The 68775-nt window shown below is 42.9% G+C and overlaps 1 protein-coding gene across 1 annotated transcript; it reads left to right on the forward strand.

Moving 5' to 3' along the window:
- The first annotated feature begins 19998 nt into the window (after positions 1-19998).
- Positions 19999-54140, forward strand: WDR75 (WD repeat domain 75). Its single transcript, XM_041737665.1, has 21 exons — positions 19999-20085; positions 25186-25315; positions 27950-28015; positions 29129-29219; positions 32512-32636; positions 34129-34199; positions 35219-35338; positions 35845-35933; positions 40865-41023; positions 41886-41945; positions 42034-42149; positions 43394-43569; positions 44741-44898; positions 45367-45547; positions 46417-46511; positions 47331-47426; positions 48052-48221; positions 49239-49298; positions 51809-51955; positions 52463-52554; positions 53197-54140. Exons 1-21 carry the CDS (start codon positions 20000-20002, stop codon positions 53396-53398), a joined length of 2490 nt encoding a protein of 829 aa, XP_041593599.1. The 5' UTR covers position 19999; the 3' UTR covers positions 53399-54140.
- The last annotated feature ends 14635 nt before the right edge of the window (positions 54141-68775 follow it).

Below are 68775 nucleotides of genomic sequence, written 5' to 3' on the forward strand. Positions count from 1 at the left end.
CCCTAACCCTAACCCTCACCCTCTAATCCTAACCCTAACACTAATCCTAACCCCTAAACCAAAACTGTACCCTAACCCGCACACTACCCCTAACCCTAACCTCTAATCCCTAACACGAACCCTTACCCTAACCCTAACCTGTACCCTAACCCTAACCCCTAACACTTAACCCAAACCCTAAACCTAACCCCTAACCCTAACCCAAACCCTAACCGTAACACTAAACATCTAATCCTAACCCGAACCCTAACACTAACCCTAACCCTCTAAGCCTAACCCTAATGCCTAACCCTAACACTCACCCTAACCCTAACCCTCTAATCCTAACCCTAACCCTCTAACCCTAACCCTAACCCCTAATCCTAACCCTAACCCAAACCCAAACCCTAACCCTAACGCTAACCCCTAACCCTAACCTGTACCCTAACCCACACCCTAACCCGTACCCTAACCCTAGCCCTAAACGGTACCCTAACCCGTTCCCTACCCATACCCTAAACCTAACTGTAACCCATACCCTAAACCATAACCTAACCCTAATCCTAACCCTAACACATACCCTAAACCTAACCCTAAGCTTAACCCTAAAACTTAACCCTAAACCTAACACGTACCCTAACACTAACCCGTACCCTAACCCTAACCCATACCCTAACCCTAACTTTTTCCAAATCCTAACCCTAACGCTAACCCCTAACCCTAACCCGTACCCTAACCTGAATCCTAACCCGTACCCTAAACCGTTCCCTAACCCGTACGCTAACCCATAACCTAAACCTAACGCTAACCCGTCCACTAAACCGTACCCTAACCCAAATCCTAACCCTAAAATGTACCCTTACCTTAACCCTAACCCGAACCAAACCCTAAACCCTAACCGTAACCCTAACCCTAACCGTCTAACTCTAACCCTAACCCTATCACTAACCTTCTAACCCTAACCTTAACCGAAACCCGTAACACTAACCCTAAACCATACCCGAACACAAATCCTAACCCTAACCGTAACCCGAACCCTAACATGCACCCTAACCCGTACCCTAAATCTAACCCATACCTTAACCTGTAACCTATCCCTGACCCTAACCCTAACCCCTAATCCTAACCCTGACCTGTACCCTAACCCGTACCCTAACCCTAATACTGACCCCTAACTGTAACCCTAACCCTTACCCTAACCCGAACCCCAACGTGAACCCTAGCCCTAACCCTAACCCGTACTCTAATCTGTACCCTAACCCTTACCCTAACCATAACCTCTAACCCTAAATCGTACCCTAACCCGTACCCTAACCCAAACGCTAACCCGTATTCTAACCCTAACCCTAACCCCTTACCCCTAACCCTAACCCTCTAACCCTAACCATAACCATAACCATAACCCTAAACATAACCCCTTACCCCTAACCCTAACACTAAACCTAACCCTAACCCTCTAACCCTAACACTAACCCTTACCCTAACCCATACCCTAACCCTAACCCTTACCCTAACCCTCACCCATACCCGTACCGTAACACGTACCTGTACCCTAACCCTAACCCGTACCCTAACCCTAACCTATACCCTAATGCTAACAAGTACCCGTACCCTAATTCTCACCCTTAACCTAACCCTTACCCATACCCAACCCGTCCCCTAACCCGTCCCCTAACCCTAACCTGTAACCTAACCCTAACCCATACCTTAACCCTAACCCATACACTAATGCTAACACGTACCCGTATCCTAACTCTCATGCTTACCCTAAACCTAACCCATACCCTTCCCGTCTCCTAAGCCATACCCTAACCCTTACCCATACCCAAACCTGTTCCCGAACCCGTACACTAACCCGTACCCGAACCCTTACTCTAACCCTACCCCTAACCCTAAGCCTAACCCTAACCTGTACCCTAACCCTAACCCTAACCCGAACCTTAACCCTAACCCATTCCCTAACGCTATACCATACCCTAACACTTACCCTAACCCGTACCCTAACCTTAACCCTAACCCTTTCCATAAACCCTAAGACGTACCCATACCCTAACACGTACCCGTACCCTAAGCCAAACCCGTACCCTAACCCTAACCCTTACCCTAACCTAACCCGTACACTAACCCGTACCCTAAACCTGAACCTAACCTGTACCCTTACCCGTACCCTAACCCCTAACCCTAACCCATACCCTAATGCTAACCCGTACCCTAACCCAAACCGGTACCCTAAACTGTACCCTTACCCTGACCCTAACCGTAACCCTAACCCATACCCTAACCCGTTCCCTGAACCGTACCCTAACCTAACCCTAACACTAACCCTAACCCTAACTCGTTCTGTAACCCATTCCCTAACCAGTACCCTAACCCTAACTGCTACACTAAACCCAACCCTAACCCTAACCCATAACCTAACCCGACCCTCACACTTACCCTTAACCGTACACTAACCCTTAAACTAAAGCTAAACCGTACCCTCACCCATACCTAATCCGTACCCAACCCGTACCCCAAGCCAAACCCGTACCTTTACGCTAACCCTAACCTGTACCCTAACCCATACCCTCACCCTAACCCGTACCCTAACCCTTAACCTAAACGTAACCCCTAATCCCTAAACCTAAACCTAACCCTATCCCCTAACCGTAACCGTAACCCTAACCCCTAACCCCTCACCCACACCCATTCACTAACCTGTACCCTAACCTGAACCCTTTCCGTACCCTTACACTTACACGTACCCTTACCCTAATCCTAACCCTAACCTGTAGCCTAACCAGTTCCCTAACCCGTACCCTAACCCTTACCCTAACCCGTACCCTAACCCATACACTACTCCTAACCCGTACCCTAACCTGTACCCTAACCCGAACCCCGACCCTAACATGTACCCTAACTCTAACCCTAACCCGTACCCTATCCCGTACCCTAACCCGTTCCTTAACCCGTACCCTAACCCATACCCGATCCCGTACCCTAACCCAAACCCTAACGCATTCTTAGCCCGTACCCTAACCCTAACCCTTACCTTAACCCTAACCATTACCCGTATCCTAACCCTAAACCTAACCAAACCTGTACCCTAACCCTAACCCTATCCCATACCCTAACCTTACCCTAACCTGTACACTAACCCGTACCCTAACCCTATCCCTAACCCTTACCCTAAACCCTAACCCGTACACGTTCCCTAACACATATCCATACCCTACCCTAACCCATAACCTAACCCTAATCCTTGCCCTAATCCATACACTAATGCTAACATGTACCCGTACCCTAACTCTCACCCTTACCCTAACCCATTCCCTAACCCGTCCCCTAACCCATATCCTAACCCTAACCTGTACCCGAACCCATTCCCGAACCTGTACACTAACCTGTATACTAACCCTAACCCTAAACCGTACCCTAACCCGTACCCTAACACTAACCCGTACCCTAACCCTAACCCGTACACTAACCCTAACCCGTACCCTAACCCTAAACCGTACCCTATCCATTACCCTAACCCTTACCCTAACCCGTTCCTTAACCCATACGCTAACCTATACCCTAACCCGTACGCTATCCCGTACCCTAAACCTAACCCTTACCCTAAACCCTAACCCATAGCTGTACCCTGACACGTACCTGTACTCTAACCCGTACCCTAACCCTAACCCATACCCTAATGCTAACACGTACCTGCACCCTAACTCTCACCCTTACCCTAACGCTAACGCATACCCTAACCCTAACCCGTACACGAACCCGTTCCTGATCGCCCACACTAACCTGTACCCTAACCCGTACTCTAACCCTAACCCTAACCTTAACCCGTACCCTACTCCTCACCCATACCCTAACCCATACCCTCACCCGTACCCTAACTCGTACCCTTACCCTAACCCGTACCCTAATCCTAACCCTAACCCATACCCTATGCCTTACCATAACCCTAACCCTAACCCTTAGGGCAACCCTAACCATTGCCCTAACCCGTACCCTAACCCGTACCCTAACCCTAACCTTATCCCTGAACCCTAACCCGTACTCTAACACATACCTGTACCCTAATCCGAACCTGTACCCTAACCCTAACCCATACCCTAATGCAAACACGTACCCGTACCCTAACACTCACCCTTACCCTAAACCTAACCCATACCCTAACACGTCCCCTAACCAGTACCCTAACCCTATACCGTACCCCAAACCCGTTCCTGAAACCGTACACTAACCTTCACCCTAAACCGTACTCTAACCCTAAACCAAACCCTAACCCGTACCCTACGCCTAACCCGTACCCTAACCCGTTCCCTAACCCACACCCTAACCTGTACCCTATCCCATACCCTAGCCCTAACCCGTAACTTAACCAATATCCTAACCCGTACCGTAACCCTAACCCTAACCCATACCCTAACCCTAACCTATACCCTAACCCGTACCCTAAACCTAACCCGTCCCCTAACACTAACAGTTACCCTAACCCTAACCCGTATCCTAACCCGTACCCTAACCCGTACCCTAAACCTAACCACTAACTCTTACCTGTACCCTAACCTGTACCCTAACCCATACCCTAACCCAAACCCTAACCTGGACTCTAACCCTAAAACATACCCATATCCGTACTCTAACCCGGACACTAACCCTAACCGGTACCCTAACCCTAACCCATACACTAATGCTAACACGTACCCATACCTTAACACTCACACTTACCCTAACCCATACCCTTACCTGTCCCCTAACCTGTTCCTTAACCCTAACCCATAACCAAACCCGTTCCCTAACCCGTACATGAACCCTTACTCTAACCCTAACCCGTACCCTAACCCTAAACCATACCCTAAGCAGTACCCTAACACCAACCCATACCCTAACCCATACCCTAAACCGTACCCTAACCCATACCCTAACCAAACCCCTAACCCTAAACCGCACCCTAAACCTAACCTGTACCCCAACCCTAAAACATACCCTAACCTGTAACCTAACCCATGTCCTAACCCAAACCCTAACCCTAAACCCGTACCTTATACCCAACCTGTATCCATACCTTAACCCTAACCTGTACCTTAACACTAACCCGTAACCTAACCCTGACCTGTACCCTAACCCTAACCCGTACCCAAACCTAACTCGTACCCTAACCCTAACCCTAACCCGTACGCTAACTCTAACCAGTACCCTAACTTGTGCCCAAATCTGTACCCTACCCTGTTCTGTAACCCGTAACCTAACCCTATCCCTAACCTTAACCATAACCCTAACCTAACCCTAACCCCTTACCCTAACCCTAACCCATGCCCGTAACCTAACCCATACCATAAGCCGTACCCTAAGCCTAACCCACCCCTAACCCGTACCCTTAACCTAACCCGTAACCTAACCAGTACCCTAACCCATATCCTAACCCGTTCCCTAAGGGTAACCCTAACCCTAACCCATACCCTAACCCGTCCCCTCACCCTAACCCGTACCCTAACCCTAATCAGTACCCTAACCCATACCCTAAACCGTACAATAAACCTAACCCGTACCCTAACCCGTACCCGAATGGTAACCCATACCCTCACACTAACCCTAACTCATACCCTAACCCGTACCCGAACCCGTACCCTAACCCGTGCCATAACCCGTCCCCTAACCCTAACCCGTCCCCTAATACTAGGAGTTACCCTAACCCTAACCCGTACCCTAACCCGTACCCTACACTACAGTTACCCTAACCCTAACCCGTACCCTAACCCTAACCCGTACCCTAACACTAACAGTTACCCTAACTCTAACCCGTTCCCTAACCTGTACCCTAACCCATATCCTAACCCAAACCCTAACCCTAACTCGTACACTAACCCTAAACCATACCCGTACCTTAACCCTCACCCATACCTAACCCTAACCTGTACCCTCACCCTAACCCATACCCTAACCCTCACCGTACCCTAACCCTAAACGGTACCCGTACCCGAAACCAAACCGTACCCTAACCCTAACCTGTACTCTAACCCTCACCCATACGCAAACCCTAACCTAACCCTAACCCGTACACTAACCCTAACCCGTTCCATTACACTAACCCGAGCCGAAAACCTAACCCGTTCCGAACCCTAAAACGTACCCTAACCCTACCGTACCCTAACCCTAACTACTAACGCCTAACCCTTAACCGTACCCTAACACTAATGCATACCCGAACCCTAACCATACCCTAACCCTAACCCTAAGCGGTACCCTAACCCGTACCCTAATCCTAACCCATTCCCTAACCCTTGCCCTAACACATACCCTAACTCTAACCCTAACCCTAAACCCTAACCCGTACCCATACCCTAACCCGTACCCTCACCCTAACCCGTAACCTAACCCTAACCTGTACCCTAACCCTACCCGTACCCTAACCCTAACTACTAATGCCTAAACCTTAACCGTACCCTAACACTAATGCGTACCCGAACCCTAACCCGTACCCTAACCCTAAGCAGTACCCTAATCCTAACCCGTTCCCTAACCCTTACCCTAACACATACCCTAACTCTAACCCTAACCCTAAACCCTAACCCGTACCCATACCCTAACCCGTACCCTCACCCTAACCCATACCCTAACCCGTACCCTAACCCTAACCCGTACCCTAACCCTAAACCGTACCCTAACTCTAACCCATACACTAATGCTAACACGTACCCGTACCATAACTCTCACCCTAACCCTAACCCATACCCGAACCCATTCCCTAACCCATACACTAATCCGTACATGAACCCTAACCCGTACCCTAACCCTAAACCGTACCCTAACCCTAACCTGTGCCCTAACCCTAACCCGTACCCTAACACTAACCCGAACCCTAACCCATACCCTAACCTTAACCCATACCCTAACCATAACACTAAACCTAACCCTAACCCGTACCCTAACCACTAACCCATAACTTAAGCCTAACCCTAACCCTAACACTTACCTAACCCTAAATGTAACCCTAACCCCTAACCCTAACCCGTACCCTCACCCGTACCCTAAACCTAACCCATTCCCAAACCCTAACCCCAACCCTATCCCTAAACCGTTCCCTAATGCTAACCCGCCCCTAACCCTAACCTGTACCCTAACCCTCATCCCTAACCCTAACCCCTAACACTAACCCATACCCTAACACTATCCCGTACCCTAACCCGTACCCTAACCCATTTCCTAACCCTAACCTTAACCCGAACCCGTACCCTAACCTAACCTGTCCCCTAACCCTAACCCGTCCCCTAACCAGTACCCTAACCCTAACCCATACCCAAACCCTAACCAGTACCTAACCCGAAACCTAACCCGTACCCTAACCGTTCCGTAACCGGTTAACTAACCCTAACCCTAACCCTAATCGTAAACTTAACCATAACCCGAAACTAACCCTAACCCTAACCTAACCCCTTACCCTAACCCTAACCCGTGCCCATACCCTAACCTGTACCATAAGGGTAACCCTAACCCTAACCCTAACCCTAACCCGTACCCTTACCCATACCCTCACCCTCACCCTAAACCTAACCCGTATCCTAACCCTAACCAGTACCCTAACCTGTACCCTAACCCATATCCTAACCCGTACCCTAAACCTAACCTGTACCCTAAACCTAACCCTAAACCGACCCTAACCCATACTCTAACCCTAAACCGTACCCGTACCCGAACCCTAACCGGTATCCTAACTCTAACCTGTACCCTCACCCTCACCAGTACCCTAACCCTAACCCATACCCGTACCCTAACCCTAACCCATACCCTCACCCGTACCCGTACCTTAACCAGTACCCTAACCCATACCCCAACCCTAACCCATACCTGTACCCTAACCCTAACCCGTTCCCTCACCCTAACCCGTATACGAACCCAAATCCGTACCCTTACCCTAACCGGGACCAGTACCCTAACCCTAACCCATACCCTAACCCGTCCCTAACCCTATACAGTACCCTAACCCTAACCCCTAACCCATTCCCGTACCCTAACCATACCCGTACCCTAAACCTAACGCATACCCGTACCCTAACCCGTACCCTAACCATAACACTAACACGTACCCTGACCCGTACCCTAAACCGTACCCATACACTAACCCTAACCCGTACACGTACCTAACCATACCCTAACCCTAACGTACCCTAACCCTAACCCGTACCCTAACCCGTACACTAACCCTAAACCATACCTGTACCCTAACCCTAAACCGTACCCGTACCATAAACCTAACGCGTAACCTAACCCTAACCTGTACCCTAACCCGTACCCTAACCCTATCCCGTACACGAGCCCTAACCCCTACCCATTCCCTAACACTAACCCGTCCCCTAACCCTAACCCGTCCCCTAACCCTAACCGTACCCGTACCCTAAACCTAACGCGTAACCTAACCCTAACCCGTTTCTAACCCTAACCCGTACCCAAACCCTAACCCGTACCCTAACCCTACACCGTACCCTACCCGTACACTAACCCTAATCCATCCCCTAACCCTAACCGTACATTAACCCTAACCCGTACACGTACCCTAACCCTAACCCGTACCCTAATCCTAACCCGTACCCATACCCTAACCCTAACTCATACACATAGCCTAACCCTAACCCGTACCCTCACCCTAACCCGTACCCTAACCCTAACCCATACCCTAAACCTAACCCATATGCTAACCCTAACTCGTACCCATACCCTAACCCTTACCCGAACCCTAAACCGTACCCCAACCCTAACCCGTACCCTAACCAGTAACTTATCCCTATCCCATACCCTAAATCTAACCCTAACCCGACCCTATCCCTAACCTGTACCCAAACCTAACCCGTAACCTATCCCTAACCCGTACTCTCACCCTAATCCACACCCTAACCCTAACCCATACCCTAACCCTAACCCATACCCTAACCCTAACCCATACTCTAACCCTAATCCTAACCCGTACCCTAACCCTAACCAGTACTGTAACCCGTACCCTAACCCGTAACCTAACCCATACCCATAGCCTAACCGTTACCCGTATCTTAACCCTAACCCCTCCCCTAAACCGTAACCTCACCCGTACCCTAACCCTAACCTGTACCCTAACCCTATCCCATACTCTAACCCGTACTCTAACCCGAACCCATACCCTAACCCGAACCCTGGCCCGTTCCCTAACCCGTACTCTAACCCTAACCCGTACCCTAACCCAAACCCTAATCCGTACCCTAACCCTAACCCCAACCCTATCCTGTACCATAACCCTAACCCATAACCTAACCTTAACCCGTACCCTAACCCGTTTCCTAACCCTAATCCGTACCCTAACCCATACCCTAACCCTAACCTGTACCCTAACCCGTAGCCTAACCCTAACCCCTAACCCTAACCCTAACCCAGACTCAGGCCGCCGGGTGGGGGGCATCGGGTGGCTCCTGCCAGTGCTGAGGGGGCCGCACCCCATACCCCCACATGCTCAGATAGTGACCCCAGGGGTTCGCAGCCTGTGTCCAGGTCACACCTGCACGACGTTCCCTGCTCTCCTCAGGGCAGCTCAGACCTGGAGCCCCGAGTGCTCTGGGATGTGCTGGCCCGGGGTCCCGCCCACAGAGTCTAGCCCAGGGACACCTGGGAAGGCCTGGGGGTGCACTCAGGGCCACGGATGCCCCAGCTGTGTGGGTTCAGGGCAGGGGCCACATGGGGCTGGTGGTGTTCCTGGGACACGGGGCCAGGCCAGGGCAGGGGAGTAGAGGCGTCAGGTTCTGCGGGGACCAGGGCAGGGGGAGCACTGGCTCCCATGGGGGCATGCAGCAGGGGCTGCTCCAGGGCTGGAGGGGGCGCTGGCAGCACTGGGGGAGCCCGGAGCTGCATATCCCATGGCGGGAGCCGCACGGAGGCACCGGACACCCCAGGGTGCACATAACCCCCGGTGCACTTCACGTGTGAGGTCAACGCCTGTCCCCATGTGCAGACCTGACCCCAGAGATCGGCCCCCGCGGAGGGGCCCTGCGGGCTGCGGGGCCTGCGGGGCAGGTGTCGGCACCTTGGCGGCCTTGCTGGGCGGGGGCTGACTGAGCAGAGCCCCCTGCTGTCCCCTCTCCTAGGCAGCGAGCCCTGTTCTGTGTGCTGGCGGCCTACACCGTGTACGAAACCGTGAGTGTCTCTGCCCCCGCCTCCTGCCCCGTGGGCGGCCTTGTCCTGAGTGCTGGTGACCAGCAGGACTCACAGTTAGGGCCCCAGCTCCATGGCCCCAAGATTCCCTGGATGGTCTCTCTCCTCTGGCACAGGCAGGGGGCGGGGTGCAGACCTCCCAGGGGAGGCAGGGCCTGCGTGCCCGAGGGCCAGGGCTGCCCGGGGCCCCCAAGTGCACCGCAGCCGTCCTAGAGCTCGGGTCTGGACCCTGACAGATGGCACTACTGACGAGAACCGGGCGGGGAAGGCTCCCACTCCCCTGAAGGGCACGAGGCCGAGGCGCCCAGGAGGCTGCCCCCTTCCACGGCACATTCCAGAAGGGTCCCCGAGGACCCCAGCTCACATGCTCCCCAGCCCCGTGGGGTGTCCTGGCCTAGCTCCCCTCGTGGGACCTCCCAGGGGCCACAGTCAGGCCTCCGACCTGCCCTCAGGGGGGGTCTCCAAACCTGGCAGCTCCCCTGCAGCCTGGCACAGCTCACGGAGGCCCCTCCTCCTGGTCTGAGGATGGGGGCCCTGGCACGGCAGCCACAGGGCTCGGTAGCGGGGCCCGGGGTGCTGGCGCCCCAGCTGGTCCGGGTGGCCCTCACCTGCTCCCCCCGCCCTCTGGGAGCCCCCTCTGGGAGCCCGGGCTGGGAGGGAGCCGGGGGAGCCTGACACCCGCGGGGAGGGCTCAGAGGGGGCCTCGGGGCCCACGCCCTCCATGGGGCTCTGGCTCTTGCAGGAGGTGGGCTACTGCCAGGGCATGAGCGAGATCACGGCCATACACCTCATGTTCCTGCCCGAGGAGGACGCCTTCTGGGCGCTGGCCCAGCTGATGGTGGGCGACCGGCACTCCATGCACAGTAGGAGCCTGCTGGGCGGCCGGGCGGGAGAAGAGCTCAGGAGGGCCTCCCTGCAGGCTGCTGCACCGGGGGGCCGCGGGGACCCCGCCGCGGGCAAGGGCCCTGCCTCCCCAGTGGCCTCAGGGTCCTGGAGCCATGGCCACCCGCCCCACCGTCTACAGGCCTGGCTCGCACACCCGCTGCTCCCCCAGCCTCCCGCCTGGCTGCCTGCTTGCCCCCAGGACCCCCTGCCAGCCCACGGCCACACGGGGCTCAGGGGGCAGCATCTCCCCATCCTGGGGGCCCCCAGCCTCACTCCCAAGCCCCATAGAGGGCCGTGCATGCCCATCACCCTCCCCATGGCCTGCACCCGCTGCCCCTCGGGTCTGGGGACCCGCCTGAGAAGGTGCTGGGTCAGCCGGGCCTGGTCCTCAGCCCCCAGCCCACACCCCGCAGGGTCTCTGTGAGGACGAGGGTCCCCGGGCCACGCGCCCCCGGCCTGGGAGGCAGCCCTGCCCTCTGGGAAGAGCGGATCCAGTCAGGGCTCCAAGGGCGGTGGGCACACGGGGCTCAGGGCGTGGGAGGGAGGCCCCTGACCCGACACCCCCCACCCCGTCTGGTGCAGGAGGAGGCCCTGACCGTGGGGGCCTGGGGCCTTCTCAGGCTTCTTCGTCCCGGGCTTCCCGAAGCTCCTCAGGTTCCAGGCTCATCATGAGCGCGTCCTCGAAAGAGCTCTCCCCAACCTGAGGAAGCACATGGTGAGTGGAAGCTCCTGAGGCTCCGGCTCCGGGGCCCGGGACAGGGGGTGGGGGGCACGGCCCTCTGAGCTGCCCAGTGTTGGGGTTGCGATCCTCCTCTGGGGCCCGGGGCGCCCTCGGGGCTGGGCGGGGCAGTGGGGAGCGCATCCACCAGGCTCCAGGGGCTGCGGCGTGGGGCCTGAGCACCTCCTGCCCTTCCACCAGGACGAGGAGCAGATGTGCACGGGAATCTACACCCCCAAGTGGTTTCTCCAGTGCTTCCTTGGCCGGGTGAGTCCCCCCCGGGGACCTCCGCTCCCGGAGCTGCCCCCTGCCCCCAAGGAGTGCCCAGCTCAGCCCCACCCTCCAGACGAGCCAGGCCAGACCCTGGGGCCCTGAGGCTGAGGCTCGTAGCCCAGCCTCGTCCTGGAGAAGCCCAGAGGGTCCCTGGACGAGGTTCCGGGGGGCGGGCCATCTCTGCCTCAGCTCCCCCGGGGGAGGCCAGGTCAGCCTGGGGTGTGGCCGGGCCCTCTGCCCATTGGGCAGCCAGCCTGGGGTCCTCTCGAGGCGTGGTGTCATCAAGTGGGGGCAGAGTCTATGCCCCCATGGGTGCGGGGGGTGCTGGCCGGGGTCGGAACCCAGAACGGCCGGGAGCCCTGATCTCCCTGGGAGGAGGGCACGCACGGGGGCAGGCTGAGGGGCCTCGTTGGAGGCAGCCGAGGTGTGGCAGGGGCTGTGGGCAGATGGGAGGCCTAGCCTAGCCCCAGCCGAGCCCCCCAGGGGCCCTGCTCAGGCCGCTCCTCCCACCCCGCCGTCCCCTAGACCCCCTTCTCACTCACCCTGAAGCTCTGGGATGCCTATATATTGGATGGGGAGCAGGTGCTCAAGGCCATGGCCTACACCATCCTCAAGGTGCACAGGAGTAAGTGAGCCCCTGGGAGCCCAGGAGTGCCGGGGCAGGGGGTGGGGAGGACAGGGGCGGTGACCCTGTGCTCTGAGCAGCACCCAGACCTGGGGCGGGGGGACGGCGGGGCATGTGGGTGCAGCAGGGCTCCCTGAGAGGAGCAGTGGGCAGGGGCCACCCCAGCCAGCGCACTGCCCACGGCACTCCTGGGCACAGCGGGACCCCAGCCGCTGGCCTGGGGGCACCGGGAGCCACAGGGCAGGGCCCTCTGGGTCTGACTCACGCCCACCGCCCAGAGTGCGTCCTGAAGCTGCCCCTGGAAGGGCTCCGGGAGTTCCTCCAAGACTCTCTGGCCCAGCCCTGGGCCCTGGAGGACGAGGCAGTGCTCAGACACTTTCAGGCCTCCATGACCCAGCTCCGGAGGATGCGGTGCGATCTGCTCTCCCCAGGTGGGCTCAGGGCCCCGGCCCCTCCCAACTTGGCCTGCTGGGGCCCCCGTCCTCATCTCTGGGGCTCTCCTCTTCTGCTCCAGCCTCGGGGCCCTCAGGCCAGGGCTGGGCGGGCGGGCACCCACTGCAGGGCCTGGGCACCAGTAGCGTGGGGGGCTGAGCACAGGGCCAGGCCAGGGGGCCACGCGGGAGCCATGAGGACCCCAGGGATGCCCCACTGGGAACACACAGCCTGCTGGAGACACTGACCCCATCTGCCTCTTTCCAGCGGGACCTGCGGAGTTCCCCACGCGGCCCCTGGGCCTGGAGCGAGTATCCCCGGCGCCCAGGCCTCTCCTCCCTTCTCCGGCCTCTGAGCCACGGCCTAGGGTGGAGGAGCCGGCCTCCCTGGGCCCAGCCACCCAGCCTGAGCCGCCCGGACCCCCTCCTGGCCAGGCCATCGTCCAACTTCCCCCCAGTGATGGAACTCCCTCCCCATCTTCCCAGTGCAAGACGGTGCAGGCAGGCGGCTCCCGGACATGGTGGGCTTGAAGACAAAAAACGGGGTCCCCTTCCCTTCGGCACCTGCCTGGGCCACCCCAGAGGCCCCGTGACAGACCAGGCCCTGGATCCCCCCCCCGGGACTCCCATCACGGGGTCCCCCCAACCCCCGAGGGACGACGCTGTCGGGCCCAGGACACCCTTCCTGCCCCGCAGCCACTGCAGCTCGTGCCCCTCATTGGGCAGTGATGGGCACAGCCAGGGCAGAGCCAGGGTGGCGCTGAGCCCACTGCCCCGAGGCCCCGCACAGGCCCAGGACCCTCTGCCCTCCGCGTCCACGGGGCAGCTCGATGCTCACGGGCCTCGGGGGCAGAGCGTGGCGGTGAGTGCGGGGGCCCAGAGGCTCTGGCCCGCCGTCACCGTGCCCTGCCTCGTCTCACTGTCCTTCCCGGAGGGCGGCACCCCCCGCACAGGACACCAGCCCCTGACCCAGAGGGACCTGGGCTGGCCTGGCGCCAGGCTCTGTGGGGTCAGGGGCGACTCGAGCCCCACCCCCAGGCCCAGCACGAAGACCAATGGGATCCAGCGCCCCAGGGCCCTGGCCAGGCCTGCGTTCTGGCCCCAGGCTGAGCAAGCCCTCTCACAGCCGGATGTGGCCTCCTGGGCCCTGGGCATGCCCCACAGATCCAGGTCGCTGACCTAGGGCAGTCCTGGGGATCCCGGGACACCCCAGGGCAGGGCAACAGGGGCAGGCCCGTGGGCCCCACCTGCACCCATACCAGGAGGCAGGCTCCTCCACGTGCTGGGGCTCCAGCAGTCACCCGGCCCCAGGGGGCCCGAGGCCGGGGTCCAGCTGCCCTGCAGGGACCCAGCACAGGAGCCCATGAGCTGCAGGTCCAGGTCAGCCCTGCTGTCCTCAGAACCGCCTCTCAAAGCCCCAACCTAAGGACACACGCCCCCACCCAGAGTCTGCACAGGCTCCCAAGTGGGGGACTCCAGCACCTGCACCCCCATGGGATTCCCGCTTTCCTCTAAGGACAAGAAGGTCTCCCTCCCCAGGGGAAGGTGCGCACCCTCGGCTCTGAGCCCGTTTGCTGTAGAAAGTTCAATAAAGTTGTGTGAAATGCATGGCCAGCTTGTTTCTGCGTCTCCCGGAGCTCTGTGCAGGGGGCGCAGAGAGACCCCCAGAGAGGAGGAGGGGGGACTGCCCAGGCCCCGACCAGCTCCTGCAGGGGCGCCGCCAGGCACACACAGCTGACGTCCCCACGTGCCCTCCAGGGGCAGCCAGACACCAGGGTCAGGACCCCACAGACTCTACTGTGACTCAGCCTGTGCCCCGGGCCCAGGACGGGCCTCGGAGAGAGTGACAGCCGGGGAGCCTCAGGTCACCAGGGTCTGTGCAAAGCACCCTGGGAGGTCTGTGCTCCCTCTGTCCAGGGGGCCTGGGCTTCCCGGTCTCCGGGGAGCTTCCACCCCTTCCCACCCTGTGCCTGTGCGCCTGTGGCACATAGGGCCCGTGGGGCGGTCAGCGTGGCCCTGGAGGGGACGTCAGGACAGCAGGCCCTTGCAGTTCACGCACCTGGGCCACCCTCACCGGGCGGGCTCAGTGTGCATACCTGGTGCTGCTGGATCTCTTGCACCAGAGTGTGGAGGGCACCCTGCACGCCCTAGAGAGTAGGAGCAGGGCGAGTGTGGGGCTCGGCCTGGGGGCAGGCAGCGCTGGGGACCGAGGGACCCCAGTCCCGTCCCCACCCCGACTCCCACACACAGGCAGCCCCAGGGCTCCCCCCCACGGGCAGCCGGCTCCTCAGGAGCTCCCCCCAGGGCAGCCCCGAGGTCTGGCTCCCCGCTGGAGAGGCGTCGGGGAGAAGAGAAGCAGCCGGCGCTCGGCGGGGACCCAATGCCACCCGCGGGAATGTGGCCGAGCCAGACCTTCCAGCTCAGCTGACCCTCCAGCAGGACGTCATGGCAGGAGGGAGCCTGGGGTTGGCCAGGAGAACCCAGCTAGTTGCCCAGTGCCAGCACCAGAAATGATGGTGTTTCAACCATTTCGGTGTCAGGATGACGCGGCCCGAGGAGCAGATCACTGCACAGAGACAGACACACACACACCCCAAACCCAACAAAAGTCGGATTCCCCCGAATGTTGTCAGACAGCAGCCGGATGGTTACAGACACGAAGCTGGGGTCCCCGGTAGGACACACGGAGGACGCTACTGACCATGCTGCAGAGGCGCTGGAGGCCCGGGGATGTGCCTGCAGGTGCCAACGAGGAGCGCAGAATGGCGGGAAGCATCCTACAAAGTGGGGCCCCTCCTAGGAAAAGACGCCGGGGCCCCGCGAAGGCTCCGGATGCTGACATCTGTCCTCCTCTCTTTCAGCTTCTGGTTTTCCCCCTATTCTGTTCTTCCTGATTCTCCTTCGGCCTCCACCCTGCATCTGAGCCACCGACCACACGGGCTTCGTTACAACGTCGGGTCCTAAAAGGAGGCTGAGCTCTGGCTCCCGGGATCGGGAAGGATCATCGCCGAGGTTTGCGCTGATCCACTGAACTCGTGCCTTCGCAGCTCTTCTCTCCCTGCCTTACGGGGAAGGAAGCCCACTCCCACTCGGGCGGGACCGTCCCTCGTGGAGGACGTCATCTGGACCAAGGAGTGCAGCGGGGGCGTTCAAGAACAGGTCGCAGGTTAGACATAGTCCGGTTTGAGGTTTTTCCTGAAGCAAGCACTTACCTTCGATGTCATGCTTTATTAGTTCATCCATTTATTATTTGTTAAATATTTTATTTTTATGTCCTCTCTACACCCAACATGGAGTTCAAACTCACAATCCTGAGATCAAGATCCCCCGACCAGGCCAGCCAGGCACCCCCGTGCCATGTTTCTTATCTCTTTGCTGGCTCGCCTATCTCTGCATCCAACTGGGACATCGAGTCCATGACGGGGGAGCTTTAGCTACCTCCGAATCCTAAAACATTCTCGCTGTATCCCAATCCTAGAACGACCTTCGCCATTGAATAGCACTTTAAATCAATCATCAGTCAAATGACTCCTGGTAAAGGAAATGGCCAACTTTTCATGTGTGTGGGCCCCGCTCCCTGTTTATAGCAGCAATGTCCACAATAGCCACACTGCGGAAGGAGCCTCGGTGTCCATCGAAAGATGATGGATAGGGAAGCTGTGGTCTATGTATACAATGGAATATTCCTCATCCATTAGAAACGACAAATACCCACCATTTGCTTTGATGTGGATGGAACTGGAGGGTATTATGCTGAGTGAAATAAGTCAATCAGAGAAGAACAATCATCATATGGTGTCACTCATACAGGGAATATAATAGTGAAAGGGATTATAGGGGAAAGGAGGGAAAGTGAGTAGGGAAAAATTAGAGGGAGACAAATCAGGAGAGACACCTAACTCTGGGAAATGAACAAAGGGTAGTGGAAGGGGAGGCAGGTGGGAAAGGGTGACTGGGTAACAGGCACTGAGTGGGGCACTGGCCGGGATGAGCACTGGGTGTTATATGCTGGCAAATTGAACTCCAATAAAAATATACATAAAAAATGAAAATAAAAAGGGTGCAGATATATAAAAATAGAAAATAATAAACAATTAAGAAAATCGATGAAACCAAAATTGAAAATATTAACAAAATGTTCCATTGACAACCTTTAGATACACTAAGAAAAAAAGATAGATGATGCAAATAACTAAGAACAGAAATAAAAGTGGGGACATTACTACCAAACTTACATAAATAAAAAGATTATAATAGAATAATATGAACAATTAATTATAAGCAAACAAATTAGGAAACCTAGATGAAATGAGAAAATTTCTGAAACTTATGAATTACCAAAACTAACAGAAGAAGAAACAGAATTATTTCAACAGACCTATAACAAGTAGAGACTGAATCAGCAATCACAAGCCTCCCAGCAAAGTCTAGGAGCAAGTAGCTTTATTGGTGAATTTTACCAAATATTTTTAAAAATTAACACCAATCTTTCACAATCACCTAGAAAAAAATAAGAGATGAGGAAACAATTCCTAACTTGTTCTATTTGGCGAGCATTAGTCTAATGCCAGGAGCCAAAAACACCACAGAAAAGGAAACTATAGGTCAATATTCCTTATTAATGCAAAAATTAAAATCCTCAAAAAATAGTAACAAACCAAATTTTATAGCATACTAGCATACTAAAAGGATTATACACTATAACCAAGTGGTTTATCCCAGAAATGCAGGAGTGTTTCAAAATATGAAAATCAATGTTGTAATACACCACATTAATATAATTAAGCAAAAACCCCACACAATCATCTCAACTGACACAGCAAATTCATTTGACAAAATCCAACATCCTTCATGATTAAAACACTCACCAAACTAATTATAGAAGGGAATTTCCTCAATAAGATAAAAGGAATTCATGAAAAACCACAGCTAACATCATAATAGTGAAGGACTGATCCCCCTAAGATAGGGAATAAAACAAGGATGTCCACTTTCACCATTGCTATTCAGCCTTGTATTGGTAGTTCTAGTCAGACCAATTAGGCAAGAGAAGGAAACAAACAATACACAAACTGGAAAAGAAGTAGTAAATATTCATAGATAACATGATCCGATAAATTTAAAAATCCTAAGGAATACACAATAAAGAACTATTAGAGCTATAAACGAATTCAGCGAAGTTGTAGGATGTAATACCAATACACAAAAATCAGTTTTTATTTCTAAACACTAGCACTTGAGAGAGGATAAGTAGTGAGTGCTTAATGGTAAAGGCTTTCCTTTTGCGGTGACAAAAATATTCATGATAGATACAGAGAGTGATAGTTGTACATTGTAAATATATTAAATGTCACTACCAACAACTTTATGTTATGTAAAGGTCACCACAATTTAAAAAAATAACTCTGGTGCGTAGGTGACAATTGCAGACCAAATACATCAGAATCTCTGGGGGTTGGATCAGGTTTCATTATTTTCTAAAGTAACCCAGGTACTTCTTCTGTGTAGCTAAGATTAACTACTTGTTTACATATAATAAAGAGAATTTAGTAAGTGGTTGATATAAATAGAAGATCCTTTGGGAATATGACTGGCATAAAGTATTTCGCAATGCCAGGTACTTAAAACTATAATGTTTTGTTTAAGTTCATTTTTATGGGAATAGGACTTCAGAGTCTACTTAAGAGCTTTATTGCATAGCTGTCATTAAAACGTGCAATTTTTAGCTTTACGAAGTTATTCCCTATTGCCCACTCTCTCAACTTGAGATCTGAGAGTTCAATTGTAGTCTTTAAATTTTGAGACGCCATTTTGATAATCTGAGAAAAAAAAATATCAGTACAGCAACAAATGTTTTCTTTTATAATGAAACTTCCCAATTGATTTACATCTCCAATCTGTAAAAAATAAAATGATCTTACCTGTGTTTCCTGTCTTCATGAACGGCCTCCATCTCCCTTCCAGCTATCGTGTTTCCTTTCTCCATTCACCAAAGCTCTGAAGGAGTCCTACTGCCTCTAACTGCGCTCCTCTACCCTCTCCCGAACCCACTCAAATCCCATTTTCGATCCCATCACTGCATCAAAACTGCTATCAAAGCCCCAGTGATCTCCATACTGCTCAGGACAGCAGTCAGCTGTCTTCCAGTTATTTAATCAGTCACAGCTGACAGAAGGACCGATTCTACCTCCTCCTTCCTTTGACTCTTCTCGATGGCATATATCCTCCTGTTTTCCTTCTTAAGCTGCCCAACCATTTGCGGGTTTTTCCTTCACCTTCCGGGTGCCTCAGACTGTCCTTGGCCCCGCGCCACGTTCTAGGCACCCTCCCCCCACTGGCGACCTCAGCCTGCCCCGCGGCTCCTCCGTGTCCCCCGCACGCAGATGGCTCCCGGGTCCCTACCCCGGCGGAGACTCCGCTAGGCTGCAGCAGGCGCGGACCCACTCAGCCTCAGCGTCGCGATGGCTCGACGGCTCGATGGCTCGATGGCTCCTAGGACGCTCGTACCCGGCCCCCGCCCCCGGAGTCTGTTTCCAGGCTTTCCTTCGCGGTACCTGGTGACCTCAGCGCTCAAGGTCCCAGTCCTGGAGTCATGGCCCACATCGTCCTGCACACATTTCATCTCTCAGGCGGACCCCCACGGGAGGTCACGGGAGGCCACGGGAGACGCGGGGAGGGGGGTCTCCCTGGCGCGGCAGAGAGGCTCGCCCGGTGGTTAGTGCTCGGGAGCGCCTGGCGCGAACTCGGGTCTCTAAGCCACCGCTCAGCCCGCACGTCTCTCACGCCGCCCACACGGAGACTGCGGCCCCGCCGAGCTCCCGCCGCAGATACTGCGGCCAAAAGGAGCCGCCCCCGACTCCGCCCCCAGCCCGGCCCCGCCCCCGGCGGAAGTTCCCGGCGGGCCGCCTCCGCGGCTTCTGCGCCTGCGCGAAGATGGCGGAGGAGGGGACGGTCCGCGTGGTCCGCTGTGGCGGCAGCGAGCTCAACCTCCGGAGAGCCGAGTTCTCCGCAGATTCCAAGTACGGGGCCGCGGCCTCGGCCGCCGGGTGGAGGCGGGAGGGGGCAGAGGTCAGGCGCGTTGGGCTCGCGGACCCGCGGTCCCGGGCTCGGGGGGCGCGCGGGCGCCGGGGCCTGAGCCTGCGGCGGAGTGGAAGCTCCGCGCTGACCCCGACGCTGGGCGCGCCTCTGCCCGGGACCGCTCGACCGCGGGTCGGTGTGGGCGCGGGGTCCCCGCGGCACCTCGGGGAGGGTATTTCGGCGACCTTTGGCAGCTTTGCGTGATGAATCGGGGTGTTCGTTTCTGTGCGGGATAGCGGCATATATAAACCCTGGTCCCTTTTCTCAGGAGTTCGGTGTGATTGGAAACTGAGATACTCGCTACGTTTAAAACCCGGTTCTTAATCTTCTCTTCAGATGCTTTTTCCGTAAAACAGGAATATTTTGTGATCCATCTCCTAGGGTTGTTGAGATTGCTAAAATGCTGTAAGGCGTAGAAAGCAAGTAAACAGCCTGCAGTTAATGGCTTAGCGTTCGTCAGTTGTCATCTTCCTTGTTGCTCCCTTGTCAGCATCGTGTAGAAGTGATACTTTGTAGGAAGAGGTTTCAAATTTAAGGCCGGTGACCCTTAGTAAAAACACCTCTGTCGTGGAAGAGTCAAGATAATAGCTTAGGAAAGTTCATATCCCTCACAAAATTTTGCTTGTGGCCGGATGATACTTGTTGAACGCAGGCGAGGCTGAAGGAGCTTTCAGGAGCGTTCATAAACTGCCCTAGGAGTAAATCCTTGATCCTTCCATGAAAGAGGGTTTTGTTGATGTTTATCTTCTACATCAGGAAGAAATGGAGACTTAAAGGGTGCCAAAGTGCCGCCACTCTGGGCCTAGATCTAGGTATCCACTCTCTTTTTCTTTTTTTTTAAATTTTTTTTCATTTTTATTTATTTATGATAGTCACACAGCGAGAGAGAGAGAGAGAGAGAGGCAGAGACACAGGCAGAGGGAGAAGCAGACTCCCTGCACCGGGAGCCCGACGTGGGATTCAATCCCGGGTCTCCAGGATCATGCCCTGGGCCAAAGGCAGGCGCTAAACTGCTGCGCCACCCAGGGATACTTCCACTCTCTTTTTCCCGTGTACTGTCTCTCCACCTTACTGTAACGACACACAGTATTTTCTTTGCTAAGTCTTACAATTTGTTTTCAAGTATTTGTCAACTATGTATTGTTTATGACAAGCTGATACGACAGAAATTAAGATAACTTTAATATAGATCCTACCTTCAAGACCTTACAGTCTTGATGATGAAAAGAAAATAATTTGAAACGCGTTTCATAGTGTGGTACTTTGGAAGTTCCTAAGTAGGAGAGAGCATTTCAGACCGAGGGTGGGCGATTCCCAAGGAAGTGATATTTAGGCTAGGCCTTAGCAGGTGAGTGGTATTCTGACTAGGGGATATGGACAGGGGGCATTGCAGATAGCAGGCACGGGCAAAAGGAGTAGAAGCCTGAGGATACTGGACAGACTATGGTCCAGTTAGCCAGTACAAATGGTGGATGAAGAGAGCTCGTGACAGAAGAGGAACATGAAGCCGGCTCTTGATCGTTTGGTCCAAAGAGTGTATATTTTTATTCAATAGGTGGAGAACGATGGGAGGTACATGATTGTGTTTCTTCAAGAAAAATTAATCTGAAACCCATTTATAAAACTGTGCAATAAGTGGTGGAGAGCAGCAAGATCAGAGGTGGGTTGGCTTAGCATACTAGAGGTACAGTGTTGGCGTGGAAGGGAGAGTGATGTTGAGGTTTCCCTTCACTATAGGATCTTGGAAGAGTAACAGGAGTTTGCCCCACCAGTGATATTGGGGGAGGATATCCAGGCAAAGTGTGCAGCTTTAAATTGCTGGGGTGATGTGAGGGATAAGGGGTATCATGTGTGTACTGTCAGTACAACATAAGTCTAGGGGAGAAGAGTCTAGAAGAGTATACACCAGGGCTTAAAAGGCTAATGCAGCCATCCAAGCAAGACATTACTTTGGCCTGAGCTAAGATAATATTGAAGATGAAAGGGATGCCTGCACCTGGCTGGCTCAGCGGTTGAACATCTGCCTTCAGTTTAGGGTGTGACCCCAGTGTCCTGGGATCGAGTCCTGCATCGGGCTCCCTGCAGGGAGCCTGCTTCTCCCTCTGCCTGTGTGTCTCTGCCTCTCTCTCTGTCTCATGAGTAAAATCTTTTAAAAAAAATATTGAAGATGAAAAGACCATTTTGGAGTGATGTAGCAATTAGGATTAATGAGAAGATGATGAGTTCATTTGGGGGGCTGTTGAGTTTAAGGGTTAGGGAAATGACCAGTTGGACAAGCAAGGATTAGGTAGAAATTCAGTACTGAAGTTTGGGGAATTTGGTGAAGATTTAGCTATGTTTTTGTTGTTCGGTTTTTGTCATCTATGTAGAATGTAGCAATTAAAATCAGTTCTCTAGCAAATGAATAGGGTTTTAGTGAACTTATCAAGGAGTTGGGGATTATCTACAAGCGTTGGTTAGTTTATACAGAAAGAAATAAGGTAATTTTGTATTTTGCTTCAGGGAGCTTATCAAGAAATCTGAAACAGTAAATAAAACCATAGAATTGTGGCATATGAGCTGTCTTCTCCTGGTCACTGGGTGCTCTTGGAATTAGGACACAAAGACGCTGCTTGCAGGGGGTGTTCTGAGAGGCAAGCCGAGCGCTGGGTGTCCATGACACTAGGAGACATTCTTGTGTCTGGTATCACGGACTCAAGGTCCAGCACTGTCTGTATTACATCCTGTTACTTCCCACATTTATAGGATGCTCTGCATTAGGTTGCTAGGGCATAAAAGATTTTAAAAGAAGTCATTTTTGCCATTTGCATTCCTGAATTCTCACAAAGCTAATGTCCTTCTCTAGATATTTTTCTTTTGCAGACCATTCTATGTACTGCTGCTGTAATAATTTTCCTTAAGTGTTACTGTCATAATATTATTACTCTCACCCTTAGCCTTGCTCAGAACCCTGTAATAATCTTTTGTTGCCGTCCTTAAATACTGCTCTTTTGTTTGGCTTACAAGGCCTTCCGTGACCTAGCTTGAGTCTGCTCATCCAGTGTGTTTCCTGACATAACCCACTGTACACACTTCGCTTGTTAGATGGGTACATTTCCAGTTTCTTGTTAGTTGTATCCCAGCTTTTGCTTATGTTGCTATTTTTCCTTCCCAGCTCTTAAATTATGCATCCTTCAGAGCCTCATTTAAGTCCTGATTCCTGCTTGAAAGCATCCCTAACTTCTTGCTTCTCCACTTCATCAACAAAGATGATTTGAGTCCTATGTGACAAGCATTGTGGTAGGTGCTTACATGCATTTCTGTCTACAAGGTTAGGTATTATTATCCCAATTGTATGGAAGTATTTACTGAGTGTATACGGTGTATATTAAGGGTGCATTTGCATGTGTTGTTTCATTTCATCCTCATAGTCAGCCTGTGAGAAATCTTAGAGTGGAGAACGGTGACATTTTAGAGAAGTTAATCTCCCAACATTATTCAGCCCATTTGTGGTAAAGCTGGCGTTTGAACCTATTTGTGTTTGACTAGTTAAAAATGCGTCGTTGTCTACCATACGATACTTTTGTTACTGGATTTATAATAAGTACAGGCACCCTTCCTCCCCTGAAAGAGCTCACAGTCTGGTAGGGGAAGTCTTCCAAGGATGTCATGTGTTAAGTGCTGTGATAGAGCTAAGCCTGCCATCTTGTAGAATCATTCAGAGTGGTGCTGATGCGGAGTGAGAAAATGTGAGGCTTCACCTGAGCTGAATCTGTCTTAAGAAATTAATTATAAAGTGTTCTGGGTAGACCACAAAATATACCAAAGCCTGGAGAGAACATTTTCCTTTGGGAGCTTGCATTCAAATTTAAAGCCATTCAGTGCCAGGGAGCAAAGAGAGAGAGGACATTCCTTTCCTCTGGGGAAGCCTATCAGTTTGGAGTTTTCTTGGCATGGTACCCTCTCCCCCACCACCATCTCAGGGGACCTGTTAGTATTAATGGAGTGTGTCTGTGGGGAGTGCAAGGATATTGGAGTTGTGAACCACTTTACTAGAGCACGCTTTTCAAGTGAAAAAGTAAGTGGTTCCAAGTACACCAGGTCAAATCACCAAAGGCCTTAGGAGTTTAGATCACATCCTAGAGACAGTAGGAAAACACTGACAAATTGTAATTTAATTTTACCTTTAAGGAAGTAATGTGGTCAAATTTGCAGAATTAATCTGGTTTGAGTGGGAAAGGTGAATTGAAGGGCCACACCTGGAAACTGTAGGAAGCCCTTAAGAGTGGTCTAGCCTGGAGATGTTAAAACTCTGAATTAAGGTACTCATGGGAATGAAGAGGCTCCGGCTAGAGCGGTGATCATATGCCTCAGATGTTTTGTTGCTTGAACTTCCTTAACCTATTAGTTAACCATTTTATGACTGTCTCCTGGCTACAGCACTTACGAAATGCATCCTGATTTCAGAGAGGTGAAAAAGCAAGTGTCTTGGAACTGATAAAATAGGATAATAGTGACCCTGGTCAGCATCAGAAGATTTATTCTTAGTTTGTAATAATTTTTTTTGTTGGCTCATTTTATCCATTCAGTTTACCAAATCTTTGAGGACCCGATGGATTCTGTTCAACAAACTAGATTGGACATTGGGAATCAAAGATAAATTAAGGCCTTTGCCCTATCAGAGCTTATGGGCAGATAAGGAAGGTAGATATTTATGTAAACAAGTAATTTCAACACAACATAAAAAGTACTAGGATCAAGTCATGTACAGGGTGCTTTGGGAACACAGGTCTAGCCTAGGAATTCTGGGTCTGTACCTTCTATAGCGGGGTGGTGTCCCTGGTGAACCGTGGAGAGTGGGGGATATGGAAAGATGCTGTCAGAGTAATGGTGTATATAGTAAGTGAATACGTAGCACACGATTTTTAATATATAATTTTTGAAACTGATGTTTTGAAAGAAACCTCTATTGCAAGAAAAAAAATAACTTTCGTGATATTCTGTAGATAGCTTAATCTCTTTTTACAGTCCATGAAAAAATCTTTTTTTTTTCTTATTTCCAGGTATATTTTCTATGTCTCTGGAGACTTTGTTAAAGTTCATAGCACGGCTACAGAAGAATGTGTACATGTATTGCAAGGGCACAGAAATCTGGTGACTGGAATCCAACTCAACCCCAACAATCATCTACAGGTGTCAAACGATTTATAATTGAATATTTTAATATTGGCTTTGTTGTTGCCGGAAGATTGTAAATTGATTTGGGCCGGGAAACTTTCCGGGTTAGACTTAAAAAAATACAGGTATCCCTTCCTTTTCAGAAGTTTGCGTTATGCCACTTGGTTTTTACAATGAAAGGAAAAAGCAAAAATAGCATTCAATATTTGTTTTGCAACAAGGTGTTATAGAGGCAGCATGCACCCCTTCCAGCTAGAGTGACACTACCAGTCTCCTTCCCCAGGAGCCACACTCAGCATCTCAGCACCAAGCCACCATAGTTTAAACTGTGTCTGTGAGCATCTGTACTTTATCTTGGTGTGTGTTTCATATATTCCATTAGCAAGATGAGTCCTGAGGTACCAGAAAAGCCTAAGAGAGGTTATTTTCGGGATCTGGGAACACTCAAGATTTTTCCATACAAATTAATGGTAATTGCTTCTTTGTTCTACACTATTTCCACTACAAAGGGTTTTATAGTAATACTTCCACTTAGCGGGGAAACCTGTATATTGATTTTCTGATTCAGGGTATTTTTACCCATTTTTAGTTACTAAAATAGGGTCACAGCCTAGAACTACATTGTCCCGCATACTGTGTTCTGTGAACCGTTTTTTCCCAAGGATGCTAATTAGATGTTGCATGAAAGAAGACATTCTTGGCTATATGAGTTCCTGAAATTCAGGGCTAGATACAGATGAATTCTTGGGTTGTAAATCTTCTCACGTCCTTTTTATAAGCCTTGTGAATATCTGAAAAGACTGTATATGGTTTGTTGTTTCTCAGGCTTATACGCCCTTGAGCCCTTTGCTTCCTGGAACATGTGTTTGAAAACGTTGACTAAAAGAGATTGATGTTAAAAAAAAAAAAAGAGAGAGAGAGAGAGATTAATGTTGTAGACTTGTTGCTTTATAGATGAGGCTCTTTAATGCCAATGCAGATGTTAGGCCATCTTCAAGCCAGTGCCGGTCAAGAAGGGCTTTCTTAACTCAATGAATGGACCCGTTAATTTCAGGACAGACTTTGGAGTCCAGTTTAATCCAGACCTCTCGGTCACCCCACAAAGCAGCTCTTGCTTCTCAGAATTCAAAATAATGAAATGTCACTTTAATTCTGTTCTTACACTTCAGCAGTCGCTAAAGAGATCTCAGAAACAGTTTACTCTTGTTTTTGATCAGGTTCTGTTTTTCTGGATTAGTCACAGCCAGTTTAGAAGTTATTGCTTGATGCAAGAATAGATTTGCATTGCCATTTACTGTTACTCACAGGAGCAGTAAATGGCAAAGTAAACAGTAAAGGAAGGAGGGCATAAAGTGATAGGGATCTTTTCTTTCCAAATTAAATGAGCTACTGTGAAAATCAAAGTTAAGTAGCTTTTCTGCAGGGTGCAAGCACATATTTTTTTCCTTGCTGTCCTGAGGATTTGACAAAATAGCTTATTATCTGTAGCATTTGAGTGTTTTTAAAGCAGAAATATCCTTTTGTTAAAATTGGAATTTGTGAAGTTTGTATTACTAAATTTTGTAGCAAAACAAACCAAAAAACATACATTGCATAAAAGATCTATTTCATGTGACTTGAAAGTTAATAAAATTAGGGAACAATTTTATTGACTGGTTTGGTGGAGGTGATAGGGAATACAGATTCTCTGGACTTTGGAGTCCTGGGATTTGTGTTTTGATAGTCTAGGTTTGCCTCATTATATTTACTGATTCATGTTCATGATTTTTCCTTTATACGTAGTAATTGTGATGTATATTTTCTACTTACTATGATTCTTTTACTTGAATCAATAATATTCATCATTTTCTGTTCTCTGATTCCATGTCCTCATTGGCAGAAATCTTAAAATTACCGCTTCCAGAAAACTTGAAATTCTTTACTAATGTTATAACCAAAGTATTTCTCACAGGAACAGCAACTAGTAATCTGCTGTGACCTTAGTAAAATCAAGTCCACTGGGACAAAAATAAAAAATAAAATAAAATAAAAAATAAAAATAAAAAATAAAAATAAAAATGCATGTTACTAAGGCCTCCTGGTGCTACCAAAGTGTGAGGCACAAACCAGTACCACAAATGGTTGGTTACCAATTTGCAACTAGAAGACTGTAGCAATTGACCCAAAACTTTAGAAGACTTCGACATTGCTATAGCATCCAAGTGTGTAACTTCTATATTGTGTTTTACAAAAATATTGTTCATTAATGTGTTGGAAATTTTTTTTTTTAAATAGGACATTCTCAGATCAATTGAGAAGCACTCCTTTAATACCCATCTAAGATGAAAGGAGTTCTGCTAATAATAGAGGATGGACTCTGGGAGAAATATTACCAACCTCTTAAGTGTTTTTTATAGCTCAATAACTTACCATCTCCCTCTTGAACATAGAAGGTGGACTTTTGTCCTCCCTCATTTTAATTAAAACTTGAAGTTTCTTCAAAGAGTTGTGATTAGATTTTCTATTTTGCAAAAACAATGAGTAGATGACTCTACCTCTTTAAGGCTAGTAATTTAATGAACAGAAAATACCATCTGTATCAGTTATTCATTGGCTATCTTAATGGAGTTTTATTTTGTAATAACTTTTGTACTATCTTTACCCTTTTAGTTGTATTCTTGTTCCTTTGATGGCACCATTAAACTGTGGGACTATATAGATGGCATTTTAATAAAGGTATGTGGATTGATCTTCCATTTGAAAAGGGATGGCAACATCATTTAATGACAGACACACTGTTTTCTTCTATAAGGTCTAATCTTTACATGGTCTTTCTAAATACGTTATGAAAGTCACACACCATAAAAGAAAAGAAATTGTTTGAAATTTTAAACTTACAACAAAAAGATAAGCAATAAAATTGGAAGAAAATATTTACAAGAGTTAATATCCCTAATATACAGAAAATTCCCAGAAACAATCAGAAAAAACTAATAACCCAGTAGGAAGAAATTGGCATAAGGTAGGAATACGTAATTCCCAGAAAAAAATAACATAAAAAGGGTTTAACCTCATTAATAAAGAAGTAACAGAGCATTTTTCCCTATCAGTTTGGCCAAATTGCAGACTGCAAAAACAATCTAGTGAGAGGTAAAGTGTAGAGAAACAGATACTTTTGTATCAGAATACAAAAGAAAATTGAAAAATAACTTTTGCTCCAGCGATCTCACTTTTTGGAATCTCTTGTAGAAATAATGTGTGTGTCAATACACACATTGTTTTGCCAATATTGTAATATCTACAGCATTGTTTATGGTAGAAAAATATTGAGTATAACCTTGATGATCGTTAACATTTCATATTCAATAGATACTGTATAACCATTGAAAAGAAACAAGTGGATCTATATTATTAATTTGAAATTTTATTGAACAAATACATATTGAGTGCCTTTTGTATACCAGGTATTCTTCTGATGGTGAGACATAGCAGTAAGCAAAATGGATAAGATTTCCCTTATGGAACTTATGTTGTGGGTGGTTGTTTTTTTTTTAATTTAATCTTCATGCATCTCTTGTTTATTTTTCTTTTTCTTTTTTTTTTTTTTTAAAGATTTTATTTATTCATTCATGATAGAGAGGGAGAGAGAGGCAGAGACAGGCAGAGGGAGAAGCAGGCTCCATGCCGGGAGCCCGATAAGGGACTTGATCCCGGGACTCCAGGATCGCGCCCTGGGCCAAAGGCAGGCGCTAAACCGCTGAGCCACCCAGGGATCCCCCTTATTTTGGGGTTTTGAGATAGATATAAACAATATGGTACTTCTAATCTTTATCTTACTTTGTCTTTCAGACTTTCATAGTAGGGCATAAACTTCATGCCCTCTTTACTCTAGCCTGTGCTGAGGACTCTGTCTTCGTTATAATAAACAAAGAAAAACCAGGTATAGTATAATTAACTTACTTTGTTTTATATAGCATTAGGTTACTCTTTCCATAGTTTCTCAGAATTTAACTTTTTGGTTTAATCTGAAGTTAAGTTTTTGGAGCTGGCATTTAATTTGTTTCTATTATTGCATTCATTTTGGGGAAGCTTCCCACTAGTTCTGAAATACACTTCTTGGGGGAATGATTAATATATAGTTGTAATAATAGATTACATTATATTATTATATTTAATAATAATCTATTATAATTATATTATAATTATAATAGATTACATTGGGGGAATGATTAATATATAGTTGTAATAATAGATTGCATAGCTCAGACTTCAAAGCTGTTTTGTAGGGGGCTAGCGTTTTTCTTTCTACTGACCTTAATCTGTCATTCTTAAGCATCACTGTCATTTTATCCATTACCGAACACGCTTTTTGTTGATCCTGAATCTGCCAGAAATGGTATAGTAAACAGTTTGATATTAAGACCTAGTTGTGTGATTAAATTATTAATTGCATTTTCATTATCATTGGAACATTATTTCATTGAAATTACCATGTTTCAGAGCATTTTATGAATTCCTGGACTATCTTCAGTGATTATAAACAGCTGTCCTTTAGCAGAGAATTTGATACATCAGAACATTGACATGAGCGATAAAACCAAAGAATTTTTCTAATACCAGAATTCAAGAAGACCACTGCATCCTCTGGTGTTCTCTATAAAATATAGTTGTATTCAGAATTCAAAGATGAAAGGAGCTTTAAGATGGTCTTAAAGCAGTCTGCTAACTGGCTCATGGCTCATTAGCTAAATGAATCCTTTCCATGGTATATTTCTGTTATTTTGGGCTTGGTTTGGGGAAGGTGTTTTTGTTTTTTTGTTTTGTTTTGTTTTTGGCTTATTTTGTGCTGTGTGTGTTTGGTTTTAGCTGTAACAAATTTATCGATTGTTTTATATTGTGGACTTTCAGTTATCTGAGAATAGTCAAAATGGTGAAAACTAAATCTGCCTTTTAGCTGAAAATTGGTGAAGTCTGTTTATGAGTAATATTTTATCTATCAAAAATGTTACATGAAAGAATAAAAACAAGTAGTTTAGTTTTCTTATGTAGCCCAGAAACCACCTCTAAAGGATGGTTTTAAAAGTGTTCTGGAAATGGCAACATTTCTTTAAAAAAATTAAGTCTCCTTCCTGGTTGACTATTTTAGATAACACTTTTCAGTATTTAAATTCTGTTTTATATATGAGTGTGGATTCCTAATGTCTCTCCACATACTTAATAAAATTCAGATTCCTAATCTCCCTGACAGTTGATTCACTGGTTTTGAGATTTAGTCTAGGAATCTACATTTTAATATTTCCCCTGATGATTCTGCTTATCACCCACGTTGGTAACCAGTCTGTATACTAACACCATGATTCCTTAGTTGCAAAGGTAGTTGCTAATAGTTGTAGCAAAACTTTTTTATCCATATCAGTGAGATCAGTGATTCTCAACAATTGCTGCACTTTAGAATCATCCCAAGGAACTTATTAAAATGTTGATTCCCTAAGCTGGGGCCTGTTTACTCAGATGTTCCCTAGTTGAGTCAAGGATAGAAAACTACTGCCAAGTAAGACCTTGGCATTCACCTTTTGGACTTAACCAAATGCTGTAATCTAATCAAAATTCTGTTCATGATGGGATTGGTTTTACTCTTTCCTACTTGGCACATCATGAGCACTCAGCATGTGAAAATCTAGTTGGCTGTTACATAAAAATGTGAATCAGGCTTGAACTGGCATTTCTTAGAACTAAAATATATATCCTTCATTTGTTTCATCTTTGTTCCACAATCCAAAACCAGTGTCTGATATAGAATTGTACAAATCATATTGAAGTGTGTTTTGCTGGTTTAAAAACAAATTGTTATTTACATATCATCTTTAGTGCTATCATTTTCTTTTACTATAAGTAATTTATCTATTTAATATCTAATTGAAAACATTCCATGTGCCGAATACTATTCTGGCTGCAGAGAACAAAATGGACAATCCCAACAATAAGCAGACTATATCAGTCATAAGATGTAATAAGTTGAAAGACGCTTTGGAGAATAATACAGCAGGGAAGGGGAATAGGCAACATTGGAGAACTACATATTTAAATAAGTGGTCAGGGAAGGTTTTGAGGATAAGCTGTGTGATGGCATCGGAGAATCATAATCTGCGGCATTTCTAGCATGTTTAAGGAATAGCAGGGAGGCTGGATTTGAGTGATCCAAGGGATGATAAATAATATAACATATAGCCTTATACGCCATTGAAGGACCTTGGTTTTTACTCCAAGTAGATAAAAAGCCATTGAAGAATTTTGAGCAGAAGAGTGAAATGATCTTAATTGTACTAGAATTGCTGGCTCATTGAGAATACACTAAAGGGGAACGAGGATAGAAGTACAGAGTACAGTTAAGAGGTCACTGATTAGGTGGTGAGAAATGATTGAGAGACATCTAGGTATCTTTGGAAGATACAGCCGACAGGGTTTGCCGATGGTTTGACGTGGGATATGAAAGAGAAGTACACGATAATGCAAGGATTTAGTCTAAGCAACTGGGTGAATGGTGGTATCATCTCCTGCAGTGGGGGAAGACTAAGGTTAAAAAGGAAAATCAGTTCAGGGTTTGGACATGTGAAGTTTCAGATGACTGAGAAAGCTAGAAGAATCCAGAGTTGAAAGCAAATAATAATCAGGCTGGGAAATGAGAAAGTGATAAATCAATGTGTTACAGAAGCTTATATTCAGACATTATAGTATCTGGGAAAATAAGAAAGTAGCATAGTAAAATACAGCCATTTTCTCTTGAGAGGTTTTTTAAATAGAGGGTAAAGAGAACAGCACGTCAGTATTATAGATGAGGACATTGATCTTGTGACTGTGTGGCAAGCACATAGCATTTCTCAGATGGGTTTATTGCTGTTGGCTTCTCAGTTCACCACTACACCACATTCCATCTCCATTGTAAAGGTTAGCATAATACTTTGGAATACAGAGAATACACCAGTAAGATAAATTGTTTTCTCTTGCTCTATAGAGCATGTATATGTAGGAGATGTGAAATTAGACTTCCACTTAAAACTTGTATATTCAGATGAATGGTCCATCTTGAAGGCGCTTTTGTTCAAGATGGCCTAGAATTATTCTCCTGCTATCAAATGCATTTTGGAGTACTAATTAACAGTTTCATATGAATAAGTGCACATGTTCATTTTTCTCTAGAGAACGTTTATATTAATATAGCTTCCTTTGGCTAGATGTATTTCAGCTGGTTTCAGTGAAACTGTCAAAATCATCAAGTCAGGAAATAGAAGCTAAGGAGATCTCCTTTGTTTTGGATTATATAAACCAGTCACCCAAGTGCATTGCCTTTGGAAATGAGGTAAAATTTGTTTTGGTTTTCTCTTTTGTAAAATCCCTTTGCAGCAATGTTTCCTCTGAGCATTTTCTGTTATAGTCATTGAATACTGCTTTATAATATTTTTGTTAGCTAAGAAGTTCCATTACATTAGCATGTGTTTATGGTATAGATTTGTTTAGGATCCTTAATTTTGTATACACCTATTGTTCTTGTAAACCCTCTAATTCTTCAAAAAATACCATTATTTTGGTATTTGTACTCTTTCTTAGCCTGCCCTATATGAAAGCCACTCAAATTATTTCATTTTTAGACTGTGTCTTTAGAAAATATGACCTCTCTGTCCATAATCAGTGTGCCCATTACAGAAAATATGGAAGTTAAAGTGAAAAAATTAAATCTTACCAGTGATATTTGAGGAATCTTTCTAGACTTTTTCCTAAACGTGTATAAAATAACTTTTCCCAAACTGAATTAGGATCTGGAGGCTTTTCACCTTACCTTTGTTTTCACTTAACATTGTAGCATGAGTGTATATACTTAAATGTTCATCAGAAATACTAACTATGATGTTGCTACCATGACTTAGCCTTTCCCTATTAGTAATTACTTGGTTATTTTAAAAATCAAGCATCACCAGAAGTCCCTAGAGGACATTGTGGTGGCATGTTTGTATAGTCTAAGTTTGCAGCATTAGTTTGGTTTTGTTCTAAAAAGGGTTAATTTCTTAGAGAGAACACTTTTAACGTTAAAAACTGACAGTATTGACCATGGCAAGATACAAATCAAAGGTAAACATCTGTCCTTACCATGAGCCAGTAGTTCCCACTCCTACGTAAAGAAATGAGAACATGACCATATAAAATGTCCTGCTAGTATTCATAGTAGCTCCAGAATGGAAGTAACCTAAATGTTCATCAACAAGAGAATAAACAATTCGTGATACGTACTCCTCTATTGGCATGTTGCTTCATAATAGTAGAAACTAATGATACCAATAAGAGCATGAACGAATCTCAAAAAGGTGATGATGAGCTAGAGTTCAGACACAAAGCTGTACATTGCACTGTTTTGTTTGTATGATGTTCTGGAACAGAGAAGTAAACTGTACTGATAGAACTCCGTTTGTGCTGGCCGGGGCAGGGACATTGGGAATGACTAGGAAAAGGAACAAGGAAACATTTCTGATGTGAAGTAAATGTTCTCCATCTTGTGATTACATGGACATACATGTCAAGCATTGCATTATTTTGTATATAAATTATGCCTTAGTGGGAAAAATTGGAATCGTTATACTTAAAGCTAGAGGGTGTAGTTTTCAGATATAGAACCTAAATTTGTGTTTGAATTTTCTATAATTATTTTAAAAGGATTATCTTTTCCATAGCTATCTATATCATTTTATATTAATATACTCAATCTGCAAAAAAGATGTTACTATGTTAATTTTTTGTGATGAGAGCATTTCTTAAAGACTTCTCCTATTTTTGTGAATGTCCTCTCTCTGAAATATTAGGGAGAATATGTTGCTGCAGTACGGGACTATTACTTGTCTGTCTATTTTTTCAAAAGGAAAACAACATCAAGGTAAGAAATCCTTTCTGATAGTTTTATTTACTCGAGTTTGTTGTAATTTATTTCATGTTCGTACCTGTGACCCAGAGCTGTTCCTACTTTCATGTTGGAAGAGATTGTGAAACCAGTACATACAGAGGTAGAGTTTTTAACCCACAATGGATAGGGTTGAAGGAATCCTAACACATAGAAACCTAGGGAGCTTTGTCGAGCCAAAACCCCTTGTCCACTTAGGTTCTGGTATGCGTGCGTGATGTCAGAATTGGATGTAGTTTGAAAAGGTTAGCCCAGGTGACCTTTATTGCCATTTTCTTTTGGCTATAGGAATGAACGTAGGCTTTGGGATAACTGGGTTTAAAATGAGTCAAATTTAGTCTCTTTGAACCTCACTGTACCTCACATTAACATCTATTTAAAATGGGGACTTGTAAGGATGAATAAAATAACATATTTGAGGACATTAGTGCTGAGCATGAGCTCAATTGTAAGGATGAGTTGTAAGGATGAATAAAATAACATATTTGAGGAGATTAGTGCTGAGCATGAGCAGTGACTATTTGAATGACACTGTCCCCTTTTCCCTTTATCCTGTCAAGATTAACATGTTTTTCTTTGCAGTATAATAAAGATCCTATTGTCTTCAGACACATTAGCCAGTTGTCTCATATAATTTACTAGGCTTGTTCATACCTAATGTGAAAATTTGGCTTCAGTTGACAAGAGATTTGGACAATCTTGGCTCAGGCAAAAGCTGCTGGAAGGACTGCCTTGGCTTTACCTCAGTGTCAGTGGCCTCTGTAGGCAAGTTACCATGATAGAATGTTAGTCACATGGAGTTTATATTGCATATTAGTAAGTGTTTGCCAAAAAAAATATTGATTCTTAGTCATGATTTTTTTTAAATTATGTATTTATATTTGGGGAATTTTGAGAGCTCTCCAGTTTGGTTCATAAGGGTGCAAACTCCCTTTTACTTAACTACATCACCACTTACCAGGAGACTTTAATAAGGGACAGTTTTTTTCTTCTAGGTTTACATTGTCATCATCAAGAAATAAGAAACATGCCAAGAACAATTTTACATGTGTAGCATGTCATCCGAAGGAAGATTGCATAGCAACTGGTCACAAGGATGGCAAAATTCGTCTTTGGTCAGTTAACTTATGAAGAGCATGGTGATCTTTACATATTATTTTATATCAGTGCTGCAGAACAGAGCTATCTTTGGATTCAGGAAAAAGGATAGTACTGGTAATACAGATGAGGTTTTGCTGACACCCCCCATTTCTTGTACTACTACTGTGCTCTTCGTTGCATAGACTTAGTATTTTCAAACTTCTAACCTTGGGCTGGTAGGAGGAGTTAAAAAAATTTCATTTTGCTTATAACTGTTTTATTGAAGAGACCTTCTTTATCAGGCTTTAAGTGAAAAGAAAAGAGTAACAGTAGTGTATATCTAGTAGGATACCATGAATGGTCTATTGTTTGTAGAAGTCACTGATTAGAAATAGAAAATGTACTTTTTACACATTAAGACTTGCAAGCTTGATATAATTTATTATTTTGGCATATATTATGTTCATTATATTTGGCATGCCATTACTTTTATTAACTTAATGCCTTTGGTCAAATGAACAATTTTTGTTTTCTTCAATAGGAGGAATTTTGATGATGATAAGAAATACACATACACATGTTTACATTGGCACCATGATATGGTCATGGATTTGGCTTTTTCAGTGACAGGTAAGTGAAGTTTAATAATTGAAATGAGTTTTTGAAATATATGGGTCAGTATACTGCATTGAAAGGTTTAGGATTGCATGGACCAAAGGAATTGTAAATGCTTATAAATCACCCAGGTGGTTTGGGCTTTCTTCAGCACAGTACCACATATCATAGATTTCAGAGCCCTTCAGAGTATCAAAATGCACACGTGTGATAAAGTCCTTGTTAACATAAAGAACCTTTTGGGATCCCTGTGTGGCGCAGCGGTTTGGCGCCTGCCTTTGGCCCAGGGCGCGATCCTGGAGACCCGGGATCCCCACATCGGGCTCCCAGTGCATGGAGCCTGCTTCTCCCTCTGCCTATGTCTCTGCCTCTCTCTCTCTCTCTGTGACTATCATAAATAAATAAAAATAAATAAAAATTAAAAAAAAAAAACATAAAGAACCTTTTGAAATTACCCTAGTTTTTAAAAAAAATATGTGGCTAAGTGCTTGTCCATTAGAGTTGCTATAGTTTATCAGGTATAAATGATTATGCTATGCTTTACATCCACTACTTCATTTAATTCTGGCAGCTATGAAATAGACATTGTTTTGCAGATAAAGTGGTTGACACCTAATTTGCCTGAGGTCCCACAGCTAGTAAGTGGGATTTGGACCTAGGTCTAAATCAAAAATTTATGTCTTAACATAATTAGGTTGCCTCCTTTGCATTCACATTTTTAAATTAATTCAGAACTTGTATTTCATTTAAGGTACATGAGAGTGTGGCTATTGTAATTAAGCTGACAAAATACAATATCCATTCATGATAAAACCTCCCAAAACAGGTTTAGAGAGAACATACTTCAACATATAATAAAGGCTATATGTGAAAAAAACAAAAACACAGCTAATATGCTTGATGCAGAACAACTGAGAACTTTTCCTCTGCAGTTAGAAGAAGACAGGGATGTCTAGTCTCGCCACTGTCATTTAAGATATTACTGGTAGTCCTAGACATAGCAATCGTTGAGAGTGATGAAGAAGGAGGAAAACTTTTCCACTGTTTGCAGAGGACATGATACTATAAAACCTGAAAGACCACCAAAAGCTGCTAGAACTGATAAATAAATCCAGGAAGGTCACAGGATACAAAATCATAGTACAGAAAACTGTTGCATTTCTATACATCAATAATGAAGCAGGGGAAAGGGAAATTAAGGAGTCAGTCGCGATTTATAATTGCACCAAAACTAATAAGATACCTAGGAATAAACATATAAAGGTCTGTCCTATGAAAACTATAAAACACTGATGAAAAAAATTGAAGATGACACAAAGAAATGGAAAGACATTCCATGCTCCCATGAGAGATGAACCCACAACTATATGTTCCATTAGTCTTCAACAAAGCAGCAAAGAAAATGCAATGGGAAAAAGTCTCTTCAACAAATGGTGTTGGGAAAACTGGACAGCAACATTCAAAAGAATGAAGCTGGAACACCTTTTTACACCATACACAAAAAATAGGCGCTCCAGTGGCGCAACCGGTTAGCGCGCGGTACTTATACACCATACACAAAAAATAAACCCAAAATGGTTTAAGGACATGGGAGACATTAAATTGTCATAATCCTAGAGTACAACACAGCAACCTCTTTGCTACATTGGCTGTAGCAATATTTTTCCAGATATGTTTCCTGAGGCAAGGGAAACAAAAGCAAAAATAAACTATTGGGAGTTCATCAAAATAAGGGAAACAATAAAAACTTAAAGGTAACCTATGGAATGGGTATCTACAAATGACATATCCGATAAAAGGCTAGAATCCAAAATATATAAAAACTTACACAACTTAAACCCAAAAAGTAATCCAATTAAAACATGCAGAGGACATGAACAGATATTTGTCTAAAGAAGGCATACAGATGGCCAACAGACACATGAAAACATGCTCAACATCACTCATCAGGGAACTATAAATCAAAACTACAATGAGATAATTACCTCACTCCTGTCAGAGTAGCTAAAATAAAAAACACAAGGAACAACAGGTGTTGGCAAGGATGTGGGGAAGGGGAGACCCTCTTGCACTGTTGGTGGGAAATGCAAGCACTCTGGTGCAGCTACTCTGTTAAACAGTGTGGAGGATCCTCCCAAATCAAGTTAAAAATAGAATTACCATATGATCCAGCAATGGCACTATTAGGTATTTACCCAGAGAATGCAAAAATACTAATCCAAAAGGATACATGCAGCTTCATGTTTATAGCAGCATTATCTACGATAGCCAAATTATGAAAACAGCTAAGTGTCCATTGACTTATGAATGGATAAAGAAAAATCTGATGTGTGTACGCACACACATACACACAAAATGGAATATTACTCAACCATAAAAAAGAATGAGATTGCGATTTGCAAAGACAGATGGAGCTAGTGAGAATTATGCTTAACAAAGTAAGTCTAAGAAAGGCAAATACCATATGGTTTCACTTGTGTGGAATTTAAGAAACAAAACAAATGAACAAAGGGGAAAAGACGCAAACTAAGAAACAGACTCTAAGCAAAAAAAAAAAAAATGTTACCAGAGGGAGGGGATGTGAAAGATGAGTTAAATAGGTGATGGGGATTAAGGACTTCACTTGTGATAAGCACTGGGTATTATATAGAATTGTTGAATCACTATATTGTACATCTGAAACTAATATTACACTATAAACTAATTGGAATTTGAAACATTTTTTAAATTATTAAAAATATTTTAAAATCTTCCTTGAAAATAGGATGGTCAACAGAAGTTTGTATTTTAGCACCCTCACACCTGTGTAGTCAAAGTTATATCAGTATATTTTGACTGACTTCTGAAAAAAGGGGACTGGGTGCTAAAAAAGATTATGTGCCTGGAGAAAGTGAATTTTTGTTTTCTCTAGGTTTTCCTAGACTGTCAGCATAAGTTTTAGTATCATGGGCTCTGGATCCTTACAGGGTTACTTGGGTTTAACTCACTGGAGCCTCAGGATGTAGGAGGTGCCTTCAGCCTACTTTGGGTTGGAGTGGGGAGCAGTTACTGATGTATGGGGGTGGGACCCAACCTAATGCACTTAGGGTAGTACAACAGTTGTGAAATGGGAATTAAGAATAGAAGGAGAATGAAGGGGATATTAACCCTCTGGATAAAAGATGTAGGCTGTTCTCATCTTTTCCACCCTTCTCATACCCCACCCTCCAGAAATACAAATGGGGGGAGGCATGTGTATGTATACATATGTATGTCATGTACCACGCAGTGTCATTTGGCTTTTCATCCACAATTTCATGTTCTCTGCTATGGCCCCTGTCCTAATTTGGGCCAAGACCAGTTGATACGTACTATCACTGACTCCTCTCTCTGTCGTCTGCCACCTCTCACACCAGTTAGCAGTCACAGCTCTCTGTGATGGCTTTACTTAAACCCTGGAACATTTACTATTGCCCTTTACAGATGAGTCTTGGAGAAGGAGTAGACCAGTAGGCACTCAAAGAAAGGGAAGGAAAGAATACAGGGAGCCTGTGCCTTGAGCCAAAGCTTTGGTATAGGAGGTCCTGCAGCTAATCGTGGCTTATCGGAGAGTTGAATTCTTGGGTTTATAAGTCATGTGGATATTTGTAAATGAGAAGTAATAGTTAAATACCGTACACGGGGTAGGGGCAGGGAGCACCTGGGTGGCTCAGTCAGTTGAGCATCCAACTGTAAGTTTAGGTCGTGATCTCTGGGTAGTGAGATCAAGCCCTGCATCGGGCTGCACACTGGGCGCAGTCTTCTTGAGATACTCCTTCTGTTTCTCCACCGACTCTGGTGCAGTGCACTCTCTCAAATCTTTAAAATACACACACACACACACACACACACACATATATATATGGTACATGGTTGTCAGTAATAAAAACATCAGCCTTGATCCTATATAGGTATAGGAGAAATAATAGGAGAAAATTAGTTGTCTGTGTAAATGAGCTATAAATTATAGTTGCTTTGGAGGATGGTTATAAGTTCAGGCAAATATGAACAGTATAAACTGTTTTGTCTGTGCTTTGTCTGTGCTCACACTGTATGAGCACTGAAGTTACTAGTTCTCTCCCATCCTCAATCCCTTCATGTCTCATGTCAGTGTATCAGGACCTCCACATAATGCTGAATCTAAGTGGGACTAGTGTTCCCAATCACAGGGGGAAAGTTTTCAGTATTTTAGCATTTAAAATGATGCCTGCTGTAGATTTTCTCCAGGAATCCTTGATGAAATGTTAGAGATCTCAATTCCTAAGTTACTGAGAATTTTTATCATGGGTATAGAATTCTACAATTTACTTTTTCTGCATCTATTAAAATATTCATGATTATTGTCTTTATGTTAATGGAATTAATTACTTTTCAAGTGTTAATCACATTTTTACAGTTGAGTTTACTCATATATTATCTGCTTAATATATCCTTGGATTCAGCTTTAATATTTTCAGAATTTTCATCTATCATGAAATTGACTTATAACTTTCTTACAATTTATTAGTTTGGGGAAAGGATTATGCTGTTCCTGTAAACAAGTTGGGAGGTGTTCTTTGGGGTTTTTGTTGTTGTTACTTTGAAGAGTATTAAAATTGGTTTATTTTTTCAAATATTTGGGAAAATTTGTCATTGAAGCCATCTGGTCCTAGAGGATGTTTGTTTCATTCAGTTTTTCTACTATTGGCAGAAGAGTTGGTCAGCAACAAACTAGTTAGATGTTGTTGGAAAGGAATATCCCAGAATCCATGACTGTTAAGTCTGTTGTCTTAGGTTTATTAATAGATAGGAAGACATTTTTTTGCATACTTTTAAAAATAGTTATATATCTCTAACATGGTAGGAAAATCTTAAGTGTTAATTATATTTCTCTTTCTAATTTTTCCCCCCATATGCTGTTCTTTCCATTTCTGTGGATGGATGAGAAGGCACCAGTCTGCTGAGTGGTGGTCGGGAATCTGTCCTAGTAGAGTGGCGCGATGCAGCAGAGAAGAATAAGGAGTTCCTCCCCCGTTTGGGAGCTACTATTGAACATATCTCGGTCTCACCAGCTGGGGATTTGTTCTGTACTTCTCACTCTGATAATAGTAAGTCTGAATTTGTTGTGAAGAATTAGAATTGTACAACTAGCGAATGGAAAATAAGAGACCTAAAACTAATCAAGAGTAGCATAAGATTCAGTGAACATTTTTTTCTTCCATTCTTCCTCCTTTCTCTCTTCATTTTTTGACTCTAGATGCACCAGAATCCAACATTTTCAGGATTGTTTTTATAAAAATACAGGGCTAGCATATTTGGTTCTTGTTGTACCACTTCCACTTCAAAACCTTTACATGTGGGATGATGTGGGGGTAATAGAGGAGAAGTTCTTGAAGTGAGCATTTGTGCCTCCGCAAATGTAATGACATTTTCAAAAGAACGCTGACATAACTACTCTCTCAGCCTGGGAGTCCTGTGGATTCTGACAGGAATGGAGGCAGTCATAGATACACCCCCAAAACTTTTTGCTCATCCTGTTACTATTCAGCCTAAATGTAGATCTGAGCCTATTATCTCCTTTTCCCTTCAAAAAAAAAAAAACCATAACTGGATAATCCATGAGTGTAGTGACTCATTTCAAAGTAAACTGTCTCTTTTAGGGTATCTGAGTTTCTGAATTAACACTTAAGATATACTCATATGTACAAGTGATAAACCTTAAAGCCTCAAAACAAAAAAAACAAAACACCCCTCCTCCTCAGCCTCAGTTTTCTAGGTAAATCACAAAATACAATCCTGATTTTCTTTTTTTATTCCTGATTTTCTAATAATACTAAGTATAAATTGAACTTAAGTTGTATTGTATTCTGGTATATTTTAGAATGACATAATTTAACTGATTTTTTTTTTTTTAACCTTAAAGTTCTGATTGATTGGGTTTTTTGGGTTTTTTTGTTTTTTTACCCACAGAGATAATAGTGATTCACCGAAACCTAGAGGCATCCGCAGTAATTCAAGGCCTAGTGAAAGGTAAGATAAAACCCAGTCGATTTGTAATCATGTGCATTTTACAAGTGGGTATTTGCATGATTTTAACTATCTATCATTTCTTTTGCAGACAGCAATATCTATACTGGTTTGATGATTGATCCCAGAACTAAAGCTTTGGTTTTGAATGGAAAACCTGGCCATTTGCAGTTTTATTCTCTGCAACATGATAAGCAGTTATATAATGTAAGACTTTTTTTTTTTTTTTTTTTTTTTTAATTCATGAGAGACACAGAGAGCGAGAGAGGCGGAGAAGCAGGCTCCATGCAGGGAGCCCAGTGCGGGACTCGATCCCGGGACTCCAGGACTAAGCCCTGGGGCAAAGGCAGGTGCCAAACCACTGAGCCACCCAGGGATCCCCATATAATGTAAGACTTTGATCCATTAACTGGTCTTAAAACTAATGAAAGTTCCCAACCGCACCACTAGGGTTAAGTAACTTGTACAGTAGCTTCTAAAAAGATCTTGTGCCTTTGTTTGCTTGAATATTATCAATACTGTCTGTGGTTACTTAGTTGAGTTCTTTACAGCATAATTCTAATGAGGCCACAGTTGCAAATTAAGTCTCCAAGTAAGCCAGTTGGCACTCCCATGCTGGCTCTCCATTTGATTATGTTTCAGACTGCACTCTAATTAGCTGTCATACATCTGTGCCTTTGAGTTACAAGAATAGGGAAATTAGATCATAAGGATTGGAAATACAGATATGTCTCTGCTTTGTGGTAAAATGTTGTCAGTCTGTACATACTAACGATGAAATTTTCAGTGTAAGGGGGAGGCTTCTTATTAATCCAGCCTTGTGGCTTTGTGCCCCACAGTACCCTTTACCAATTTCTGTCATAGCAGCTGTACACTTGAGCTCTTTCTTTCCCTCGCCTTTAAGCTCCTCAAAGGAGATTTATTTCTTTGTACGTTTCCAGTACAGTGCCTGGAAAATAATAGTTACTTGATATATGTTTAGTGAGTAAGCAAAGGAATGGGATAAAAGAAACAACCATAAATAAAATTGTCTACTTACAACATTGCTATCTTTCTTCACCACTTAAAGTTGTAGATTTAAGTTTTGTTCTTCTCCTTTTTAGTGATGTAAAATTTAACCTTGAGATTTTATATAAAGCTCTTTGTACATAGAAACAAGGGAGAAAAGTGTTACTGTCAACTAAGGCTTCCACTGTATCCTGTTCATGGTCAGTCGTTACTAAAATATAAGGTCATTAAAGAATAATTGCCACTGAACTGGTGAAGTATAGTGTGCTTTTTTTCATGGCGGTTTTGATATCCATAATTAATAGTTCATTTTTTTCCCTTATCTGAGAACTTATTACTATACATTCCAAAAATTATCTTTGTGGTTAATTACTATTCCTTGAAAACGTTCACGTTTCTGTATTTACATTAAGAGCATTTTGGATTTTTTTTTAACCCTTCAGTTAGATATTATACAACAAGAATATATCAATGATTATGGTCTGATCCAAATCGAGCTGACAAAGGCTGCATTTGACTGCTATGGTAACTGGCTTGCAACGGTGGAACAACGTCAGGAAAAGGAAACAGAGCTTGAATTGCAGATGAAACTGTGGATGTATAATAAGAAAACACAAGGGTAATACTATCTGCATGACTATTTAATTTCAGAGTGGAAAATGTATGGCTTTCTATTTTATGGTTTCATTTGTCTGTCTTTAAAATGTTTCATTTTGGTAAGTTTCAGATTTAGAGAAATGAGGGAGGTGGTACTGTACTAATGAAGCTTTTCAAGCTTTCTGCTCTGAGAAAGTGTTGGTGTCCCCCAAATTGTAAGGTCATCTCCATGCATAAATGAGGAAACAGGAGAGTGACCCCCCCTCCCCAAGGACATCAGACCTAATTCCAAGCAAAGCCAGAATTGGAATCCAAACTTCTTAGTCCGTTTGCTATTTTATTAACATGCTACCTTCAGGAAAATGGCAGCGGTAGGCAGCAGAGAAGTAGCCTGTATGTTTGATTAGATAGGGAGTTCTCTAGTTTCTCAGACCTTGATTAGAGCAGCTGCTTATCAAGGCCTTGCTCTGTGCCAAGAACTAGGATTAGTGCTTTTGTACCTGTTCTCCTCCCAGTCTGCACAGAAATACTGTAAGATAAACTTCTTTTCCACATTTTACAGGTTGAGGAAACCGGCTCAGAGGGTTTAATAGATTATCGCTAGTCACTCTTTTTGTAGTATGGACTTTTAAAAAATCACAGCACAGTCTTGCTCCGATGTTCTTTTAAGAACGCAGTGCTAGCAGAGGTTATCTTGCATTCGTAGCAGCACTGTCAAGTTGAAAACAAGCTTTGAGAGTGAGTTTGGATGACCAAATATTAAATATTGATTATGACAGTTTGAATAGGTAGTTTTCTGTATTTTCTTGCCCCAAGTAGGGGATTTCACAGCCGTTCCATTTTTTGCTTATTTTCTAAAGTAGATAGTCATCTGAGTTCTGTACAGTTTTCTTGCAGAGTTTTGTATATCATTCTGTGATGACCCCTATTTTATATTTATTTTGTACAAGTTGACAGTATATATAATGATCTCTATATTGTGTAAGTTACGTGAAAACAGAGGTAATGTATTAGAACTCTTTATATCCTGTGGCCATTAGCACACTCAGTTGTGTGTCATTCTAGATGATAATGTATCTGTTTTCCATTCTTAAAGATCTGTTGTAAAGTGTACACTAAAAAATTGTTGTGCTCATGACAGTGTATCATATGGTTCTGATGTAAGAATAAATTGATGATTTCCTTTCTCTTAGGTTTGTTCTTAATACAAAGGTTAACATGCCACATGAAGACCACATCACAGCTCTCTGTTTCTGTAATGCAGAAAAATTTGAAAACCCCACTTTGGTTACAGCTAGTAAAGATGGTCACTTCAAAGTGTGGATGTTAACAGATGATTCTGATATATACAGTAAGTTAAATAAGTATGTCTAAAGTGCATAACTTTTAAGAATTCATATATTTATTTCTTTTGTGACTTGTATCCATTCTGGTGGACATTTTCTACCATATATAACTTCTGTGGGTTGTTGCCTAATTTTAATGATTTAAGAGAATTACATTTTACATGCCTTTTCCCCAACATCTATATACTTTTCCATGACATTCTTGATTAATCACGTGCTGATTATTTCTGTGAGGGTACAGTGCAAAAAACAAAACAAAACAAAACCCCACCAATTCTTTCACTGTTCCACTAGAGGGAGGTCAAGATTGCCAGGAAGGGACATACATTTTATACCTGTCAGTGTCTTGGAGCATTTGTAACTAAAGTTTCAAGGAACAGGGTTTTTTTGTTGTGCTTCTTACTGCTTATAACTACCCTAAAGTATTATCTAGCATTTATACCATTTCTGAACTATATGATCTATTTCCACAGAAAAAGCAGTTGGCTGGACCTGTGACTTTGTGGGTAGTTATCATAAATACCAAGCAACTAACTGTTGTTTCTCTGAAGATGGCTCTCTACTAGCAGTTAGTTTTGAGGAAATAGTTACAATATGGGATTCAGAGACATGGGAACTTAAATGTACATTTTGTCAACGAGCTGGGAGTATAAGGTAAGTAATTTGGGGAGTATGTCATATGGTATTAGTTTTTTTTTTTTTTTATTTAAATGAGTCTTTCCACATAAACTTTAGTAATGATTTATGCTTCCTCTAAAGCTAGCTGTGGGTCAGTGGGGGTCAGCAACAAACCAAAATGGTAAGAAGCTAAAAATTTGGGGTATGTGAACCATTTGCTGTGGTTTTACCCATTTCTGAAATGAGGATTAACATTTCACTTTTGGCCTAACAGGTTTCTTTTTTCTTTACAATAAATACTTTTCATGGTTGTGCTACTAATAATGGATGCTAATAAGCCTCAGTGGATCCAAATAGTCCTTATCTTCTATTTTCCCATAAAAACACTGTCATACTCAAACTTTGTTGTATCCAGAAGGGTCAAAAGGAAAGACAACAACATCTCCCACTTTACCTCAGGCATTTGAGGACAGAATGGCAGAAGGCTAACAAGATAGTTTTTAATTCCCAACATATCTGATTCTGAATTTTTCTTTGTAAAACTTCCTTCAAAATTTATATTGCAAATGTTCTTCCTGTAGATTAAACAAGCGTACTAATCCACAAAGGATTTTGTTAAATGACTTTGAGCATTTCACATACATGTTATCTATAGTATATGTCAGTTATACTGTACAGCATATTAGAGAAGAAAGAATTGGTCATCAAACCTGTTTTTTTAAAGAAACAAAATAGCTAAATAAATATTTCCTTTTGCTCTCCTTATTCCTTTTTTTCTTCAAGATAATTATGAACAAAAATGTGTCTTTCTAAAAATCTGCATTGCATAAAACTATACTAGAAGTCCGCAGTTCAAACCTCAGCGTGCTAGAACTGATAGTTCATGTCTTGTGGTTTTAATATAGGTACCTTTGCTTTGGAAGATTGACTTGTTCCAAGTATCTTCTTGGTGCTACTAAAAGTGACATTCTTTGCTGTTGGAATCTGCTCAGTTGTGCATGTAAGATATTTTTTTACTATAAAGTGACTTGGCAAAGCATGTAATAATGGCCATTAAATGTTGGCATTTTAGGACTTCTGGCTCATATCTTCATGCCTCCTCCAGAGAGTATATGTAATTTTTCACATGTCATGTTACACCACCAAAATTCAGAGTGCTGGGCCTGTCATAGATGCACATTCTTTGTAATCTGCCTAATTGGCCATAAATTGACTTCCGTTATCCTTGCCTTTCCCCACTATGTAAACTTTCTTTTGCCTTCCATGTTCTGTACTAACAATCTGAGGAATGTTTCTGTTAATCTGTAACCTGCATTAACGGCAATCTGTAACCTGCATTAACGGCAGCATCCCTGGCAGCTTTAAATTTGAATGTCTCCTTTCACAGGCCTCCTAACAAATGCAGACTTCTCATTTTTACTCATTTTACTTATTGGCATTTTACTCATTCAAGTATGTTTGGAAGGTGTGGTGGTTGCTTAGTCATAAACATATGTGATACTCTATGTTCTTTGGTTGTGGTTAACATTTTGCCCATGTTTAGCAGCTACAGAAAAGCACCAGATAGTAGTTGCATAGAAACAACAACCATTCCATTGTATGTGGGAGGAGCACTTTGTTTTTCTGCTTCCTCACTTTAGTACAGCCTTCTGCAGTCATTTTCAGTTCTCTCCATGTATTATTTGAAGTGTAATATCCCTCTTCCTAAGAATAATAGAATTGATTGCCCCAGTAAAAATTAACTACTTTTAATAACAAGATTAAAAAGGCTTTGGGTAGATCTCTTCTTAGAAATGAATTATTTTCTTTTTTCCCCCAGTGGAATGGAGTACAAAATTAAATGTTAGAGTTCTAGAACCTGATCCTAATTCAGAGAATATTGCTGCAATCTCTCAGTCTTCGATGGGTTCAGACTGTAAGTACAGACTCTACTTTGATAATAAGACATGATCTGTTACCTAAATTTTCTTGTAGCATCTTTGAGTCAAACTGCCCTTACGTCAAATATTTATTTTAAGCCATTTTGCCTGAGGTAGTGACTGCCCTTTGAGTTCTTACCCCAACAACTTGTTCTGTATGCGTTCATACTTATTTCTAGGAGAGCCCCAGTACATCCCTCAGTTTTCACCATGCCAACCCCACTCCACATTCAGAATGTCCCAAGAGAGATTTTGCCCCCTGAAGCATTTCAAAAAGCTTTAATCATTCTTCCTCTGTTTTCCTAAAGCACTGTCTACAGATCCCTGTTCTAGTACTTAAGACAAAATACCGCAATAATATTTTGGTGTCTGTCTTCTGCAGTAGGCCCTGGTCTCTGGAGCAGGGATTCTTCCTCTTTTGCATCTCCATAGCCCTCCTTTCTAACCTGCTTGGCACATAGCAGGCACCCACTAGATATTTGTTGAGTCAGAGTCTAAAATAATCATGACTTGGACCACTTACTCAATGGAGTAAGTCCCAGGGTTACTGTGTCTGTCAACCTGAGGCTAGAACTAACCTTTGCAGCAAAATGTTATTGTGTGTTTGTTTTTTCTTTCTAGTGTTTGTATTTAAACCTAGTGAGCCAAGACCATTGTATATTCAAAAGAATATCTCCAGAGAGGACGTCCAGTGGGGAGTATTTGTTCCACGAGATGTACCTGAATCATTCACCTCAGAAGCTTATCAGTGGCTGAACAGATCCCAGTTTTACTTCCTAACAAAGTCACAGGTAACCATCCCACCTCAAAAAGGCAGCCACTTTGTATATGTAAATTTCAGTGGATTTAATATTTGAACGTAATAGCCCATAACAGGTAGAACAGTTATATTAAAGGATTACTTCCTGGGGATCCCTGTGTGGCTTAGCAGTTTAGTGCCTGCCTTCGGCCCAGGGCGTGGTCCTGAGACCAGGGATTAAGTCCCACGTCGGGCTCCCTGCATGGAGCCTGCTTCTCTCTCTGCCTCTCTCTCTGCTTCACTCTGTGTCTCTCATGAATAAATAAATAAAATCTTCTAAATAAATAAAGGATTATTTAGATCCTTCCTTCAGGAAGTAATCTAAAATGCTCAGTAGGACAATATTGCTAGTATATTAGCACCACTTTACTCCACACCTTTGAGGCTCCTTAAGTATTGTTTGCATCATCTCCATGCAAAAAAAAAAAAAAAACACACAACTAAAATACCTTTTTTTTTTTTTTTTTTTAAGGTATGAGAACTATTAGATCTTTATTAGGTAGTAAACAACAAGGAATTGACCTCAAGGAAGGTACCAATTTGGGCCTAGGCAGGATACTCCTTTACAGTTTACCTCAAAATGATATACACAATTGAAAAATTGAAGTTAAAATAACATTTCTAAATTAAGAAAAACATTTTGCAGAAAAATTTATTTAAAGATTTTATTTATTTACTCATAAGAGCCACAGAGAGAGAGAGAGAGGCAGAGACACAGGCAGAGGGAGAAGCAGGCTCCATGCAGGGAGTCTGACGCAGGACTCGATCCCAGGACTCCAGGACCACACCCTGGGCCGAAGGCAGGCACTAAACCGCTGAGCAACCCAGGGATCCCCCTAAATAAGATTTCTTAGAATAATCTTGTAACTGTCACAGTAGTTACTAAATATGTTTTAAGTCTCCAATTACTTTTCTTTGGACAGAGACATAAATCAAGATGAAAAATTGACCTCATTCTTTAACTATAACATTTTTATTTAGATTTTGCATCATTAATCTCTCTTTTCAGAGTTTATTGACATTCAGTACGAAGTCTCCAGAAGAGAAACTCACACCAACAAGCAAACAGGTATGTTTTAGCCACTCATGGTGCAGACCTACATTACCTCCCTACGGAGATAACCTTATCTGTTTGAATTCAGCTATGAGAACAATGTTCCACTTGCCCTAACATGGAATTAAACGTACACTTCAAAGCTACTTGTCTCTTTGGGCTTATATTTACTCTTCTAAAATATAGGTTTAATTTATAATACCAAAAATACATGCTTGTGATTTAAGGAGTTATTTAAGACTTTCAGGAAACTTCCTAACCCCACTGCCATTACCCAAAAAAAGATAATCACTTTCAACTCTTTCAGCTTGAGTTTTTATTTGCCTTCCTATCTCTAAGGAAACATGTTTATATTGCTAATTTTGGATTTTTCCGATTAAGTTATTGTCTGTTAAATGATCTGTTAAAGTTGTCCCTCTCTGTCACACTGCCACTTCCCCATCCATGTACATAACACACACAACATTCCTGTTCCCAGTTTTCTTAGTGTAGATAAATCAGGTCAGTATTCATTATAACCGTGTAAACACAATTCATAGCTGAGTCATGTAGTAACCAGACAGATTTTCCTCTATTTGCAACTCTGTTTTCTCTGGAGTTAATGATTGCCTTCTTATTTTGCGTAGTTTTCTACTTCTCATCTAATTCACCCCCAAACTCAAATTGTATAAATCTTCTCTCAGTATTTCAGGTACAGTAAGTATTCTTTCAAGTCTTGAGGGAATATTTCCAAGAGCCGCTGACTTGCTTCCGTCTGTACTGATCACTCTATGAATACCTGGTGCACAGCAGGCATCATGGGATCTATATTCACCGTCATTTGGGGATTCATTTTACTTCTACAATAGTAGATCCCATAGCTATCCCCTTATTCCATCACTTCCTCGCTTTGGTGAAATACCTCTGTTAGTGCACGGGAGGCAAATTTAAGACCTTCTGTGTTTGGAAATGTTTCTTTTCTCTCCCACTTGATTGGGTGGTTGAGTTATAAAGGTCTAGGTTGAAAATCATTGTCTCTTAAAACTTCGATGCTATTGCCCGTCTTATAACTTTGGGTGTTAACTATTCTTACTCCTTTTCCTTTATCTATAAATTAGCTTTATTTTCCTTTGAAAACTCAATTGAATTCGTTCAATTTTTTGTTGAACATCTACAGGCTAGAAGCTGTTCTAGATGGTTGGAGTACATACCAGTGAGCAAAACAGGTCTGTAAACTAAGAGTGTTTACAGTCTAGCAGGAAATACAGCAAGCATGAAATAAATGAAATATGTAGTAGTTTAGAAAGTGTTAGGAAACTAGGAGTGGAGGATTAGAGGAAAAGGGTGTGAGGTACAGCTTGCCATTTTATGTAGACCAGGCAGAGTAGCCTTGATGGATAAAATAGACCTTGACTTTTCCTCTGAGTAATATGTGGAGCCCTAGGAGAGTTTAATCCAAGAAATGATTATGAGAGAATTGCTGCTTTGCCTTCATTTTGTCTGTTCTTTTTCTGGAACTCTTACTTAGTGCTGGACTGTCTAGAAGAATGCTTTAATTTTTTTTTCACCTTTTTTTTGTGGGAGATTATTTTTATCATCTTAATCTGCTTTTTTCTCTTGCATACTCCCATTTCCATCATTTGTTTTTCATCTGTTTTGGTCTCTTTGATTTCAGAAATTTTCATCAGTCTGATGATTCTTAGCTGTTTTTTAAACGTGATCAAAAAAGCCATTTAGAAGGTCTCTCCTAGGTGGAATTAGTCTGCTGGCCTCCACCATCTGCTTATTTTTGAGAAAGTCTCCAAAGTCATTATTTTTAGGTATTTTTGTCTTAAGCTGATTAGATGGCCCAGATAAAATTCTTCTAAACTCTTGCCTGGAGGATAGCAACCTGGAAGCACCTTCTGTGAGGCACAACTGCCAGCTGTGAAGACACTGTCACCAGCCCCACCAGGCAGTTTAGTTTAAAGACACTCTTTGTTCCACTCTTCAAAGACTGTACTTGCAGCCCTCTACTGGGGCCCAGAAGGAGATCTAGGAATCTGGGTGCTCTCTAAATAGACTTGCAACGAGGCTACCTGGTTATGTCAGCATTTTTCTGAAGTACTGGTACCATTAGTACCAATTCCTAAGCATTTGCAGGATTCTGCAGTATAATCGGGTTGCTTCTTGGTCAACTAGCTTAGAATTCGTTGACAAATCTACTAAGTTACATACCACCCTTGAACTTGCTGCCCACCTTCCAACATATTACCCATTTTCTTTCTCTCTCTGGACTTATGTCCTTTGGAAAACCCATTTGCTATCATTTGTCACTGGGGAGAAGCAGTAGTGTATATATTGTTCTGTCATCTAAGTGTCCATTGTTAGCTTTTCCTATAACAAGTTGCTGAGCTTTACTTTACCTGTAAAGTGAAAGAATCATACTAGATAATTTTTAAAGTTCCTTTCTTACCTGGCATTATATGACTGCAGTACTTTTCATTGAGTCAAAGGCAATTCCTCCTTTTATTGAAGAAATTTCCCTTTGTCTTAAATCTTTATAGCTGCTAGCAGAAGAAAGTCTTCCAACGACACCATTTTATTTCATACTGGGAAAACACAGGGAACAGCAGGATGAAAAAATAAATGAAGCTTTGGAGAGTGAACTAATACAACTACCCTTAACAGAAAACATACCTGCAATTAATGAGGTAATTCACAACATGAAACAGATTAATCCATTAAAGCAGCACCTTAACTTGGTTTTTATACAGTCAGTTCGTAACAGATTACTTTTTTTTTTTTTTTTAAGATTTGAGAGAGAGGGTTCATGTGTAAGCAGTGGGAGGGGCAGAGGGAGAGAGAATTTCCAGCAGGCTCCCTGCAAAGCATAAAGACCATAAATGGGGCTCCATTTTACCACCCTGGGATCATGATCTGAGCTAAAATCAAGAGTCAGACACCTAAGACTGAGCCACCCAGGCATCCCTATAACCTAACATTTGAATAATTATTTGTATACTATGCAGTTTTAATATCCAAACCAAATAAGTTTATTATTCCAGATTATTGTGATCTGAACTGACATTTTGCATAAATGTTGGAAGGCAGGCACAAATTTTTTCTGGTTTGGTTTTTCTGTGGAGAAAATCTGTTGCATTCAACTGGTGGTATTAAGTCTTTTTAAGTGGAACTTTTTCTCGTTTTTTTAACTCTAGCTTCTTCATACTCCAGCTCATGTTTTGCCATCTGCTTCTTTCCTTTGCTCCAAGTTTGTTAATTCATTGCTGCTGTCTAAGGAGACAAAGAGGTAAGATGTCTTGAAAATATGTTTAGATATTGTTTTGGGAAACAAGATAGTTTGTTATCCTTTATTAGAATATTCTTTCACTTTGACCCTTCAACATCGTGTTGGATAGGGGCACCGACCCCCCCTGCATAGTCAAAAAATTCACATGTATATTTTGACTCCCATAAAACTTAATTACTAATGTCTGATGGTGCATGGAAGTCTTAATAACTAATGTCTGATGTGCATGGAAGTCTTAACATAAACAGTCAACACACATTTTGCATGTTATACATGTTATATATGTTATTACAGTAAAGTAAACTAGAGAAATTACGAAAATCATACAGAAAATACATTTACAGTATTGTATCAAAAAAATCCATGTATCAGTGGATCAGTACAGTCCAAACCTGTGTTGTTAAAAGGTCGACTGTATTTCTCTTTATTTTAGCTTTAAAATGAAGTTAAAGGATATAGGACTGTTAAGCCAACTGAATAAAAATTACTTTACTTTGTAATAACCCATTCTGAAGAGCACTCAATAACAAGACTTTTCATTTACTCTGTATAGTTGTATTTCTACACAGGTATCTTAAATCAGGAAGTTGCTATTTATAAACATTTTTGGATAATCATATTTTATTCATTTTATTATGAAAGTGATGAAGAAATCCCAGAAGATGTAGATATGGAAGGAAAAGAAAGTAATGATTCAGATGAAGAAAATGATTTTACTGAAAAGATAGAAGATACAAACAGCACAGATTTGGGAGAAGACCTTATACATCAGTTGTCAAAATCTGAAGAAAAAGAACTAAGAAAATTCAGGAAAGTAGACTACAGCTGGATAACTGTTCTCTGAGCATTGAAGATAGAGGAAGATTTTTGCACTTTGTGATTTTTTTTTATTATATGTTGATATTTCAAAAACATCTACTTTATTTAATGTTATTTCTCTTAAAATATCAAATATGAACAGGCTTTACTTTTTAAATACAAAGCTGTGTTTGTATCATGCTTTATAGTGTTGCTGGGTGCATTCATATAGACACCATCTCATTTTTATTTTGAGTTACATCAGCCTCAGAAATAGCGAGGCATTTTCTTCACAAGCAGTTGCAGCATATGTCCTCTTCTCTGCAATTTGGAGATATAAAATGTTTGGAAAATCACAAGTTTTTGTTGATGATATTGTTAAGTTGGTGTTAAACCAAGATTTCTTTGGTGGCCAAATAGGACCTGAACAGATATGATGTTTTCTGTAGGCCTACTTCATATCTCTTAGTGTATTTATTTTCTCAAAGAGAAATTTAGAGAAATGACTTGATTACGTGGTATTCCACAGGATATTAAATAATATAGGCTTCCTAAAATCTGAAAAATTTTAAGTTTAAATCATTTGTCCCCAAGCCTTTCAGATAAGGACTTATCTACTCAATTTATATTTTTACGAAAGCCTGGAAGATATAAGAAGATATTATTTTGTCAGTGTTACGGCTATGTATATTGAGTCAAAGAACAATTACTTTTTTTTTTTTTTTGAGAAAAACTACTTTTTAACTAAAGTCCATTGCTAGTAGAATAAAATACAAGTCTCAATATTATATTTAAGTACTGAGGTGGCTACTTTTAACCATTTAGTATTTGGAGCTTTCTTATTCTATTAAATTAATGTTAAAGAGTTAAAAACAGTAAAGTACACAGTTTTACAGTCCCAAGATAGTGTGACATAGGAGGACCCTGAACTCACCATGTCTTCCACAGGCACACCAAATCTGTAACTGTTTCTGGAGCACTTCCTCCAGAAGAACAACAGAAAGCTGACTGAAGAGCTTCTGCACAGCAAAAGATAGACCACATACAGAACAGTGAGCGACATGGTAACGAAGAGAACACCTACCCCCAGCACTACAAATGGCAGTGAGGTGGGATAATACTGAGGAACCTCATGCAAGCAGATTCGTCTGCCCTGGGGCACAGGGGAAAACACCATGGTTTAAAAGAGCAACTAGAATAGTATTCAGCCCTCAAACTCTGCCAACAAATAAGAGAACTGCGGGAACTCTGTCCAAATTAGAGGGCCTGGTGAGTGCCACAGTTTTATGTTCTCTCTCCATATTTGATAGCATGAATGGGAGCAAGGTCAGGGCACCCGAACCAGCCTACCACTTCAATGAGCACCAAGCCTCTAGCCCCAACCATCTCACCAAAGTGACCCTAGTGTGGTGTACACTGGACACCCCTGTTCAGTGCTTATTACTCCAGGTATCTTGCCAAGGTGACGTGGGTATAAACGGTGCCCTGGAACACTAAGCCCAGCCATCCTACCAGGGCAGCCCCAGCACAGAGAGCATTGGGATCCCCAGCACATCCCAGCCAGCCAAAGTCACCAGGCATACACAGTTGGTACAGAAGATGACCATACACAAGACCATTCCTTCAAGTTTAGAAGTAGCTAATCCACTTAATTCATAGAAACTTACACAGAAAGCCAAGCAATATGAGACAGGATGTGAACAAGAGGTAGTGGAAGGGGGAGGTAGGCAGGGGGATGGGGTGACTCGGTGATGGGCACTGAGGGGGGCACTTGATGGAGGAGCACTGGGTGTTATATGTTGGCAAATCGAACTTCAATTAAAAAAAATAGATTTAAAAAAAAAAGGGCAGCCTGGGTGGCTCACTGGTTTAGCGCTGCCTTCAGCCCAGGGCCTGATCCTGGAGACCCGGGATGGAGTCCCACCTGGGGCTCCCTGCATGGAGCCTGCTTCTCCCTCTGCCTGTGTCTCTGCCTCTCTCTCTCTCTCTCTCTCTCTCTCTCTCTCTCGCTTGCTCTGGTCTCTCATGAAGAAATGAATAAAATCTTTTAAAACATTTTTTAAAAAGACAGGAATATACTCCAAATGAACAAGATCAAACCCCAGAGAACTAAATGAAATGGTGATAGGCAATTTGCCAGATAGAATTTGAAGTAATGATTATAAAGATGCTCACCAAATTGGAGAGGAGTAAAATAACTTCATTAAAGAGAAAATGGCAGGGTAAGATGGGAGAGTACGGTCTTTAACTCATTTGGTCCTCCCAACTTACCTAGATAATTTTAAAATCACCCTGAACACCTACGAATTCGACCTGAGATTCAAAGATTTTATTCATGATAGAGAGGGAGTGGAGGTCAGAGACAGGCAGAGGGAGAAGCAGGCTCCATGCCCACAGCCTGTCGTGGGACTTGATCCGGGGTCTCCAGGATCATGCCCTGGGCCAAAGGCAGGCACTAAATCAATGAGCCACCCAGGGATCCCCCTCGACCTGAGATTTAAAGAGGGAACAGCTGGACGCTGCAGAGAAAGGTGTTCGCTTCTAGGAAGGTGAGGGATGGGAACCAAGTGGAGGAGGGGCCCCCACAAGGAGCCGGCCTCCAGTCTCCTGGAGTCACTAGCAGAGGAGGGGGCCCCGGGGATAGCACACTGCACACCCGGTGATCTCAGTAAAGGGCTGGAGCGTGCACCCCGGGGGCCTTGGAGAAGTGGGTGGGTCACGCGGGGGCTCCGGGTGGAGGGGGCTGAGCCCCGATCCCTGCAGGGGAGGCGGCCCTGGCAGCACAGGTCCAGCGACACAGGGCCCCAGATCCCAGGGCGCCAAGTGGACACAGCCCCTGATCCTGTGCTCCCCCCGGGACAGGTGGAGGCGGGGAGGACACAGGACAGCGGGGACCCCCATGCCCCCAGGGGAGGCAGGGAGGGCACAGGACAGCGAGGACCCCCACTGCCCCCGGGCACCCCCAGGCTGTGCAGGTCAGTATCCCGCCGCCCCAGGAGCACCTAGGCCAGTGCGGATTGGGAGACTTCGGGTGGTTACTAGGAGAGCTGACTCCAGAGCTGCAGACCTGGCTGCTACCAGTGGTTGTTCCTCCTGGTGTCACTGTGTGCCTGTTGGGGGTGGGGGGGCAGGGGACAGAGACCTCACGGGGTCAACAGCACCCAACGACCCCGGCACCCGATGGGTAAGGGGGGTATCTCCTCAGGTACACACCTGAGAGCTCAGCAGGACCCTGCCCCAGAAGACCAGCTGGAAGGACAGGGGAAGAGCAAGTTCTGGACCAAGAAGAGCTGGAAAGCTGCAAGACCAAGAAATAGTATATAGGGTACCCCCCAATTTAATAAAGTCATGAAAGAGGAGAGATCACAACCAATACCAAGGAAATACAAACGATTTAAAAAACATTATGAGCAGATATATGCCAATAAATTAGGCAATCTAGAAAAAATGGGTGCATTTCTGGAGAACCACAAAGTACAAAAACTGGAGCAGGAAGAAATAGAAAACCTGAACAGGCCAATAACCAGGGAGGAAATTAAGCAGTTATCAAAAACCTCCCAGGACACAAAAGTCCAGGGCCAGATGGCTTCCCAGGGGAATTCTATCAAACGTTTAAAGAAGAAATAATACCTATTCTACTAAAGCTGTTCCGAAGGATAGAAAGGGATGGAGTACTTCCAAATGCATTCTGTGAGGCCAGCATCACCTTGATTCCTAAACCAAAGTCCCCACCAAAAAGAATTCTAGACCGATATCCCTGATGAACACAGATGCAAAAATTCCCAACAAGATACTAGCCAATGGGATCCAACAGTACATTAACAAGGTTCTTCACCATGACCAAGTGGGATTTATCCCCAGGATGCAAGGCTGGTTCAATACTTGTAAAACAATCAACATGATAGATCACATCAACAAGAGAAAAAACAAGAACCATATGATCCTCTCAATAGATACAGAGAAAGCATTTGATAAAATACAGCATCCATTCCTGATCAAAACTCTTGAGAGTGTAGGGATAGAGGGAACATTCTCAGCATCTTAAAAACCATCTACAAAAAGCCCACAGCAAATATTCTCAATGGGGAAACACTGAGGCCTTTACTCTAAGATCAGGAACACTACAGGGATGTCCACTTCACCACTGCTATTCAACATAGTACTAGAAGTCCTAGCCTCAGCAAATCAGGCAACAAAAAGAAAGAAAAGGCATTCAAACTGGCAAAGAAGAAGTCAAACTCTCTCTCTTCGCAGATGATGTGGTACTCTACCTAGAAAACCCGAAAGACTCCACCCCAAGATTGCTAGAACTCACACAGCAGTTCGGCAGTGTGGCAGGATACAAAATCAATGCCCAGAAATCAGTGGCATTTCTATACACTAATGAGACTGAAGAAAGGGAAATTGAGTCAATCCCATTTACAATTGCACCCAAAAGCATAAGATACCTAGGAATAAACCTAACCAAAGAGGTAAAGGATATATATATCAAAAAACTACAGAACACTCCTGAAAGAAATTGAGGAAGACACAAAGAGATGGAAAAACATTCAATGCTCACAGATTGGAAGAATTGTGAAAATGTCAATGTGACCCAGGGCAATTTACACACTCAGTGCAATCCCTTTCAAAATACCATGAACTTTCTCAGAGAGTTGGAACAAATCATCTTAAGATTTGTGTGGAATCAGAAAAGCCCCTAAATAGCTAGGGGAATATTGAAGAAGAAAACCAAAGCCGGGGGCATAACAATGCTAGATTTCAGGTTGTACACAAAGCTGTGGTCATCCAGTCAGTGTGGTAGTGGCACAAAACACACATAAATCAATGGAGCAGAATAGAGAATTCAGAAGTGGACCCGCAACTCTATGGTCAACTAATATTCAACAAAGCAGGAAAGACTATCCACTGGAAAAAGGACAGTCTTTTCAATAAATGATGCTGGAAAAATTGGACCATTCTCTTACACCATACACAAAGATAAACTCAAAATGGATGAATGATCTAAATGTGAGACAAGAATCCATCAGAATCCTGGAGAACACAGGCAACATCCTTTTTTGAACTTGGCCACAGCAACTTCTTGCAAGATACATCTATGAAGGCAAGGGAAACAAAGGCAAAAATGAATTATTGGGACTTCATCAAGATAAAAAGCGTCTGCACAGCAAAAGAGACAGTCAACAAAACTAAAAGTCAACCTACAGAATGGGAGAAGATATTTGCAAATGACATATCAGATAAAGGGCTAGCATCCAAGATCTATAAAGAACTTATTAAACTCAACACCAAAGAAACAATCCAATCATGAAATGGGCAAAAGACATGAACAGAAATGTCACAGAGGAAGACCTAGACATGGCCAACAAGCACATGAGAAAATGCTCCGCATCACTGGCCATCAGGGAAATACAAATCAAAGCCACAAAGAGATCCCACCTCACCCTAGTGAGAATGGGGAAAATTAACAAGACAGGAAACAACAAATGTTGGAGAGGATGTGGAGCAAGGGGAACCCTCCTGCACTGTTGGTGGGAATGTGAACTGGTGTAGCCACTCTGGAAAACTATGGAGGTTCCTCAAAGAGTTAAAAATAGAGCTACCCTACCACCCAGCAATTACACTGCTGGGGATTTACCCCAAAGATACAGATGCAGGGAAATGCTGGAACACCTGCACCCCGATGTTTATAGCAGCAATGTCCACAATAGTCACACTGTGGAAGGAGCCTCGGTGTCCATCAAAAGATGATGGATAAAGAAGATGTGGTCTATGTATACAATGGACTATTCCTCAGCCATTAGAAACGACAAATACCCACCATTTGCTTCGACGTGGATGGAACTGGAGGGTATGATGCTGAGTGAAGTAAGTCCATCAGAGAAGGACAATCATTATATGGTGTCACTCCTACAGGAAATATAAGGAATAGTGAGAGGGATTAAAGGGAAAGGAGGAAAATGAGTGGGAAATATCAGAGATGGAGTCAAACCAGGAGAGACTCCTAACTCTGGGAAATGAACAAGGGGTAGTGGAAGGGGAGGGGGGAGGGGGGTTGGGGTGACTGGGTGATGGGCCCTGAAATGGACTGGATGGGATGAGCACTGGGTGTTATATGTTGGCAAATTGAACTCCAATAAAACATATACAGAAATAATACAAAATATACAAAAAATATACAAAAATAAAACAGCAAACCAATTTTACTTGAATGCAATAACTGAAATAAAAAACTAGAGGGAATCAACAGCAAATGCAGAACAGATCAACTATCTGGAATACAGGCTAATGAAAAGCACCCAAGCTGAGCAGCAAAAAAAATTACAAAATAAAGTTTCCCAGATAAATAAAAGTTAAAGGAATTTGTCACCACTAAACACACCTTATAAGAAATGATAAAGAGACTTCTTTAAGTGAAAAAGAGAAGAGCATAATTAGAAATGGGGAATTATGAATAAAGATAGAAAATGTTCATACATAAAACATGGAGAGAGTAAAAAAAGTTATTTTAGAATGTGTTCAAACTTAAATGATTATCAACTTAATATAGATTATGATATACTGAGAATGTTATAGATGAGTCTCATGGTAACCACAAAATCTGCAATAGGTACACAAGAAATAAAAAGCCAAGCATAACACTAAAGAAAATCATAAATCACAAGGAAACCAAGTTAGAGAAGAAAGGAACAGAGGAGTACTAAGAAAACCAGAAAGCAAACAATGGCAATAAATACATACCTATTAATAATTACTTTAAATGGTCTAAATGTTTCAAAGACATAGGGTAGTGGGGGAAAGAAAGATATATTTATGTGCTGCCTATAAGAGACTTCAGGCCTAAAGATAGACACACACTGAAAATGTGTGGATGGAAAAATACTTAATGCAAATGGAACTGAAAGAAAAAGAAAGAAAAAGTATTTCTTTAGACGAAATAGGCTTCTAAAAAAGGCTATAACAAGAGACAAGGACATTACCTAATCCAACAACTGTAAATGTGCACCCAACATTGGAGCAACTAAGTACACAAAGCAACTATTAATAGATATAAATGGAGAAATTGACAGAAATAGAAGAATAGTAGAGAATTTTAACACTCCACTTATATTAATAGATAGATTACCCAGGCAGAAAATTGATAAGGAAACCGAACAACACATTAGACCAAATTATCTTAACATATATACAGAACATGCCACCCAGAAACATTAGAACATATATTCTTTTCAAGTGCACGTGAAACATTCTCCAGGATGGATCACATATTAGGCCACAAAACAAGTCTTAATAAATTTAAGACTGAAGTCATAACACATCTTTTCTAGCCACTATGGTAAGAAACTAAAAATCACAAGGAAAAAAACCCTAAAACACGTGGCAGCTAAACACCATGCTACTAAACAACCAATGAATTAATGAGGAAATAAAAAATGAAGCAAATGAAAATAACTGTCCAAAATCCTTAGGACACAGCAAAAACAGTTCTAAGGAAAATTTATAGTGATTCAGGCCTACCTCAGGAAACAAAAATCTCAAAACAATCTAACTGTATACCTAAAGGAGCTAGAAGAAAAACAAAACTTAAGATAGTAGCCAGGAGATAACAAAGACCAGAGCAGAAATAAATGAAATACAAACAGTAGAAAATATCAGAGAAAACGAACTATGTCTTTCAAAAGATAAAATTGATAAAACTTCAGCCACACTTATCAAGAAAAAATGAGAACAGAAAATCAGAAAGAGAAAACAACGACCAGTATCACAAAAATACAAAGGATTTAAGAGACTACTACAAAATTTATATGCCAACAAATCAGACACCCAAGAAGAAATAAATTCCTAGGAACATAATCTTCCAAAACTGTATCAGGAATGGAAAATCTGAAACCGATTACTAGTAACAAAATTGAACTTGTAATTTAAAAACTCCTAAAAAACAAAAGTCCAGGACCAGATGGATTCACAAGTGAATTTTATCAAACATTTAAAGAAAAGTTAATACCTATTCTAAAACTATTCCAAAAAAAAAATAGAAGAGGAGGGAGATTCCAAACAAATTCTACAAGGTCAGCATTACCTTAATACCAAAACCAAAGACATCATAAAAAAAAAAAAAACTATAGGCCAATATCCCTGATGAACATACATGCAAAAATCCTCAAAAAAATATTAGCAAACTGTATTCAACAATATACCAAAAGTACCATTCACCACAATCAAGTGGAATTTATTTGGCAGATGCAAGGAAGCTTCAATATTCATGTGTCAACGTGATACACCACATTACCAAAATGAAAGATAAAAACATATCTCAATAGTTAAAGAGCATTTGACAAAACTCAACATCCATTGATGATAAAGCTCAATGAGTGGGTATAGAGGGAACTACCTAAACATAATTAAGGCCACATATGAAAAACTGCTAACATTCATACTCTAATGAAAAACAGCTTTTTTTCTAAGAACAGGAATAAGACGAGGATGTCACTTTTATTCAACCTGGTATTAGAAGTCCTAGCGACAGCAACCAGACAAGAAAAAGAAGGTATTCAAATTGGTAAGGAACATGTTAAACCGCCACTATTTGCAGATGATATAAAATATTATGCATAGAACCTAAAGACTCCACCACAAAACTATTAGAAATAATAAATGAACAGTAACACTGCAGGGTACAAAACTAATATACGTAAGTCAGTTGTGTTTTTATACACTGATAATAAAGTAGCAGAAAGAGAAATTGAAAAACAATCCCATTTACAACTGTACCAAAAATGAAAATATACCTAGAAATAAACATAACCATAAAGGTGAAACTGAAAACCATAAAACTATCTCTGAAAACTATAAAACACTTAATGAAAGAGATTGAAGACAACACAAACAATGGAAAGGTAGTCCATGCTCATGGATTGGCAGAATTAATATTAAAAAGTCCATGTTACCCAAAGCAATCTATAGATTCAATGCAATTCCTACAAAATACCAACAGCATTTTTCACAGAATAAGACCAAATAATAAAATATATATGGAAGTTCAAAAGACCCTGAATAGCCAAAGCAATCTTGAGAAAGAAGAACAGGTGGAGGTTTTGCATTCCCAGATTTTAAGATATACCACAAATCTGTAATAATCAAAAGGATATAGAACTGGTACAAAGATAAGACACATAGTTCAATGGAACAGAATAGATATCCTAGAAATAAAGTCATGCTTATATACCCAATTAATCTACAACAAACGAGGTAAGAATACACAATGGGGAAAAGACAGTCTCTTTAGTAAATGCTGCTGGGAACACTGGACAGCTACATGCAAAAGAATGAAATTGGACCAGTTATACCATACACAAAAATCAGAATATATTAAAGGCATAAAGAATTAAAACCATAAAACTCCTAGAAGAAAACAGGTAGTAATTCCTCTGACATCAGCAATAGCAACATCATTCTAGATAGGTCTACTGAAGGCTAGGAAAACAAAAGCAAAGCACAGCAAAGGAAACCATCAACAAAAAGGCAACCTGCTGAATGGGAGAGATATTTGCAAATGACATCTCTGATAAGGGCTTAATATCCAAAATATACAAAGAACTTATACAACTCAACACCAAAACAATCCAATTAAAAAATGGGCAGAGGACCTGAATAGACATTTTTCCAAGGAAGACTACAGGTGACAAACAGACCCATGAAAAAGATGCTCAACATCACTAATCAACAGAGAAATGCAAAACAAACCCACAATGAGATGTTACCTATCAGAACAGCTAAAATCAAAAAGACAAGAAATAACAAGTATTGGCAAGGATGTTAAAAGAAAGGAACCCTCATGCACTGTCAGTGGGCATGTAAATCGGTACAGCCATTGTGGGAAACAGTGTGGAGGTTCCTCAAAAATTTTAAAGTAGAAATGCCAAATGATCCAGTAATTCCACTACTGGGTATTTATCCAAATGAAACAAAAACACTAATTTGAAAAGATATGCAACCCTATGTTTATTGCAGCATTATTTACAACAGCCAAGATATGGGCGTAACCTCAGTATCCATTGGCAGATGAATGGATAAAGAAGATGTAGGGTGTGTGTTTGTCGGTGTCTGTCTGTAAAATAGAATATTTTTTAGCCAAAATAAAACAATATATTGCAATTGTGACATGGATGAACCTAGAGGGTATTATACTAAGTGAAATGAATGAGGCAAAAAGATAAATACCATATGATTTCACATCTATGTGGAATCTAAAGAACAACATAAATGAACAAACAGAAACAGACCTGTACAGAGAATAAACTGATGGCTGTCAGAGGGAAGGAGGTCGGGGGTGGGGTATGGCAAAAATGGGTTAAGAGGAATGGGAGATACAGGCTTTCAGTTATGGAATGAGTAAGTCATGGGGATAAAAGTTACCATGTAAGGAATATAATCAATGATAGTGTAATAGTGTTGTACTGTGACAGATGATTGCCTCTGGTGAGCATAGAGTAATATATAGAGTTGTACATGTCGTACACCTAAAACTAATGTAACATTGTATGTCAACTATACCTCGATTAAAAATGAAATAGTACAGTATAAGAGCACATTTCAACAAATGTTAATGAAATTGCTATAAATGGCTTTTTAGTGTGTTTGAGTCAGTATCCAAGTAAGGCCTATGCATTTTTTTAAATAATAGCTAGATTGACATATAACTCACACACTATAAAATTCACTCATTTAAAGTGTACAATTCAGTAGTTTTCAGATATTCACAGAGTTGTATATCATCACCATAATCAATTTCAGATTATTTTCATCATCCCCAAACTCAGTGCATTAGCTATCACTTCCCATTTCTCCCAACCAACCCCACCCCACACCCTAGGCAACCATAATACTTCCATCTTTATAGATTTGCTTATATGGACATTTCATATAAATGGAATCCTATCATATATGTGATCTTCCTTGGCTGGTGTCTTTCCCTTAGCATTCGTGCTGTACCATGAATCAGTACATCATTCTTTTTTATTATTTTCACTTTTCCTGGGTATATACCTAAGAGTAGGATTCCTGAGTAACTTGGTAAGTCTGTGTTTAATTTTTGGAAAAATCACAAGACTTACAAATCAGTCACATAATTTTTCATTATCTACATTATATGGAGAATTCATTGTTCCATAATCCGGTCTATTAGATTTAGATGCCTTTGCATGGTTAGGTTTTGAGGCTGGTTGGTTTTTTGTTTTGTTTTGCTTTGTTTTCTGATCCCAGGAGGATTCTTTATAGCTGTCTCATACTGTTTCTTTCTGGTAAACTAGCTGGTTCATGGTTTAGTTTATTGCACTGATGGAGCTACTGACAAGCCTCTTTTTAATTACCTACCACCAAAACCTCCATTGTTTTCAGGGACATCCTTAGGCTTGCACTTTATTTCAAATAATGTCAGAGCTGTCTATTCTTATGGACTGCCCCTGGGCAAAATCTGTCAGCCACTTCTCCAGAACTAGGGATAGACACAATGGCCCTTCTCTCATAGAGACACACTATTTTACAAGCTGGGAGAGACAACAGCCTCAACCTTGCTTATCTCTCCTCATGGAACCTCTGCCCTAAGTAAGCTGGGATAGGGCTGACCAGGACTCCAGTATTCTCAGCTTCCTCTCAGCCTAGGAAGCGGGGCATTTGGCATAGTTACAAACAAATTTCATTATTATTTTGCCATATTGAGACACTGACATGGTACTTCCAAGTTTAAGAAATAACTTATATTTTTGCAGCTATATATATGATGAAAGATTCCATTGTTTCAAATCAAATAAATATGGAACATATCTTTTTAAAATAATGATTATTACACAGTCTGAATAGTTGCTTTGTAAATGTGGACTTAATTGTCTTTTCTAAAAGGCTGATCGCTCTAATACTAAAACATGACAACACTGTTGAGAAGAATTACTCAAATTTTTCCTATTCCAATATAAAAAAAAAAATTACTGTTTCTTTTTCCAAAGACAATTATACAAATAAAAGGAAAATGGCCACTGTAGTCATTAAAATCTGGACCTGTCCAGCAGATTTGTAGTTCTGGCCCTCCAGTTTTTGTCCCCCCACAGAAAACTAGTCCCATCATAGGTGAACTTATAAAATTTATTCCCCTTGTCTCCTCCCTCATTTATCTAATTTATCTGTCCAGCATGAACCTACTACTTGGTGCTTTCACTGGGGCAGCCTGTACTTCAGGAAGTATACAGCCTCAGCCTCATGGGGGATGGACCACAGGTTAACCACTTACCACAAGCTACACATTTCACACACATCACACTTTCCCCACAACTCCCTATGTCAGGTAGTCACCCCAATTTGACAAATAAGGAAACTAGCTCCAGAGAGAGCAAGTAAGTTATATCTAGATCACAAGCCTCAAGAAGTGGGGCTAAGACACAAACCCTTCCCCATCAAATCCCAAATCCTGTGCTGTTTCTAGAATAGCACCTGGTCTCCCAGACACTTAAGACAGCTACTTAGCATTACAAAGGCATCTGTAACTGGGAAAGGATCATGATATGAAACAAACAGGAGAGGAGAAAGCCCAGATTTAGATAGTCCCAGCCACAGACAGGAGCTAGCTAGCTCCTTACCTGGCTGAAGGCCTTCAATCTGCTGAGCTTTAGCCCCTCATATGTAAAATGAAGCTCTTCCTCCGTATGCAAATGGTTCTAATTATCTGACTAGTACTATTATGTTCCAAATACAAGAAAAGTATGTAAAATTTAGATATTGTATGAGATTAAATACTTGGTTTTAAGTAAATTTTTAATGAAAAATAAGCTAAATGAACACCTACATATTAATTAGAATAAGCTCACTGTTAATGTGAACAGTTTTTCTCTGTTTTCTTCTTTATCATAAACTAGCACAAATTAGAAAATGTGTTATAATGTAATCATGTATCTTAAGTAATTAGGGGTCTTTGCGCTATGACTATAATGGAGCCTTTAACAGAAAGTTATTAAGTTGGGGCACATGGATGGCTCAGTGGTTGAGCGTCTGCCTTCGGCTTGGGGAGTGATCTTGAGGTTCTGGGATCAAGAGCTGCATCAGGCTTCCCACAGGGAGCCTGCTCTCCCTCTGCCTGTGTCTCTGACTCTCTGTGTGTAGGTCTCATGAATAAATAAATAAAATCTTTTTTAAAAACTTATTAAGTTAAACATAACCATTTGGTTAAAATTAGGGCAGCCCTGGTGGCTCAGTGGTTTAGCATCACCTGCAGCCCAGGGCGTGATCCTGGAGACCAGGGCATGATCCTGGAGACCTGGGATCAAGTCCCACGTCAGGCTCCCTGCATGGAGCCTGCTTCTCCCTCTGCCTCTCTCTCTCTCTCTCTCTCTCTCTGAATAAATAAATAAAATCTTTAAAAAAAAAAAAAACATTTGGTTAAAATTAACTAAGTCTTATAAATGGCATTGATTTTTCTATGAGGCTATTTTATCTGAACTACAACAGCCAGAGAGATGCAATTAATGATTGAACTGTTCAAATTGCTTTTGCTTTTCTAAAACCATGAGCGAACCACTTACTCTCTGGATCACAGTTTCTTCCTCTAAATTACAGAACTAAATGATCTCTTTCAGCTCTGATATTCTGTGACCACAAAACTAAGATGCCAGAATGGTATATTACAGTGCCACTCCCACCCCATGCCCCCAAATGCCAAGAATCTGGTCTTGCAAATACTAAATTTGTGGTATCAGTTTATAAATATGTAGAGGTAAAGCTATCTTAGTTTTCCATCTTCAGGCATAATGTACCTCTGGCTTGGAAACTCCTTGGGAGATCAGAGCACTTAGTTCCCAAAATGAAATAATCAGACATGAAAGTGCACCAGTTCCTCCCATTGTTGTGTAGAGTTTTGATAATCCTTGTTACTCAGTGGTTGCCTACTTTAACGGAAGGACGAATATAAGTGCTCTGAAAACAATCACTTTAAATGCAAATATTGATATTCTAGCTCACATAGGAAGGTAAAATTAAACTTCTTGTTCCCTCAGAAATGCCTGTTTGCGTTGTGAAATTTGAGTTCAGTAGTCAAGCTGTATTTGGTGAGCAGTATCTTAGGCCAGAAAGACTCCATTGATCTAGGAGTCAGAAGACTACTAGTTCCAGCTCAGCTTCTTTCTACACGTGTGCTTGTATTAAGTTATCTGAGGACTTAATTTTTTTTACCTCTAAAATAAAAGGGCTGTGTTTTGTTAGATGGTCCTCTGAAGATTTTGGGTGGAGGGAGGGTGAGCTCTCAAATTGTGATTCTCTAATATGCCCAGACGTCTATTAGCCCTACTCAAAAATATATGTGTGGTTTTTCTGCTTACTTACAGCCCCCTTTGGTGCTGGAGACAAGAGCAAACAAACAGCTTAAAAGATTTTATTTCTGAATAGGAAAGAAGATCCTGTACCTACTTAGGCTTGAGATGCACTTGATCTGAATCTCTGCAGATTTTACCCAAGAGAACAGACTAGAATTAGAACTCCTCATCAGAAAAAAAAAAAAAAAGAACTCCTCATCAGTAATTTCTCCTAGAAATTATGAGCAAAAGCAAAAAATGGAATGAGGAGCAGACTGCATGACACATAAGTGGCACTTTCATTTGTTGAATGAAGGAGACCACAGGGTAAATATGATGAGATGGTAGGTTTATAAATTTTGTCCTATCTAATCAAATCTATTTCCCAGGCCCCGAGTACTCCCAGAAACCAATGAGGAGCTACATATTCTGCAGCACAGACAACACAGTCCATGAGTTTTAGTCGGTGGGGGTAGCTAAAGAAAATTGAATATGGTCTGTGTTTTCCAATCTTAGAATACAGTGCTTCACTGGATATTTGAGGCTGCTGTCTACTCCCCACACTCCTCAGCACCAGGAGAGGAGGTCGACTTACTTTCTGTTCCACACTGAAAAAACCACTGCTGCTTCATCCTTGTGCTTTATCCACAAGCAAATCCTTTGAGTTCATGAGGAACTAATTCTCACTCCCACCCTCTTGGTTTTGACCCCATTCTTTCCAGTCTGCTTGGGACCTTGCTCCAGCAATCATCACCTCCAACTCTTCTATCTTTAATTTTCACTTTCTCCTTTCCCCTTGGCATAGGATCACACTTACACTCAAGTATCTTCAACCTTTAAAACAAAATCTCACGGCTTACGCTTTGTGTTGCATTTTAATATCATTGTTGGCATTCTTTTTCTTTGACTTTAATTGTTTACTTACTTTTTTCTTCTTATTATTTTTTGCTAGACAACATGTATTTCTGTAAGAGATCTTAAATCTTTTTGTACAAAGACCTGAATATAAGGACATGCAAATATTCATATATCCTAACAGGTATCATATCCAACTTGTCAACGTATATTTAGCTAAGTGAGTTCCAAATGA

Source organism: Vulpes lagopus, chromosome 22 (assembly GCF_018345385.1).
Source record: "Vulpes lagopus strain Blue_001 chromosome 22, ASM1834538v1, whole genome shotgun sequence".
NCBI classification, from domain to species: domain Eukaryota; kingdom Metazoa; phylum Chordata; class Mammalia; order Carnivora; family Canidae; genus Vulpes; species Vulpes lagopus.

What these genes read in the sequence shown, in the direction of transcription:
- WDR75 (XM_041737665.1), top strand. Translation starts at nt 20,000, where the DNA reads ATGGCGGAGGAGGGGACGGTCCGCGTGGTCCGCTGTGGCGGCAGCGAG. An exon ending in ACTTCCTAACAAAGTCACAG is followed by an intron (nt 48,222 to 49,238) that starts GTAACCATCCCA and finishes CTCTCTTTTCAG; the next exon opens with AGTTTATTGACATTCAGTAC. An exon ending in CTGTCTAAGGAGACAAAGAG is followed by an intron (nt 52,555 to 53,196) that starts GTAAGATGTCTT and finishes TTATTATGAAAG; the next exon opens with TGATGAAGAAATCCCAGAAG.